Source organism: Cebidichthys violaceus, unplaced genomic scaffold, assembly GCF_023349555.1.
Source record: "Cebidichthys violaceus isolate CVI_PGR_0920_01 unplaced genomic scaffold, fCebVio1.0.p SCAF_28, whole genome shotgun sequence".
Lineage (NCBI taxonomy): Eukaryota > Metazoa > Chordata > Actinopteri > Perciformes > Stichaeidae > Cebidichthys > Cebidichthys violaceus.
The window spans coordinates 2,382,241-2,445,170 of record NW_027176461.1 but is presented as its reverse complement, the minus strand read 5'-3'; the positions used below and the strand labels follow the sequence as shown (position 1 = coordinate 2,445,170).

The following is a 62,930-nucleotide window of genomic DNA, read 5'->3' as shown; positions in this document are numbered from 1 at the left end:
TAATTAATCATTGATTTCTAACACTTTGAAACATAACAAATGTACTTGTCAACATACTACATTAAATAAATAAGTATTTTTTTTAAATGTTCCTTGTTATTGCTACTTACTACTTACTTACTTACTGCAGCATACTAATACTTCTGTTAATACTTCTTCGACCACCGGGGTTGTTCAGTATTGAAGTACTTGCACTCGATGTTATGTGACTTTCTACTTCTACTCCTTTACATTTCAGAGTGAAATATTGTCGGTTTTCTCCAATTCATTTATCATAGACCTTATGCTACTATTTTTTACATGCAAAACATATGAGTTTGTAAAATATGTTATTTATTTAACTACCTAAAGTATATTTTCACTGTCACCAGTCTTAACTTTAATGCAACTCAATTAATGCATCAATAATCCAGGAATACAAAATAAATAATAACACTCTGAAAGGGGCCATTTTGGATAATGAGTACTTTGAATTTTGTACATTTTCTCTGATGATACTTCTGTAGTTTTACCAAAGTAAATATTTATTTATTGTTACCAAAGTACTGATTTGCATACGTCTTCCTCTACAGTTCCCTGTTATCAGTGTGTATGACGGCTCTAGTGAAGTTAATGTTGTCAAACACGAGCGCTGAATGAAAGACAGACAGGGACGGGGGTGGGTGGTGTGCTGTGGAAAAATCGGAGGTCAGATAGAAAGTCCACTCCTTTTAAAGTGTCATCTGGATTTCATTTCATAAATTCCACATATTTTACATGTACTGGCCGCAATTTTCATTAGCTCCTGAAAACGAGGAGCCGCAGATAGCCCTCGGCTGGCCAACAGGTCTGGACAGCAGCAACCTGGCCTCTTATTACCCTCTTCAAACACACACTCGCACGTAAACACTACACACACACACACACACACACACACACACACACACACACACACACACACACACACACACACACACACACACACACACTGAGGCTGATGTAGCAGCATGCCTAGTGACGGAAACGCACAGCAACAAATAAATAAGCCCACAAAGCCAAATTATCTGTGACATTAATCAGAGATGCGAGGGATTTTTACGTAGTGAGAGAATGAAAGAGAAAATGGCAACAGAGTGCAAAGGGTGTGAAAAGGGCTATTGAGTCTGGACTTGGGTGTCCCGCACCTGCGCTGTCTATTCACCCCACTGTTTACACACTGTCATCCACAATTAATACCTCATGGGGACTGGGCTGCCTGCCCTCTACAGGGCCCCCAGACCCATCCAGAGCCCTTATGGATGCTTAATTGAGCATACCGCTCTTCTGATTGAATTAACAGCTCCGTCTCAGGGACCTTTTCCCCTTCCACCGAGGAAGGGGACTATTCCACACCCGCATGGGACCCCTGTACCCACAGAAGGCAGAGTGGAGGGGGAGAAGGGGGGGGGTGCTTCATGGCTGGAGAAAGCGAAGGGTCAAAAGGGGGAGTTGTTGAAACTGTCCAGAAAACGTGTCCTTTTCTGTTTGCAAACCGAGGCTGGAAATGTGAACTGGGGGCAACCAGAGGTCTCAGTCTTCACAGGACCAGTGAGTTCCTGCAGGGCAGCGAGTGTTCAGGACAGAGCGAGTAAAAAGACAGGATTGTTGAGAACATACACAACATCAGCCTACAGTACTACAGCACTGCATTTAAATGTTCATCTGGTACCTCTAACCTTCTCACATTCTGGTCTGTTTTTCTTTGTTTTATTGTTCTTCTTTTGTTCTGTTTTACAGCGCAGATATTAATTATTAGGGTTAGACTTCTGCTGTTACGGATAATACAGTAACACCTTATCTGACAGGTCCATAGTGTCCAGGAAGGAATTTTTCGAATTTTGTAGCAGTTATACCAAAAAAAGGTGACCTTCCAATTAATTAACATCAATTAATTGCTTGCGTAACCTAGAATCCTTGCTCCGTGGGACAGTTGAACATTCATAATTTAAAAAATTGGTAAATTAAGAACCTGTATAATAAAGCTTTACTGATAGTACAATATTATTTTTTGTTCCAATAATCAATATATTTACACATGACCAAAGAAGTAAGAATTATGATTGAACATTATTTTTCTTGACAGGATGGGAAAGCCTTTACATTAAAACAATTTGAGAAAACTTAATTTTTAGGATGATTTTACCCCAGTAATTTTCTTCAACAATTTTTAAAGATCCGTCAAATCTGAGGATATATAAAAAATAATAAATGGAGAATTGATTAAAAAATGTGTAATTGAAAAAAGTAAATAGTTTAAGAAAATATGTTATTGCAACTTGCAGCTGTACTCCAGCTCTGGATCGGCAGAAACCTACATAAATACACACACATTAGAAGTGATTGACCAATCTTAGCCTATAGATTATAATATATTATTCACATGTTTCTGTCTTAGCAGAAAAATAGCAGAAATAGTTTGGTAATGTCTAAAGTGACATGTAGTAGTCTTACCAGGGTATCATCACTAAACTTGTCAGAATAGCATCACTCACTCTTTAAAAGGGTTTCTCTCTGGGCGAACATCCCTATGGTGTCCTCTTGGCACGAGCCACTACAATAGTAGTAAAACATAATAATGTGGAAAATCAGTAGCCCTCTGGAGAGGTGGAAATGCACTGACCGTATCCTCTTTATTTCCAGGTCTGTAAAAGAGTTTGCCATGTCTTTATCCGCACTTGTCAAAGTTCAGCACACATGTAGAGCTGACAATCAGATCGGCCTCTTGGAGGGAAATTAAATGGGTGAATTCATCTCAGCTGAGGCTGTTGAGTCATGTAGCCAAAAGTGGTTTTAGCCAGAGTTCCCAGAGTTTCTGTCTGTCTGTAATCTCTTGGCTGGATTCATTTGTTGCCTCTGTGTAAAAATAGGCCTCGTTCATTGGAGTGAACGGCACATAGATCCTCTTAACTGCACAGATTCTGCCTTCACTTTGTTATTCTAACACAAGACCTCTTAATCAATCATTTGCTGCAAGATCTCCCAGAACTCCAGCAGAGTTTCCAAACCAGGAGAGCTGATACAGAATCAGTTTGTACACAATGTTCACGTGCATTAGCAGACAGACTGTTTTACTAAAAACTAAAAATCATCTATTTTGCTGCCTTTAGTCATCGTGTTTTTGTTTTTTTAACACATGTATTTAGTCAGTGGTAGAGGAATTACTTAAATCCTTTCATTAAGTAAAAGTAGCATTACCACAATGTAGGAATACTCTGCACAATACGAGTACATGTCATGCATTTAAAATGTTGTAAAATATACTAAAGTATTGGCTAATAATATACTTAAAGTACAAAACACTCCTGCAGAATGTCCCATTTCAGAATAATGTATAATATATTATTGACTTACAATTATTGATTATTAATCATTATTCATATTATATTACTTTAACGTTGCAGCAGGTGAAGGTTGGATTTTTTTTTTTACTACATATCTCGGGTAACTTTTGAATTTCAGCATTTATGTACTATCTTTATCCATAACATTACATCATCATTTATTAGTTTATTATATTTTGCATTAATAATCAATATTTTTCATGTAATGGAGTAGAAGTAATAGAAAATGTGTATATGAGTACAAGTACCTCAAAATTGTGCTTAAGTATAGTATTTGAGTAAATGTACTCACTATTTAATGCTCTCTCTCAGCAAATAATCATATATTTAAAGTTTAGCAACATGACAGGAACCCAATTCTGAAGAGCAAAACAAAAAAGCATGAAAAAGGAAAAATTGATGAATTGAATTGACTGATTTCTTTGATGAATATATTTATCAAGTTTCCAGGTTTTTCCAAAGACATTATTAACAAAACATTTACAAACCACTCAATAAAAAGAAGAGTAAAAACATATCCGGTTAATTTGTTTTCATAAGTATTTATTGGTTGACTGACTCCTTGATTGATTTATTGATTGATTGCAGTCATTTTCCATTTTCAGTTTACATTTTAGAGAAAATATAAATCATTGTAGTCACAGTCCTGTTTATAACAAGTATAAAGTAAACGTAAGTTAAGTAAAGTTAACTTATTAGTTAGATAACAGTTTACTCTGTAATATGTTGATTGCTGTACCATCAGGGTAGACAATAATAATAACGTGACGTAACGTGAGTGTGATTTTTGTCATTTAAAGCATTCATAATTCAACTAAAAATTGATTTTAGGGTGTGAGTATGGTTTATGATATGGTTTAATTTGTAAAATATTGAAGTACAACTATTATCTGTCAAATAAACGTATATTTGTCCTTAAAATGTACTTACAGTCCTGAGTGCCGCAAACCCCTGTTCACATGTTATACTTTAAAATGTAATGCTACTCAGAAGGTTTTGGCACCTCTAGACTGGTTCCCACTACAACCAGTATACAAGGGCACACTCAAGGCCCTCACCACCAGCCGGGCATTGCAGTGGTCTCCATGACTGCACAGAGCAGCTCACCTCTCGATGAACCCCCCAGTCTAGCTTTGGTGGTGGGGAGCATGCCCTACCAAAAACAAAAACACAAAAAATTCTGTCGAGCATACCCCTGCACCAGTGAACTGTGCAGCAACCACACCATGCCCCGCTCCCCTTTGGTCCCCATCCCAGACCCCATGCCCCCGGTTAACAAGCCAGCCAGCACGTTCCCTGTTGTCACTTGTTACCCGTTCTCCTCCTGATACGGCTCACGGGCGGGGCCAATTAAACTCGCACTGTTCCCCACACCGGGTCAGGAGTTTAGTGGGTCATCATCACTGTGATTTTCACTCAGAGTTATCTAATCCTGATTCAACTGCTCCAACTGGACCGAACCAGACCAGTCTGTCTCAATAAATGCACTACAGCCATTCATGTAGTAGTGGTGGAAGAAAATGGTCACACAAATACACAGAGACAATTACCATTATGTTTTACTCCTTCTATCACTTGTAGTACCGGCTACAACAAGAATTGTATAAGCACTGCTACTACCAACTCTATTGCTAATAATAGCTCCATCAAGAGCAGTCATGGTAGGAGTTGTACTCGTAATAGTACTCGTTGTAGTTCTAGTAGTTGTAGGAGTGGGTGTTTATTTAAATGCTCCAACGGCTTTCCATTGTAGCACTTAAGTAGTTGTTGTGGATGTTACAGCAGCAGTACTTGTAATGTCAATGAAGTAGCAATAGCAAAAGTAGCAGTAACTAATATCGCTTTTTGATTCTGAATGTTTGTTGCTCTCTGGTCTCTCTTGAAAAATCGATCTCTATCTCAATTAGAAAAGTGCACTCAGTCAAGTGCCGATCTCCGCTAGGTGTGTCTGCAACAACCACTGCTGTAATGTTCAATTGAATGAATACAAACAACTCGTCTAGACTGCGAGCGTATCAGCCACGTTTTTCACACTGTCTCATTTTATTCTATGCAGCGCTTTAACGCTCCCTATGAACAGAAACTGTCAGTCCTGTTGTGTGTTTAGCCCCTGTTAGCCCTAAACACACTCAGTTTAGTCAGCACTTAGTTCAATTTGCAATTAGCTAAGCACTAGTTATACGTACATGTATGTGCATGCAGTTGTCTTGCCTAGGTGTTCAAATCAAGAGAGGAATAAATTGTAATCCGTAGTGGAAACAAGAGTCCAAACTGAAGCAGTTGGCGATCACTTGCGGCCCCCCACCATTCAGAGTATTGAGGAGTCAGCAGTCAGTGACGCTATAAGGCAGTTAATAAAAAATGTGAATCACTGAAACAGTCATAAACAAGGACAAAAAAACATCAGAATAATGGGTCCAGCAGTATGCGAGATAAGCATTGGACAGACGCACAGACAGACGCACACAAACAAATGCATAATCTCCTGGTGGACATAATCAAACTTTATTTGATAAAGTTTAAAATATAGTATAAGTCAGAGGCACCAACTCCACTCATGAAGGTGAATTCTCACCAGCTCTGTTGTTGCTGCCCTGTCTGTGACCCTGACCTTCCACCTCAATTACGTAACACAACACATGTCCCAGTGTTCTTTTTCATTAAATAAGTGATTGTCTTTTCCAGTTTATTCCTATTCACGTACAAAGAGAGACTGGGGTGAGGTGTTAGTCCTCTGGAAGCTTCATAACTCTGAAATCTTGTATAGTGTAGAAACCATTGAAGTTAGTGACTTTTAGTCATTTAGAGAATCCGAATGGTTCAATAAGAAATAGAAACAGTATTTAGACTTTTAGAAAATGGGCTTGTGGAAACCCATGTGTGGAGACTGCTGTATAAACAGATAATGATAGTAAAACACAGTTCTTTTTTTATTTTGTCAGCGTGACATAGTACAAACAGATGTCAAGTTAGACAGACAAAGGAGTCGCAAAATATAGAGACATTAACACAAGATGTATGAAACACGTTATGATTTTAATATGTTATGGATTTTTAGTAGTTTTGTAAGTGTTTGTGTGCATTTTGAAGGTGTTTTGTGTCAGTGGGTCATATTCATATATGAACCACTGTGACTAGAGGAATGTGCAGGTATGTCGAGGAGAGAGAATTATATACATACATAATTAATTACATGGTAATAATAATGCACACTATTTACAACTCCATGTTTACTACTATAACTGCTGTGATGTTTTTGTGTCTTCAATATAATCATCATAATAGTTTGAAAGTTAGATTTATATGTAGCTTGTCTTTAATAATAAATGTTAATATTTAATGTTTAGCAGTAAGCAGCCTGGAGTGAAGTCATTGATGGCCTCCATACAGACAAACAGCATGTCACATTTGATAAAAATCTGTTGTTCAATTCTTATGAGCTCCAGCAGTGAAATGTAACTCAGTACATTTACTCAAGTATTATACATAAATACAAATTTTAGGCACTTGTACTTTACTTGAGTATTACCATTTACTGCTATTTTAAAGTTTTACTCTACTACATTATAGAGGTAAATATTGTACTTTCTACTCTGTATTTGTCTGAGAGCTGTAGTTAGTAGTTACTTTGCAGACTAAGATTATACGTAGAAAACATAGCAATGCATCATGTTTTAAAAGTAGATTGTAGTTTTATTTTGTGAAAAATATACAAAATTACCCAAAAGTCTAGTTCAAATCAGCTACAAACTACACATGAATGCATCATAATAATTATCTAATAATACTATGAATAATTGTAAAACACTCACACGGGGCTTTTTCCAGCAAAATAATAACTTTGACTTTTGATATTTTAAGTAAATTTAGGTGATAATACTTGCATATAAGTATGATAATACTGATGATATGATAAAAGTCTGGTATTGATGCTTTTCCTTAATTAAAGGATCTGAAAACGTATTCCACCCCAGATAAACTGTGATGATGCTGATTGGCTGCTGACCCTCCTTTGTCTGCAGAGAAAGTGAAAGCATTAATCTATTATATTCTAGTGTCCTCTCGTGGCTGGTACGAGTAATTGCAGTATATTCTATTTTACACTTAAGCAGGATGGCAGATGGCAGCTGTTACATGCGGTGATGTGACTTTTGACAGACCATTCTGCACAGATTAAACATCTATTTATAGGTGAATTCGACTTTCATATAATATATTTGACTTGTATTTTTATATTACTTGAAATGCAAATATAAAAGCGGTGAATAATATTGGAAACTGAATAACATTATTATTAAGACACGTTCCTCCTATAGATGTATACATCTCTGGTTGAAACACAGGCCTATAGGAGGAACTGTGCTCGAGGCTAACGCATTCAGAACCATTAGGCCAATGTTTTGTCACATTTTAAAAGCATGTCATTTGAGTGTATGAGCGCTCGGTTAATTGCAGCGTGCAGACCGGATTTTTTTTTTTTAAAGCATATTTGCCAGAAGCAGGCGGAGCTAAGGAGGCTGCGATGGAGGGATGCTGCTGAATAGCAGGTGGAGACCGCTGATGTTTACGGGATGCACTCTGCTGAGGGAGGATCAGAGGAAGCTGGATTGCAGGTTATTTTCGACGTGTCGTGAACATTTCACTCTGGACGGTATTTTTTTTTTTTTTTGCCATTTTAATCTTGCAGAGCGCAGATTTACTCCCCGCCGCTCAGTAGACCGACCGGCTGTGAAAGGCTCTGTCTGTCTGTCGTGTCGCTGCAGGCTGCGACGATGTGAAGCTCCATCGTTGGGTCGACGGCCGCAGCCTTTTCCCTGAAACCTGATATTATGCAGGGAACGAGGGGCACTGCACGGATAAAAGGGGAACAAAGCACCGGTTCAGAAAACGTTTTACAAACTGGCAGGTCAGTGGGTGTTTTCTGTGGTGCGACGCCGCATGAAATGCAACCAAACCACAGTAAAATATAGTAAATATTGTTTTGATACACAGCAGCAAAGAGCAGCTTAACATGTCTGATATACTCTGTCTTTAGAATTTGACCCTGAGTTGTTTGTGATATCTAATGCAAATATTTTCTGCCTCTGTGCTGCTGATACAGAAAAGTCTAGGCCTTTACCGTTTGTGAGGTGTGAGTCCATGATGGTGAGCAGAGAGCAGAGTAGATCTGTCCTGAGCTTGTTCACCAAATCTCGTTTTAAATCAAGCTTTTTTTTTTATAAACTGATGAATAATATATATATATATAGTATATATGTTGCAGGGCCTGGTTTGATTTCAAAGGTATTCTTAGGTCGATTGTGTGATGTAGAGTGAAAAATATGGCTGTGAGTAATCAAATTCTTCACAGCCTAGTAACTCTGCCAAAAATAGACTCTCTATTAAAGGACTCTGGTGTTTTTTCGTGTCTTATGTCACTTCCCTGAAGGGGAAATGTCTCATCTGGTGTAAAAATCAGTGCATGAATATGTGTTCATGCATGCATCTCTGAACATGCGTTGTGACCCTCCCCCACAGACTGCATCTCTCTTAAGCTCTGGACTGAATGCTATAATCCTCTAATTGAAACCTCTTTCCACTATTTTATTCACATCACCTCAAATATCATACAACCCCTCTCTCTCTCCATCGACCCCTTCCCTCTTCTCTACCTGCAGTATCAGCCAACTATGGTCGACCCCTCGGAGGCTGAGGAGTGCAACAACAAGTGCAAAGGCCCACAGCGCGAGACGCCAGCTGTGGCCACTGAAGACCTTCGGCTGCCAGAAGAGGCCGATGGCACGACAACAGAAGATGATGGGGATGCCGGTTTCGAGACGCCGCCCTCCGGCAGTTCTGAGCCGAGCCCCTGCCACACTGCATCCCCGGCGGAGCCAGACGGCGCCTCTCAGGGGCCGCCCTCACCTGAGCAACCACAGACTCAGACTGAAAGAGATCCGTCGCCAAAGTTGCACCTGGATCTGTACAACTTTGACTCACCAGTCGCAGAGGGCAGCCGTTACGTGTTGACGAGCCCTCACTCTCTGGAGGCGTGTGCGCGATGTGGGGTCAAACCCGTGGAGCTCTTGCCCCGCCCGCTGGCTGACTTCGCCCGGGAGGCTCCCGGCCGCTCCATGCGTGTTGCGACGGGCCTGTTCGAAGTCTCCGAGAGAGACCGGCACGCCAAACTGAGGCAGTGCAGGGAGGAGAGGGAGAGGATCGTTCGGGAGGAGAAAAGAAGGATTCTACAGGCGGCAGTCAATACCGGCAGCACTGCGTCACCCTCTGCTGTGGAGCAGCAGCACAAAGCCTCCTCTGGCTCCTCTCAGCCAAATAAATCTGGGCCGGTGACCTCCAGCTCAACCCCTGATAGAGCCTCTAGAGCCACAGCATCAGGTCCAACATCTAAGGCAGCTTCGGCTCTGTTATCTAAAGCTCCCAACTCAAGTACATCCCCTAAATCTCAGTCCTCAAAAACTGCTTTCACAACCTCAACACCATACTCCAAAGGTGGTTTCCAAGGATCTGCCAAGCATTCACCCGAACAAGTAAAAACCACACGGCCGCTCTCGTCCGGCCCTCCACCAGTAGTCATGAAGTCCTCCGGCGGTAAATCTTCTAACACTTTCCCCAGATCGACACCGAAAACCCCCTCCTTCCCCAGAGCCAACTCTACATTATCATCATCAGTGAAGAAGCCGGCAGTTCAGAGCTCTGGGACGCCTCTGGATGGCGTAACAGGAGCTCCGTTCTCTCAGCACAATGGACACCTTCACTCCAAGGTGCCAGGAAAAAGCCATTCGCTGGAGTCCTTACAGCGGAGGATGGATCCGGCCTGCTCTTCCACCTCCACCACCACAACCACTACTGCATGCACCTCATCAGAGTCGGGCGCTTCCTCTTCTTACAGCTGGGACGGTGCTCGAGATTACTGGGCTAAAGTCTCCAGTCCTCGGGCTCGCACCATGGCCACCTTCAACTCCCTGATGGGCCGCAGCCTCAGCCTCGGCGACCTGAGTCACTCTCTGCAGACGACGCAGAAGGTGGAGCGCATAGTGAGGGAGGTGAGGCGCCGAGGCCTGAAGGCCGTGTCCGAGCGCGACCGCAAGATCGCAGCTCTGATGCTCGCCAGATACCAGGAGGAGGACATCATGAGTCAGACCCGCTACGTGGCTCACCTTCAGTGGGACAGTGAGCGCAGAATGGACGAGCTACGGCGAGAACAGGAGGACAGGGAGAAGCAGCGCGCGGTGCTCCAGTGCCAGCGGGTGTGGCAGACCCAGGTGTCGATACGGCAGCGACGACTCAGCCAGCAGGAGCGGCTGTCGACGGCTGCCAAGATGCGACAGGCCGAGGAGAGCGAGGAGCGATGGCGGGAGCTCGCAGAGCAACAGGAGCGCAACCGCCTGCTGAGGTTGCAGCAGGCAGCAAGAGAGGAGAAGCATAAGAAAGCTCTTCAGGAGCAGAACCTGAAGGCCTTGGAGGAGGAGAGGGCGGCCATGCTGGAACAGGAGAGGCTACTGCTGAAAGAGAAGCTCACCATGGCCGAGCTGAAGAGGCAAGAGAAGGAGCACCAGAGCCATGAGGACAGACGGGGTCTGAACAAAGCGGAGAAGAGACGCCACGCCGCCCTGATACAGGAGATCGCCCGCAGAGAGCAGGAGGAGAGGGAGGAGGCCAGGAGGGCAGCAGAGGAGAAGCTCAGCCGCTCCCTGGAGAATTATGAACAGATAGTGGAGCGTCGAGGGCAGGAGCTGAAAGAAAAGGCCAAGCGCGAGGAGAAGCAGATTCAGAAAGCACGCAAGGCAGCGGAGAAGCGCGAGAAGCAGCAGCAGCAGCTCCTGGAAGCTCGCGTGAAGGAGGCGGAGAAACGGGCCCAGCAGGCATCTTTGGTGGCCGAGGAGAAGGCCAAAGAGAAAGCTCAGCGGGCCGTCCAGACCCGGCAGGAGAAGGAAAAACTCCAGAGGCTCAACAGGCAACGAGTGGAGGAGGAGGAGAAGCAGAGGCGTCTGGAGCTGCTGCAGTCCATCGAGAGGAAGCTGGAGAAGAGCGAGCAGATCTTCAAGGAGAAGAGGGCGGTGCTGGAGAGCGCTCGCTCTGTGGCCCGAGCCTCCTTTCATGTGCGAGACAAAGTGCGCGAGGAGACCAACATGCGTACGTTTGATAAAATGGCCCTGGAAGCTCAACTCAAAGCCAGCCTGGATGAGAAATAGACCCACGGCTCTGCTGTGGACTCCTTACTTGTGGTCATGTGCTTGACTCCTGCCTTCATCATGGCCCTCATCACCCAACAGCTTTACCCTTCTTCTCATAAAGACCCACAGTGTTATTGTTTCCTTACATATCTTCACCCTATCAGCTTGTTCGATGACCTTTTTGACCATCATTTTTTTATTATAGATCCTTTCAAAGCAAACCAAATTTTGCATCATGGATGTAATGAGACTGCAAACTTAATCAGCTGATATAAATGAACAGTAAAGCCTGTATGGGACGTACAGTGGACTTCATATTAGATGAGAGGAAGAGAGCTGCCCTGTGCAGCAACGCAACCCCTCCCCGCTCTTTCTCTTTGCCCTCTGTGCCGTCTATCTCAGCTACTGGACTGAAAGCTGTGCTGTCATGAAAAGACTCATTGTTTACCAGGAAGCACAACTCCATGACAACTGCAGAGGCTTTTAAGGGAGCGCTCCTGCAGGGGGAAATCAAGCGCAAATGGTTCTAGCCCCCCCTCCCTAAAGTAAATGTAGGATCTTTTTGTCCTAGCACTATGACACAGCTAGATATAGCATAGAAATAAACCCCCGGGTTGGACACTTGTGCCACTGACAATGCAGCGCAGGAGGGCCGTGTGCACAAGCCCCGTGCTGATGAAGCATCAGAGGACGCAGATTCCTGCTGCAGGGTTGTTCTACTCTCCCTCTTTTTCCCTTCAAGGACTCCCTCCGTCTCCCCTCTTCATGTCAGATTACAGTAAACAGTAAAGCCACCTTTTGACCCCCCCCCCCCCCCCCGGCGATCTGCTCCCAACACAACTGCCTGGTGACCGAGTCCAGGTCAACAGGTACGAGTTTTTATTGCTTTCACATGTTATGCAATGCTTTCTGTTTTGTTACATACTGTTTTCTTTCAGCTCTTGAAGTAAAAAGAAAAAAACCACAACAACCCTTGATCACACTGACCCAGACTTGACAGAATAAGGAGAGAAAAAGCATCATTCTATTCAAGAGCCAACATGCAAGCCAACAGCAGGCTTTAAAGGCCTCTGGCTACGCTAATCCTACAATCTCACAGATTAAAAGAAAAGGGAGATACACATGGGGTTCTGCCTTCAGATGTACGTAGGCATTGCCATAGAAATGTAAATCAGGATGAAGCAGCAAAAGGTGAATGAGTGAGCAGAGAGAGTGCGTGGGAATATGAGGGAACTGCCTGCAAGGAGCTGCCTCTCTGGTGGCTCATTCTGTTTTCTTCTTTGGAAAAAACAAGCCATCACTTCGTTACACCAACATCTGTGTTAGGCAGGGATCATTTAGCACATATTTTGCCTCATTAAGACAGAAATAATTTAAAACTGTCACCTACACAGTAAGTCGCTGTTCCTGCAGCACCTCTGTAGCCCGGAAGTAGACTGGACCGGAGCATTTCAGACAGCCTAATATCTGCTAACGTCACTAACTACTGAGATAAAAATCAGACTGAATTTAAAATGCAGCATTAGAGCAGCAGAGGACTGACAGGCTTATAACCACACTGTTCCTACAAGATTTTCATGGGGAGGCGACCATTTTTTTTAACATGACTTTTTTATGAAATCATTTTACATTCTCTAACTTTTTTATTATACTATACTATGACTATTGTATTGAATTTTTTCAACACTATACTATGACGTTTTTTTGACATGCTATACTATGATTTTTTGTGAAATGCTATATGACTTTCTTTGACTTGCTATACTATGACTGTTTTTTCCACTTTTCGACATGCTATACTATGACCGTTTTTTGACTTTTTTCGACATACTATACTATGACTGTTTTCTACATGATATATACTATGACTTTTTATAGACATACTATGCCAGTGGATCTCAATTGCTGTCCGTGGCTAAGTGGAGAGCAGGGCTACATCTCAATCAGAGGGTTGTAGGTTCAATCTCCTCCTCTGCTAGTCTCATGTCAATGTGTCCTTCAGCAAGACACTTAACCCCAAAATACTATTACTATGACTTTTTTTAGACAGGTTATACTATGACTGTTTTTTCCACTTTTCGACATGACCGATTTTCATATTTTTCAACGGGCTATACTATGACCGTTTTTCACTTTTTTCGACGGGCTATACTATGACCGTCTTTCACTTTTTTCGACAGGCTATACTATGACTGTTTTTTGACTTTTTTCGACATGCTATACTATGACATTTTTTCAACGGGCTATACTATGACCGTTTTTCACTTTTTTCGACGGGCTATACTATGACTGCTTTCGACAGGCTATACTATGACTGTTTTCGACATGCTATACTATGACTGTTTTTTGACTTTTTTCGACATGCTATACTATGACCGTTTTTCAATTTTTTCAACAAGCTATACTATGACCGTTTTTCAATTTTTTCAACGGGCTATACTATGACCGTTTTTCACTTTTTCCGACGGGCTATACTATGACTGCTTTCGACAGGCTATACTATGACTGTTTTCGACAGGCTATACTATGACTGTTTTCGACATGCTATACTATGACAGTTTTTTAACTTTTTTCGACATGCTATACTATGACCGTTTTTCACTTTTTTCGACGGGCTATGCTATGACTGCTTTCGACAGGCTATACTATGACTGTTTTCAACATACTATACTATGACTGTTTTTTCCACTTTTCGACATGCTATACTATGACCGTTTTTCAATTTTTTTTGACATGTTATACTATGACCGTTTTTCAATTTTTTCAACGGGCTATACTATGACCGTTTTTCACTTTTTTCGACAGGCTATACTATTACTGCTTTCGACAGGCTATACTATGACTGTTTTTGACATGCTATACTATGACTGTTTTTTTACTTTTTTCGACATGCTATACTATGACCGTTTTTGAAATTTTTTCAACGGGCTATACTATGACCGTTTTTCACTTTTTCCGACGGGCTATACTATGACTGCTTTCGACAGGCTATACTATGACTGTTTTCGACATGCTATACTATGACTGTTTTTTTTACTTTTTTTAACATGCTATACTATGACCGTTTTTCACTTTTTCCGACGGGCTATGCTATGACTGCTTTCGACAGGCTATACTATGACTGTTTTCAACATACTATACTATGACTGTTTTTTCCACTTTTCGACATGCTATACTATGACCGTTTTTCAATTTTGTTTGACAAGTTATACTATGACCGTTTTTCAATTTTTTCAACGGGCTATACTATGACTGCTTTCGACAGGCTATACTATGACTGTTTTTTTACTTTTTTCGACATGCTATACTATGACCGTTTTTCAATTTTTTCAACGGGCTATACTATGACCGTTTTTCACTTTTTTCGACAGGCTATACTATGACTGCTTTCGACAGGCTATACTCTGACTGTTTTCGACATGCTATACTATGACTGTTTTTTGACGTTTTTTGACAGGCTATACTATGACCGTTTTTCAATTTTTTCAACGGGCTATACTATGACTGTTTTTCACTTTTTTCGACGGGCTATACTATGACTGCTTTCGACAGGCTATACTATGACTGTTTTCGACATGCTATACTATGACTGTTTTTTGACTTTTTTCGACATGCTATACTATGACCGTTTTTCAATTTTTTCAACGGGCTATACTATGATTGTTTTTCACTTTTTTCGACGGGCTATACTATGACTGCTTTCGACAGGCTATACTATGACTGTTTTCAACATACTATACTATGACTGTTTTTTCCACTTTTCGACATGCTATACTATGACTGTTTTTTTTACTTTTTTTAACATGCTATACTATGACCGTTTTTCAATTTTTTTAACGGGCTATACTATGACCGTTTTTCACTTTTTTCGACAGGCTATACTATTACTGCTTTCGACAGGCTATACTATGACTGTTTTTGACATGCTATACTATGACTGTTTTTTTACTTTTGTCGACATGCTATACTATGACCGTTTTTGAAATTTTTTCAACGGGCTATACTATGACCGTTTTTCACTTTTTTCGACAGGCTATACTATGACTGCTTTCGACAGGCTATACTATGACTGTTTTCGACATGCTATACTATGACTGTTTTTTTTACTTTTTTTAACATGCTATACTATGACCGTTTTTCACTTTTTTCGACGGGCTATGCTATGACTGCTTTCGACAGGCTATACTATGACTGTTTTCAACATACTATACTATGACTGTTTTTTCCACTTTTCGACATGCTATACTATGACCGTTTTTCAATTTTGTTTGACAAGTTATACTATGACCGTTTTTCAATTTTTTCAACGGGCTATACTATGACCGTTTTTCACTTTTTTCGACAGGCTATACTATGACTGCTTTCGACAGGCTATACTATGACTGTTTTTTTACTTTTTTCGACATGCTATACTATGACCGTTTTTCAATTTTTTCAACGGGCTATACTATGACCGTTTTTCACTTTTTTCGACAGGCTATACTATGACTGCTTTCGACAGGCTATACTCTGACTGTTTTCGACATGCTATACTATGACTGTTTTTTGACGTTTTTTGACAGGCTATACTATGACCGTCTTTCACTTTTTTCGACAGGCTATACTATGACTGTTTTTTGACTTTTTTCGACATGCTATACTATGACATTTTTTCAACGGGCTATACTATGACCGTTTTTCACTTTTTTCGACGGGCTATACTATGACTGCTTTCGACAGGCTATACTATGACTGTTTTCGACATGCTATACTATGACTGTTTTTTGACTTTTTTCGACATGCTATACTATGACCGTTTTTCACTTTTTTGGACATGCTATACTATGACTGTTTTTCACTTTTTTGGACATGCTATAATATGACTGTTTTCTACATGATATATACTGTGACTTTTTATAGGCATACTATGCCAGTGGATCTCAATTGCTGTCCGTGGCTAAGTGGAGAGCAGCGCTGCCTCTCAATCATAGGGTTGTAGGTTCAATCCCTGGCTCCTGCTCTGCTAGTCTCATGTCAATGTGTCCTTCAGCAAGACACTTAACCCCAAAATACTATTACTATGACTTTCTTTAGACAGGCTATACTATGACTGTTTTTTCCACTTTTCGACATGACCGATTTTCATATTTTTCAACGGGCTATACTATGACCGTTTTTCACTTTTTTCGACGGGCTATACTATGACTGCTTTCGACAGGCTATACTATGACTGTTTTCGACATGCTATACTATGACCGTTTTTCACTTTTTTGGACATGCTATACTATGACTGTTTTCTACATGATATATACTGTGACTTTTTATAGACATACTATGCCAGTGGATCTCAATTGCTGTCAGTGGCTAAGTGGAGAGCAGGGCTGCATCTCAATCAGAGGGTTGTAGGTTCAATCCCGGCTCCTGCTCTGCTACTCTCATGTCAATGTGTCTTGTAGCAAAACACTTAACCCCAAAATACTATTACTATGACTGTGTTTTCGACATGCTATACTATGACCGTTTTTCACTTTTTTCGACAGGCTATACTATGACTGCTTTCGACAGGCTATACTATGACTGTTTTCGACATGCTATACTATGACTGTTTTTTGACGTTTTTCGACAGGCTATACTATGACCGTTTTTGAAATTTTTTCAACGGGCTATACTATGACCGTTTTTCACTTTTTTCGACGGGCTATACTATGACTGCTTTCGACAGGCTATACTATGACTGTTTTCGACATGCTATACTATGACTGTTTTTTGACTTTTTTCGACATGCTATACTATGACCGTTTTTCAATTTTTTCAACGGGCTATACTATGACCGTTTTTCACTTTTTTCGACGGGCTATACTATGACTGCTTTCGACAGGCTATACTATGACTGTTTTCAACATACTATACTATGACTGTTTTTTCCACTTTTCGACATGCTATACTATGACCGTTTTTCAATTTTTTTTGACATGTTATACTATGACCGTTTTTCAATTTTTTCAACGGGCTATACTATGACCGTTTTTCACTTTTTTCGACAGGCTATACTATTACTGCTTTCGACAGGCTATACTATGACTGTTTTTGACATGCTATACTATGACTGTTTTTTTACTTTTTTCGACATGCTATACTATGACCGTTTTTGAAATTTTTTCAACGGGCTATACTATGACCGTTTTTCACTTTTTTCGACGGGCTATACTATGACTGCTTTCGACAGGCTATACTATGACTGTTTTCGACATGCTATACTATGACTGTTTTTTTTACTTTTTTTAACATGCTATACTATGACCGTTTTTCACTTTTTTCGACGGGCTATGCTATGACTGCTTTCGACAGGCAATACTATGACTGTTTTCAACATACTATACTATGACTGTTTTTTCCACTTTTCGACATGCTATACTATGACCGTTTTTCAATTTTGTTTGACATGTTATACTATGACCGTTTTTCAATTTTTTCAACGGGCTATACTATGACCGTTTTTCACTTTTTTCGACGGGCTATACTATGACTGCTTTCGACAGGCTATACTATGACTGTTTTCGACATGCTATACTATGACCGTTTTTCACTTTTTTGGACATGCTATACTATGACTGTTTTCTACATGATATATACTGTGACTTTTTATAGACATACTATGCCAGTGGATCTCAATTGCTGTCCGTGGCTAAGTGGAGAGCAGCGCTGTCTCTCAATCATAGGGTTGTAGGTTCAATCCCTGGCTCCTGCTCTGCTAGTCTCATGTCACTGTGTCCTTCAGCAAGACCCTTAACCCCAAAATACTATTACTATGACTGTTTTTTCGACATGCTATACTATGACCGTTTTTCATAATTTTCAACGGGCTATACTATGACCGTCTTTCACTTTTTTCGACAGGCTATACTATGACTGTTTTTTGACTTTTTTCGACATGCTATACTATGACATTTTTTCAACGGGCTATACTATGACCGTTTTTCAATTTTGTTTGACATGTTATACTATGACCGTTTTTCAATTTTTTCAACGGGCTATACTATGACCGTTTTTCACTTTTTTCGACAGGCTATACTATGACTGCTTTCGACAGGCTATACTATGACTGTTTTCAACATACTATACTATGACTGTTTTTTCCACTTTTCGACATGCTATACTATGACCGTTTTTCAATTTTTTTTGACATGCTATACTATGACCGTTTTTCAATTTTTTCAACGGGCTATACTATGACCGTTTTTCACTTTTTTCGACAGGCTATACTATGACTGCTTTCGACAGGCTATACTGTGACTGTTTTCGACATGCTATACTATGACTGTTTTTTGACTTTTTTCGACAGGCTATACTATGACCGTTTTTCACTTTTTTGGACATGCTATACTATGACTGTTTTTCACTTTTTTGGACATGCTATAATATGACTGTTTTTGAAATTTTTTCAACGGGCTATACTATGACCGTTTTTCACTTTTTTCGACGGGCTATACTATGACTGCTTTCAACAGGCTATACTATGACTGTTTTCGACATGCTATACTATGACTGTTTTTTGACTTTTTTCGACATGCTATACTATGACCGTTTTTCACTTTTTTCGACGGGCTATACTATGACTGCTTTCGACAGGCTATACTATGACTGTTTTCGACATGCTATACTATGACTCTTTTTTGACTTTTTTCGACACGCTATATTATGACCGTTTTTCACTTTTTTGGACATGCTATACTATGACTGTTTTTCACTTTTTTGGACATGCTATAATATGACTGTTTTCTACATGATATATACTGTGACTTTTTATAGACATACTATGCCAGTGGATCTCAATTGCTGTCCATGGCTAAGTGGAGAGCAGCGCTGCCTCTCAATCATAGGGTTGTAGGTTCAATCCTTGGCTCCTGCTCTGCTAGTCTCATGTCAATGTGTCCTTCAGCAAGACACTTAACCCCAAAATACTATTACTATGACTTTTTTTAGACAGGCTATACTATGACTGTTTTTTCCACTTTTCGACATGACCGTTTTTCATATTTTTCAACGGGCTATACTATGACCGTTTTTCACTTTTTTCGACGGGCTATACTATGACTGCTTTCGACAGGCTATACTATGACTGTTTTTTTACTTTTTTCGACATGGTATACTATGACCGTTTTTCAATTTTTTCAACGGGCTATACTATGACCGTTTTTCACTTTTTTCGACGGGCTATACTATGACTGCTTTCGACAGGCTATACTATGACTGTTTTCGACATGCTATACTATGACTGTTTTTTGACTTTTTTCGACAGGCTATAGATCGTTTTTCAATTTTTTCAACGGGCTATACTATGACCGTTTTTCACTTTTTTTGACGGGCTATACTATGACTGCTTTCGACAGGCTATACTATGATTGTTTTCGACATGCTATACTATGACTGTTTTTTGACTTTTTTAGACAGGCTATACTATGATTGTTTTTAAATTTTTTCAACGGGCTATACTATGACCGTTTTTTAAATTTTTTCAACGGGCTATACTATGATAGTTTTTCACTTTTTTTGACAGGCTATACTATGACTGTTTTCGACATGATATATACTATGACTTTTTATAGACATACTATGCCACTAGATCTAAATTGTTGTCCGTGGCTAAGTGGAGAGCAGGGCTGCCTCTCAATCATAGAGTTGTAGGTTCAATCCCTGGCTCCTTCTCTGCTAGTCTCATGTCAATGTGTCCTTCAACAAGACACTTAACCCCAAAATACTATTATTATGACTGTTTTTTCGACATGCTATACTATGACCGTTTTTCATATTTTTCAACGGGCTGTACTATGACCGTTTTTCACTTTTTTCGACGGGCTATGCTATGACTGCTTTCGACAGGCTATACTATGACTGTTTTTTGACTTTTTTCGACATGCTATACTATGACTGTTTTTTTACTTTTTTCGACATGCTATACTATGACCGTTTTTAAATTTTTTTTGACATGTTATACTATGACCGTTTTTAAATTTTTTTTGACATGTTATACTATGACCGTTTTTAAATTTTTTCGACAGGCTATACTATGACCGTTTTTCACTTTTTTCAACGGGCTATACTATGACCGTTTTTCACTTTTTTCGACGGGCTATACTATGACTGCTTTCGACAGGCTATACTATGACTGTTTTCAACATACTATACTATGACTGTTTTTTCCACTTTTCAACATGCTATACTATGACCGTTTTTCAATTTTTTCGACAGGCTATACTATGACTGCTTTCGACAGGCTGTACTATGACTGTTTTCGACATGCTATACTATGACTGTTTTTTGACTTTTTTTGACATGCTATACTATGACCGTTTTTCAATTTTTTCAACGGGCTATACTATGACTGTTTTTCACTTTTTTTGACGGGCTATACTATGACTGCTTTCGACAGGCTATACTATGACTGTTTTCGACATGCTATACTATGACTGTTTTTTGACGTTTTTCGACAGGCTATACTATGACCGTTTTTGAAATTTTTTCAACGGGCTATACTATGACCGTTTTTCACTTTTTTCGACGGGCTATACTATGACTGCTTTCGACAGGCTATACTATGACTGTTTTCGACATGCTATACTATGACTGTTTTTTGACTTTTTTCGACATGCTATACTATGACCGTTTTTCAATTTTTTCAACGGGCTATACTATGACCGTTTTTCACTTTTTTCGACGGGCTATACTATGACTGCTTTCGACAGGCTATACTATGACTGTTTTCAACATACTATACTATGACTGTTTTTTCCACTTTTCAACATGCTATACTATGACCGTTTTTCAATTTTTTTTGACATGTTATACTATGACCGTTTTTCAATTTTTTCAACGGGCTATACTATGACCGTTTTTCACTTTTTTCGACAGGCTATACTATTACTGCTTTCGACAGGCTATACTATGACTGTTTTTGACATGCTATACTATGACTGTTTTTTTACTTTTTTCGACATGCTATACTATGACCGTTTTTGAAATTTTTTCAACGGGCTATACTATGACCGTTTTTCACTTTTTTCGACGGGCTATACTATGACTGCTTTCGACAGGCTATACTATGACTGTTTTCGACATGCTATACTATGACTGTTTTTTTTACTTTTTTTAACATGCTATACTATGACCGTTTTTCACTTTTTTCGACGGGCTATGCTACGACTGCTTTCGACAGGCAATAATATGACTGTTTTCAACATACTATACTATGACTGTTTTTTCCACTTTTCGACATGCTATACTATGACCGTTTTTCAATTTTGTTTGACATGTTATACTATGACCGTTTTTCAATTTTTTCAACGGGCTATACTATGACCGTTTTTCACTTTTTTCGACGGGCTATACTATGACTGCTTTCGACAGGCTATACTATGACTGTTTTCGACATGCTATACTATGACCGTTTTTCACTTTTTTGGACATGCTATACTATGACTGTTTTCTACATGATATATACTGTGACTTTTTATAGACATACTATGCCAGTGGATCTCAATTGCTGTCCGTGGCTAAGTGGAGAGCAGCGCTGTCTCTCAATCATAGGGTTGTAGGTTCAATCCCTGGCTCCTGCTCTGCTAGTCTCATGTCAATGTGTCCTTCAGCAAGACCCTTAACCCCAAAATACTATTACTATGACTGTTTTTTCGACATGCTATACTATGACCGTCTTTCACTTTTTTCGACAGGCTATACTATGACTGTTTTTTGACTTTTTTCGACATGCTATACTATGACATTTTTTCAACGGGCTATACTATGACCGTTTTTCAATTTTGTTTGACATGTTATACTATGACCGTTTTTCAATTTTTTCAACGGGCTATACTATGACCGTTTTTCACTTTTTTCGACAGGCTATACTATGACTGCTTTCGACAGGCTATACTATGACTGTTTTCAACGTACTATACTATGACTGTTTTCGACATGCTATACTATGACTGTTTTTTGACTTTTTTCGACAGGCTATAGATCGTTTTTCAATTTTTTCAACGGGCTATACTATGACCGTTTTTCACTTTTTTTGACGGGCTATACTATGACTGCTTTCGACAGGCTATACTATGATTGTTTTCGACATGCTATACTATGACTGTTTTTTGACTTTTTTAGACAGGCTATACTATGATTGTTTTTAAATTTTTTCAACGGGCTATACTATGACCGTTTTTTAAATTTTTTCAACGGGCTATACTATGATAGTTTTTCACTTTTTTTGACAGGCTATACTATGACTGTTTTCGACATGATATATACTATGACTTTTTATAGACATACTATGCCACTAGATCTAAATTGTTGTCCGTGGCTAAGTGGAGAGCAGGGCTGCCTCTCAATCATAGAGTTGTAGGTTCAATCCCTGGCTCCTTCTCTGCTAGTCTCATGTCAATGTGTCCTTCAACAAGACACTTAACCCCAAAATACTATTACTATGACTGTTTTTTCGACATGCTATACTATGACCGTTTTTCATATTTTTCAACGGGCTGTACTATGACCGTTTTTCACTTTTTTCGACGGGCTATGCTATGACTGCTTTCGACAGGCTATACTATGACTGTTTTTTGACTTTTTTCGACATGCTATACTATGACTGTTTTTTTACTTTTTTCGACATGCTATACTATGACCGTTTTTAAATTTTTTTTGACATGTTATACTATGACCGTTTTTAAATTTTTTTTGACATGTTATACTATGACCGTTTTTAAATTTTTTCGACAGGCTATACTATGACCGTTTTTCACTTTTTTCAACGGGCTATACTATGACCGTTTTTCACTTTTTTCGACGGGCTATACTATGACTGCTTTCGACAGGCTATACTATGACTGTTTTCAACATACTATACTATGACTGTTTTTTCCACTTTTCGACATGCTATACTATGACCGTTTTTCAATTTTTTCGACAGGCTATACTATGACTGCTTTCGACAGGCTGTACTATGACTGTTTTCGACATGCTATACTATGACTGTTTTTTGACTTTTTTTGACATGCTATACTATGACCGTTTTTCAATTTTTTCAACGGGCTATACTATGACTGTTTTTCACTTTTTTTGACGGGCTATACTATGACTACTTTCGACAGGCTATACTATGACTGTTTTCGACATGCTATACTATGACTGTTTTTTGACTTTTTTCGACATGCTATACTATGGCCGTTTTTCACTTTTTTGGACATGCTATACTATGACTGTTTTTCACTTTTTTGGACATGCTATAATATGACTGTTTTCTACATGATATATACTGTGACTTTTTATAGACATCCTATGCCAGTGGATCTCAATTGCTGTCCGTGGCTAAGTGGAGAGCAGCGCTGCCTCTCAATCATAGGGTTGTAGGTTTAATCCCTGGCTCCTGCTCTGCTAGTCTCATGTCAATGTGTCCTTTAGCAAGACACTTAACCCCAAAATACTATTACTATGACTTTTTTTTCGACATGCTATACTATGACCGTTTTTCACTTTTTTCGACGGGCTATACTATGACTGCTTTCGACAGGCTATGCTATGACTGTTTTCGAAATGCTATACTATGACTATTTTTTGACTTTTTTTTAAATGCTATACTATGACCGTTTTTCAATTTTTTCAACGGGCTATACTATGACCGTTTTTCACTTTTTTCGACAGGCTATACTATTACTGCTTTCGACAGGCTATACTATGACTGTTTTTTGACTTTTTTTGACATGCTATACTATGACATTTTTTCAACGGGCTATACTATGACCGTTTTTCACTTTTTTCGACGGGCTATACTATGACTGCTTTCGACAGGCTATGCTATGACTGTTTTCGACATGCTATACTATGACTGTTTTTTGACTTTTTTTTACATGCTATACTATGACCGTTTTTGAAATTTTTTCAACGGGCTATACTATGACCGTTTTTCACTTTTTTCGACGGGCTATACTATGACTGCTTTCGACAGGCAATACTATGACTGTTTTCAACATGCTATACTATGACTGTTTTTTCCACTTTTTGACATGCTATACTATGACCGTTTTTCAATTTTGTTTGACATGTTATACTATGACCGTTTTTGAATTTTTTCAACGGGCTATACTATGACCGTTTTTCACTTTTTTCGACGGGCTATACTATGACTGCTTTCGACAGGCTATACTATGACTGTTTTCGACATGCTATACTATGACTGTTTTTTTTACTTTTTTTAACATGCTATACTATGACCGTTTTTCACTTTTTTCGACGGGCTATGCTATGACTGCTTTCGACAGGCTATACTATGACTGTTTTCAACATACTATACTATGACTGTTTTTTCCACTTTTCGACATGCTATACTATGACCGTTTTTCAATTTTGTTTGACAAGTTATACTATGACCGTTTTTCAATTTTTTCAACGGGCTATACTATGACCGTTTTTCACTTTTTTCGACAGGCTATACTATGACTGCTTTCGACAGGCTATACTATGACTGTTTTTTTACTTTTTTCGACATGCTATACTATGACCGTTTTTCAATTTTTTCAACGGGCTATACTATGACCGTTTTTCACTTTTTTCGACAGGCTATACTATGACTGCTTTCGACAGGCTATACTCTGACTGTTTTCGACATGCTATACTATGACTGTTTTTTGACGTTTTTTGACAGGCTATACTATGACCGTTTTTCAATTTTTTCAACGGGCTATACTATGACCGTCTTTCACTTTTTTCGACAGGCTATACTATGACTGTTTTTTGACTTTTTTCGACATGCTATACTATGACATTTTTTCAACGGGCTATACTATGACCGTTTTTCACTTTTTTCGACGGGCTATACTATGACTGCTTTCGACAGGCTATACTATGACTGTTTTCGACATGCTATACTATGACTGTTTTTTGACTTTTTTCGACATGCTATACTATGACCGTTTTTCACTTTTTTGGACATGCTATACTATGACTGTTTTTCACTTTTTTGGACATGCTATAATATGACTGTTTTCTACATGATATATACTGTGACTTTTTATAGGCATACTATGCCAGTGGATCTCAATTGCTGTCCGTGGCTAAGTGGAGAGCAGCGCTGCCTCTCAATCATAGGGTTGTAGGTTCAATCCCTGGCTCCTGCTCTGCTAGTCTCATGTCAATGTGTCCTTCAGCAAGACACTTAACCCCAAAATACTATTACTATGACTTTTTTTAGACAGGCTATACTATGACTGTTTTTTCCACTTTTCGACATGACCGATTTTCATATTTTTCAACGGGCTATACTATGACCGTTTTTCACTTTTTTCGACGGGCTATACTATGACTGCTTTCGACAGGCTATACTATGACTGTTTTCGACATGCTATACTATGACCGTTTTTCACTTTTTTGGACATGCTATACTATGACTGTTTTCTACATGATATATACTGTGACTTTTTATAGACATACTATGCCAGTGGATCTCAATTGCTGTCAGTGGCTAAGTGGAGAGCAGGGCTGCATCTCAATCAGAGGGTTGTAGGTTCAATCCCGGCTCCTGCTCTGCTACTCTCATGTCAATGTGTCTTGTAGCAAAACACTTAACCCCAAAATACTATTACTATGACTGTGTTTTCGACATGCTATACTATGACCGTCTTTCACTTTTTTCAACAGGCTATACTATGACTGTTTTTTGACTTTTTTCGACATGCTATACTATGACATTTTTTCAACGGGCTATACTATGACCGTTTTTCACTTTTTTCGACGGGCTATACTATGACTGCTTTCGACAGGCTATACTATGACTGTTTTCGACCTGCTATACTATGACTGTTTTTTTACTTTTTTCGACATGCTATACTATGACCGTTTTTCAATTTTTTCAACGGGCTATACTATGACCGTTTTTCACTTTTTTCGACAGGCTATACTATGACTGCTTTCGACAGGCTATACTATGACTGTTTTCGACATGCTATACTATGACTGTTTTTTGACGTTTTTCGACAGGCTATACTATGACCGTTTTTGAAATTTTTTCAACGGGCTATACTATGACCGTTTTTCACTTTTTTCGACGGGCTATACTATGACTGCTTTCGACAGGCTATACTATGACTGTTTTCGACATGCTATACTATGACTGTTTTTTGACTTTTTTCGACATGCTATACTATGACCGTTTTTCAATTTTTTCAACGGGCTATACTATGACCGTTTTTCACTTTTTTCGACGGGCTATACTATGACTGCTTTCGACAGGCTATACTATGACTGTTTTCAACATACTATACTATGACTGTTTTTTCCACTTTTCGACATGCTATACTATGACCGTTTTTCAATTTTTTTTGACATGTTATACTATGACCGTTTTTCAATTTTTTCAACGGGCTATACTATGACCATTTTTCACTTTTTTCGACAGGCTATACTATTACTGCTTTCGACAGGCTATACTATGACTGTTTTTGACATGCTATACTATGACTGTTTTTTTACTTTTTTCGACATGCTATACTATGACCGTTTTTGAAATTTTTTCAACGGGCTATACTATGACCGTTTTTCACTTTTTTCGACGGGCTATACTATGACTGCTTTCGACAGGCTATACTATGACTGTTTTCGACATGCTATACTATGACTGTTTTTTTTACTTTTTTTAACATGCTATACTATGACCGTTTTTCACTTTTTTCGACGGGCTATGCTATGACTGCTTTCGACAGGCAATACTATGACTGTTTTCAACATACTATACTATGACTGTTTTTTCCACTTTTTGACATGCTATACTATGACCGTTTTTCAATTTTGTTTGACATGTTATACTATGACCGTTTTTGAATTTTTTCAACGGGCTATACTATGACCGTTTTTCACTTTTTTCGACAGGCTATACTATGACTGCTTTCGACAGGCTATACTATGACTGTTTTCGACATGCTATACTATGACTGTTTTTTTTACTTTTTTTAACATGCTATACTATGACCGTTTTTCACTTTTTTCGACGGGCTATGCTATGACTGCTTTCGACAGGCTATACTATGACTGTTTTCAACATACTATACTATGCCTGTTTTTTCCACTTTTCGACATGCTATACTATGACCGTTTTTCAATTTTGTTTGACAAGTTATACTATGACCGTTTTTCAATTTTTTCAACGGGCTATACTATGACCGTTTTTCACTTTTTTCGACAGGCTATACTATGACTGCTTTCGACAGGCTATACTATGACTGTTTTTTTACTTTTTTCGACATGCTATACTATGACCGTTTTTCAATTTTTTCAGCGGGCTATACTATGACCGTTTTTCACTTTTTTCGACAGGCTATACTATGACTGCTTTCGACAGGCTATACTCTGACTGTTTTCGACATGCTATACTATGACTGTTTTTTGACGTTTTTTGACAGGCTATACTATGACCGTTTTTCAATTTTTTCAACGGGCTATACTATGACCGTCTTTCACTTTTTTCGACAGGCTATACTATGACTGTTATTTGACTTTTTTCGACATGCTATACTATGACATTTTTTCAACGGGCTATACTATGACCGTTTTTCACTTTTTTCGACGGGCTATACTATGACTGCTTTCGACAGGCTATACTATGACTGTTTTCGACCTGCTATACTATGACTGTTTTTTTACTTTTTTCGACATGCTATACTATGACCGTTTTTCAATTTTTTCAACGGGCTATACTATGACCGTTTTTCACTTTTTTCGACAGGCTATACTATGACTGCTTTCGACAGGCTATACTATGACTGTTTTCGACATGCTATACTATGACTGTTTTTTGACGTTTTTCGACAGGCTATACTATGACCGTTTTTGAAATTTTTTCAACGGGCTATACTATGACCGTTTTTCACTTTTTTCGACGGGCTATACTATGACTGCTTTCGACAGGCTATACTATGACTGTTTTCGACATGCTATACTATGACTGTTTTTTGACTTTTTTCGACATGCTATACTATGACCGTTTTTCAATTTTTTCAACGGGCTATACTATGACCGTTTTTCACTTTTTTCGACGGGCTATACTATGACTGCTTTCGACAGGCTATACTATGACTGTTTTCAACATACTATACTATGACTGTTTTTTCCACTTTTCGACATGCTATACTATGACCGTTTTTCAATTTTTTTTGACATGTTATACTATGACCGTTTTTCACTTTTTTCGACGGGCTATACTATGACTGCTTTCGACAGGCTATACTATGACTGCTTTCGACAGGCTATACTATGACTGTTTTCTACATGATATATACTGTGACTTTTTATAGACATACTATGCCAGTGGATCTCAATTGCTGTCCGTGGCTAAGTGGAGAGCAGCGCTGTCTCTCAATCATAGGGTTGTAGGTTCAATCCCTGGCTCCTGCTCTGCTGGTCTCATGTCAATGTGTCCTTCAGCAAGACCCTTAACCCCAAAATACTATTACTATGACTGTTTTTTCGACATGCTATACTATGACCGTTTTTCATAATTTTCAACGGGCTATACTATGACCGTCTTTCACTTTTTTCGACAGGCTATACTATGACTGTTTTTTGACTTTTTTCGACATGCTATACTATGACATTTTTTCAACGGGCTATACTATGACCGTTTTTCAATTTTGTTTGACATGTTATACTATGACCGTTTTTCAATTTTTTCAACGGGCTATACTATGACCGTTTTTCACTTTTTTCGACAGGCTATACTATGACTGCTTTCGACAGGCTATACTATGACTGTTTTCAACATACTATACTATGACTGTTTTTTCCACTTTTCGACATGCTATACTATGACCGTTTTTCAATTTTTTTTGACATGCTATACTATGACCGTTTTTCAATTTTTTCAACGGGCTATACTATGACCGTTTTTCACTTTTTTCGACAGGCTATACTATGACTGCTTTCGACAGGCTATACTGTGACTGTTTTCGACATGCTATACTATGACTGTTTTTTGACTTTTTTCGACAGGCTATACTATGACCGTTTTTCACTTTTTTGGACATGCTATACTATGACTGTTTTTCACTTTTTTGGACATGCTATAATATGACTGTTTTTGAAATTTTTTCAACGGGCTATACTATGACCGTTTTTCACTTTTTTCGACGGGCTATACTATGACTGCTTTCAACAGGCTATACTATGACTGTTTTCGACATGCTATATTATGACTGTTTTTTGACTTTTTTCGACATGCTATACTATGACCGTTTTTCACTTTTTTCGACGGGCTATACTATGACTGCTTTCGACAGGCTATACTATGACTGTTTTCGACATGCTATACTATGACTCTTTTTTGACTTTTTTCGACACGCTATGTTATGACCGTTTTTCACTTTTTTGGACATGCTATACTATGACTGTTTTTCACTTTTTTGGACATGCTATAATATGACTGTTTTCTACATGATATATACTGTGACTTTTTATAGACATACTATGCCAGTGGATCTCAATTGCTGTCCATGGCTAAGTGGAGAGCAGCGCTGCCTCTCAATCATAGGGTTGTAGGTTCAATCCTTGGCTCCTGCTCTGCTAGTCTCATGTCAATGTGTCCTTCAGCAAGACACTTAACCCCAAAATACTATTACTATGACTTTTTTTAGACAGGCTATACTATGACTGTTTTTTCCACTTTTCGACATGACTGTTTTTCATATTTTTCAACGGGCTATACTATGACCGTTTTTCACTTTTTTCGACGGGCTATACTATGACTGCTTTCGACAGGCTATACTATGACTGTTTTTTTACTTTTTTCGACATGGTATACTATGACCGTTTTTCAATTTTTTCAACGGGCTATACTATGACCGTTTTTCACTTTTTTCGACGGGCTATACTATGACTGCTTTCGACAGGCTATACTATGACTGTTTTCGACATGCTATACTATGACTGTTTTTTGACTTTTTTCGACATGCTAAAGATCGTTTTTCAATTTTTTCAACGGGCTATACTATGACCGTCTTTCACTTTTTTCGACAGGCTATACTATGACTGTTTTTTGACTTTTTTCGACATGCTATACTATGACATTTTTTCAACGGGCTATACTATGACCGTTTTTCAATTTTGTTTGACATGTTATACTATGACCGTTTTTCAATTTTTTCAACGGGCTATACTATGACCGTTTTTCACTTTTTTCGACAGGCTATACTATGACTGCTTTCGACAGGCTATACTATGACTGTTTTCAACATACTATACTATGACTGTTTTTTCCACTTTTCGACATGCTATACTATGACCGTTTTTCAATTTTTTTTGACATGCTATACTATGACCGTTTTTCAATTTTTTCAACGGGCTATACTATGACCGTTTTTCACTTTTTTCGACAGGCTATACTATGACTGCTTTCGACAGGCTATACTGTGACTGTTTTCGACATGCTATACTATGACTGTTTTTTGACTTTTTTCGACAGGCTATACTATGACCGTTTTTCACTTTTTTGGACATGCTATACTATGACTGTTTTTCACTTTTTTGGACATGCTATAATATGACTGTTTTTGAAATTTTTTCAACGGGCTATACTATGACCGTTTTTCACTTTTTTCGACGGGCTATACTATGACTGCTTTCAACAGGCTATACTATGACTGTTTTCGACATGCTATATTATGACTGTTTTTTGACTTTTTTCGACATGCTATACTATGACCGTTTTTCACTTTTTTCGACGGGCTATACTATGACTGCTTTCGACAGGCTATACTATGACTGTTTTCGACATGCTATACTATGACTCTTTTTTGACTTTTTTCGACACGCTATGTTATGACCGTTTTTCACTTTTTTGGACATGCTATACTATGACTGTTTTTCACTTTTTTGGACATGCTATAATATGACTGTTTTCTACATGATATATACTGTGACTTTTTATAGACATACTATGCCAGTGGATCTCAATTGCTGTCCATGGCTAAGTGGAGAGCAGCGCTGCCTCTCAATCATAGGGTTGTAGGTTCAATCCTTGGCTCCTGCTCTGCTAGTCTCATGTCAATGTGTCCTTCAGCAAGACACTTAACCCCAAAATACTATTACTATGACTTTTTTTAGACATGCTATACTATGACCGTTTTTCATATTTTTCAACGGGCTGTACTATGACCGTTTTTCACTTTTTTCGACGGGCTATGCTATGACTGCTTTCGACAGGCTATACTATGACTGTTTTTTTACTTTTTTCGACATGCTATACTATGACTGTTTTTTGACTTTTTTCGACATGCTATACTATGACCGTTTTTAAATTTTTTTTGACATGTTATACTATGACCGTTTTTAAATTTTTTCGACAGGCTATACTATGACTGTTTTTTGACTTTTTTCGACATGCTATACTATGACCGTTTTTCAATTTTTTCAACGGGCTATACTATGACCGTTTTTCACTTTTTTCGACGGGCTATACTATGACTGCTTTCGACAGGCTATACTATGACTGTTTTCAACATGCTATACTATGACTGTTTTTTGACTTTTTTCGACATGCTATACTATGACCGTTTTTTAAATTTTTTCAACGGGCTATACTATGACCGTTTTTCACTTTTTTCGACGGGCTATACTATGACTGCTTTCGACAGGCTATGCTATGACTGTTTTCGACATGCTATACTATGACTGTTTTTTTGACTTTTTTTTACATGCTATACTATGACCGTTTTTCAATTTTTTCAACGGGCTATACTATGACCGTTTTTCCACTTTTTTCGACAGGCTATACTATTACTGCTTTCGACAGGCTATACTATGACTGTTTTCGACATGCTATACTATGACTGTTTTTTGACTTTTTTCAATGGGCTATACTATGACCATTTTTCACTTTTTTCGACGGGCTATGCTATGACTGCTTTCGACAGGCTATACTATGACTGTTTTCAACATACTATACTATGACTGTTTTTTCCACTTTTCGACATGCTATACTATGACCGTTTTTCAATTTTTTTTGACATGTTATACTATGACCGTTTTTCAATTTTTTCGACAGGCTATACTATGACTGCTTTCGACAGGCTATACTATGACTGTTTTCGACATGCTATACTATGACTGTTTTTTGACTTTTTTGACATGCTATACTATGACCGTTTTTCAATTTTTTCAACGGGCTATACTATGACTGTTTTTCACTTTTTTTGACGAGCTATACTATGACTGCTTTCGACAGGCTATACTATGACTGTTTTTTGACTTTTTTTGACATGCTATACTATGTTCGTTTTTCACTTTTTTGGACATGCTATACTATGACTGTTTTTCACTTTTTTGGACATGCTATAATATGACTGTTTTCTACATGATATATACTGTGACTTTTTATAGACATACTATGCCAGTGGATCTCAATTGCTGTCCGTGGCTAAGTGGAGAGCAGCGCTGCCTCTCAATCATAGGGTTGTAGGTTCAATCCCTGGCTCCTGCTCTGCTAGTCTCATGTCAATGTGTCCTTTAGCAAGACACTTAACCCCAAAATACTATTACTATGACTTTTTTTTCGACATGCTATACTATGACCGTTTTTCATATTTTTCAACGGGCTATACTATGACCGTTTTTCACTTTTTTCGACGGGCTATACTATCACTGCTTTCGACAGGCTATGCTATGACTGTTTTCGAAATGCTATACTATGACTGTTTTTTGACTTTTTTTTAAATGCTATACTATGACCGTTTTTCAATTTTTTCAACGGGCTATACTATGACCGTTTTTCACTTTTTTCGACAGGCTATACTATTACTGCTTTCGACAGGCTATACTATGACTGTTTTTTGACTTTTTTTGACATGCTATACTATGACATTTTTTCAACGGGCTATACTATGACCGTTTTTCACTTTTTTCGACGGGCTATACTATGACTGCTTTCGACAGGCTATGCTATGACTGTTTTCGACATGCTATACTATGACTGTTTTTTGACTTTTTTTTACATGCTATACTATGACCGTTTTTCAATTTTTTCAACGGGCTATACTATGACCGTTTTTCACTTTTTTCGACAGGCTATACTATTACTGCTTTCGACAGGCTATACTATGACTGTTTTCGACATGCTATACTATGACTGTTTTTTGACTTTTTTCAATGGGCTATACTATGACCATTTTTCACTTTTTTCGACGGGCTATGCTATGACTGCTTTCGACAGGCTATACTATGACTGTTTTCAACATACTATACTATGACTGTTTTTTCCACTTTTCGACATGCTATACTATGACCGTTTTTCAATTTTTTTTGACATGTTATACTATGACCGTTTTTCAATTTTTTCGACAGGCTATACTATGACTGCTTTCGACAGGCTATACTATGACTGTTTTCGACATGCTATACTATGACTGTTTTTTGACTTTTTTGACATGCTATACTATGACCGTTTTTCAATTTTTTCAACGGGCTATACTATGACTGTTTTTCACTTTTTTTGACGAGCTATACTATGACTGCTTTCGACAGGCTATACTATGACTGTTTTTTGACTTTTTTTGACATGCTATACTATGTTCGTTTTTCACTTTTTTGGACATGCTATACTATGACTGTTTTTCACTTTTTTGGACATGCTATAATATGACTGTTTTCTACATGATATATACTGTGACTTTTTATAGACATACTATGCCAGTGGATCTCAATTGCTGTCCGTGGCTAAGTGGAGAGCAGCGCTGCCTCTCAATCATAGGGTTGTAGGTTCAATCCCTGGCTCCTGCTCTGCTAGTCTCATGTCAATGTGTCCTTTAGCAAGACACTTAACCCCAAAATACTATTACTATGACTTTTTTTTCGACATGCTATACTATGACCGTTTTTCATATTTTTCAACGGGCTTTACTATGACCGTTTTTCACTTTTTTCGACGGGCTATACTATCACTGCTTTCGACAGGCTATGCTATGACTGTTTTCGAAATGCTATACTATGACTGTTTTTTGACTTTTTTTTAAATGCTATACTATGACCGTTTTTCAATTTTTTCAACGGGCTATACTATGACCGTTTTTCACTTTTTTCGACAGGCTATACTATTACTGCTTTCGACAGGCTATACTATGACTGTTTTTTGACTTTTTTTGACATGCTATACTATGACATTTTTTCAACGGGCTATACTATGACCGTTTTTCACTTTTTTCGACGGGCTATACTATGACTGCTTTCGACAGGCTATGCTATGACTGTTTTCGACATGCTATACTATGACTGTTTTTTGACTTTTTTTTACATGCTATACTATGACCGTTTTTCAATTTTTTCAACGGGCTATACTATGACCGTTTTTCACTTTTTTCGACAGGCTATACTATTACTGCTTTCGACAGGCTATACTATGACTGTTTTCGACATGCTATACTATGACTGTTTTTTGACTTTTTTCGACATGCTATACTATGACCGTTTTTTTAATTTTTTCAACGGGCTATACTATGACCGTTTTTCACTTTTTTCGACGGGCTATACTATGACTGCTTTCGACAGGCTATACTATGACTGTTTTCAACATACTATACTATGACTGTTTTTTCCACTTTTCGACATGCTATACTTTGACCGTTTTTCAATTTTTTTTGACATGCTATACTATGACCGTTTTTCAATTTTTTCAACGGGCTATACTATGACCGTTTTTCACTTTTTTCGACAGGCTATACTATGACTGCTTTCGACAGGCTATACTGTGACTGTTTTCGACATGCTATACTATGACTGTTTTTTGACTTTTTTCGACATGCTATACTATGACTGTTTTTCACTTTTTTGGACATGCTATAATATGACTGTTTCTACATGATATATACTGTGACTTTTTATAGACATACTATGCCAGTGGATCTCAATTGCTGTCCGTGGCTAAGTGGAGAGCAGCGCTGTCTCTCAATCATAGGGTTGTAGGTTCAATCCCTGGCTCCTGCTCTGCTAGTCTCATGTCAATATGTCCTTCAGCAAGACCCTTAACCCCAAAATACTATTACTATGACTTTTTTTAGACAGGCTACACTATGACTGTTTTTTCCACTTTTTGACATGACCGTTTTTCATATTTTTCAACGGGCTATACTATGACCGTTTTTCACTTTTTTCGACGGGCTATACTATGACTGCTTTCGACAGGCTATACTATGACTGTTTTCGACATGCTATACTATGATCGTTTTTCACTTTTTTGGACATGCTATACTATGACTGTTTTTGAAATTTTTTCAACGGGCTATACTATGACCGTTTTTCACTTTTTTCGACGGGCTATACTATGACTGCTTTCGACAGGCTATACTATGACTGTTTTCGACATGCTATACTATGACTGTTTTTTCAATTTTTTCAACGGGCTATACTATGACCGTTTTTCACTTTTTTCGACGGGCTATACTATGACTGCTTTCGACAGGCTATACTATGACTGTTTTCGACATGCTATACTATGACTGTTTTTTGACTTTTTTCGACACGCTATACTATGACCGTTTTTCACTTTTTTGGACATGCTATACTATGACTGTTTTTCACTTTTTTGGACATGCTATAATATGACTGTTTTCTACATGATATATACTGTGACTTTTTATAGACATACTATGCCAGTGGATCTCAATTGCTGTCCGTGGCTAAGTGGAGAGCAGCGCTGCCTCTCAATCATAGGGTTGTAGGTTCAATCCCTGGCTCCTGCTCTGCTAGTCTCATGTCAATGTGTCCTTTAGCAAGACACTTAACCCCAAAATACTATTACTATGACTTTTTTTTCGACATGCTATACTATGACCGTTTTTCATATTTTTCAACGGGCTATACTATGACCGTTTTTCACTTTTTTCGACGGGCTATACTATCACTGCTTTCGACAGGCTATGCTATGACTGTTTTCGAAATGCTATACTATGACTGTTTTTTGACTTTTTTTTAAATGCTATACTATGACCGTTTTTCAATTTTTTCAACGGGCTATACTATGACCGTTTTTCACTTTTTTCGACAGGCTATACTATTACTGCTTTCGACAGGCTATACTATGACTGTTTTTTGACTTTTTTTGACATGCTATACTATGACATTTTTTCAACGGGCTATACTATGACCGTTTTTCACTTTTTTCGACGGGCTATACTATGACTGCTTTCGACAGGCTATGCTATGACTGTTTTCGACATGCTATACTATGACTGTTTTTTGACTTTTTTTTACATGCTATACTATGACCGTTTTTCAATTTTTTCAACGGGCTATACTATGACCGTTTTTCACTTTTTTCGACAGGCTATACTATTACTGCTTTCGACAGGCTATACTATGACTGTTTTCGACATGCTATACTATGACTGTTTTTTGACTTTTTTCGACATGCTATACTATGACCGTTTTTTTAATTTTTTCAACGGGCTATACTATGACCGTTTTTCACTTTTTTCGACGGGCTATACTATGACTGCTTTCGACAGGCTATACTATGACTGTTTTCAACATACTATACTATGACTGTTTTTTCCACTTTTCGACATGCTATACTATGACCGTTTTTCAATTTTTTTTGACATGCTATACTATGACCGTTTTTCAATTTTTTCAACGGGCTATACTATGACCGTTTTTCACTTTTTTCGACAGGCTATACTATGACTGCTTTCGACAGGCTATACTGTGACTGTTTTCGACATGCTATACTATGACTGTTTTTTGACTTTTTTCGACATGCTATACTATGACTGTTTTTCACTTTTTTGGACATGCTATAATATGACTGTTTCTACATGATATATACTGTGACTTTTTATAGACATACTATGCCAGTGGATCTCAATTGCTGTCCGTGGCTAAGTGGAGAGCAGCGCTGTCTCTCAATCATAGGGTTGTAGGTTCAATCCCTGGCTCCTGCTCTGCTAGTCTCATGTCAATATGTCCTTCAGCAAGACCCTTAACCCCAAAATACTATTACTATGACTTTTTTTAGACAGGCTACACTATGACTGTTTTTTCCACTTTTTGACATGACCGTTTTTCATATTTTTCAACGGGCTATACTATGACCGTTTTTCACTTTTTTCGACGGGCTATACTATGACTGCTTTCGACAGGCTATACTATGACTGTTTTCGACATGCTATACTATGATCGTTTTTCACTTTTTTGGACATGCTATACTATGACTGTTTTTGAAATTTTTTCAACGGGCTATACTATGACCGTTTTTCACTTTTTTCGACGGGCTATACTATGACTGCTTTCGACAGGCTATACTATGACTGTTTTCGACATGCTATACTATGACTGTTTTTTCAATTTTTTCAACGGGCTATACTATGACCGTTTTTCACTTTTTTCGACGGGCTATACTATGACTGCTTTCGACAGGCTATACTATGACTGTTTTCGACATGCTATACTATGACTGTTTTTTGACTTTTTTCGACACGCTATACTATGACCGTTTTTCACTTTTTTGGACATGCTATACTATGACTGTTTTTCACTTTTTTGGACATGCTATAATATGACTGTTTTCTACATGATATATACTGTGACTTTTTATAGACATACTATGCCAGTGGATCTCAATTGCTGTCCATGGCTAAGTAGAGAGCAGCGCTGCCTCTCAATCATAGCGTTGTAGGTTCAATCCCTGGCTCCTGCTCTGCTAGTCTCATGTCAATGTGTCCTTCAGCAAGACACTTAACCCCAAAATACTATTACTATGACTTTTTTTAGACAGGCTATACTATGACTGTTTTTTCCACTTTTCGACATGACCGTTTTTCATATTTTTCAACGGGCTATACTATGACCGTTTTTCACTTTTTTCGACGGGCTATACTATGACTGCTTTCGACAGGCTATACTATGACTGTTTTTTGACTTTTTTTTACATGCTATACTATGACCGTTTTTCAATTTTTTCAACGGGCTATACTATGACCGTTTTTCACTTTTTTCGACAGGCTATACTATTACTGCTTTCGACAGGCTATATTATGACTGTTTTCGACATGCTATACTATGACTGTTTTTTGACTTTTTTCGACATGCTGTACTATGACCGTTTTTTAAATTTTTTCAACGGGCTATACTATGACCGTTTTTCACTTTTTTTGACGGGCTATACTATGACTGCTTTCGACAGGCTATACTATGACTGTTTTCAACATACTATACTATGACTGTTTTTTCCACTTTTCGACATGCTATACTATGACCGTTTTTCAATTTTTTTTGACATGCTATACTATGACCGTTTTTCAATTTTTTCAACGGGCTATACTATGACCGTTTTTCACTTTTTTCGACAGGCTATACTATGACTGCTTTCGACAGGCTATACTGTGACTGTTTTCGACATGCTATACTATGACTGTTTTTTGACTTTTTTCGACATGCTATACTATGACTGTTTTTCACTTTTTTGGACATGCTATAATATGACTGTTTCTACATGATATATACTGTGACTTTTTATAGACATACTATGCCAGTGGATCTCAATTGCTGTCCGTGGCTAAGTGGAGAGCAGCGCTGTCTCTCAATCATAGGGTTGTAGGTTCAATCCCTGGCTCCTGCTCTGCTAGTCTCATGTCAATGTGTCCTTCAGCAAGACCCTTAACCCCAAAATACTATTACTATGACTTTTTTTAGACAGGCTACACTATGACTGTTTTTTCCACTTTTCGACATGACCGTTTTTCATATTTTTCAACGGGCTATACTATGACCGTTTTTCACTTTTTTCGACGGGCTATACTATGACTGCTTTCGACAGGCTATACTATGACTGTTTTCGACATGCTATACTATGATCGTTTTTCACTTTTTTGGACATGCTATACTATGACTGTTTTTTGACTTTTTTCGACACGCTATACTATGACCGTTTTTCACTTTTTTGGACATGCTATACTATGACTGTTTTTCACTTTTTTGGACATGCTATAATATGACTGTTTTCTACATGATATATACTGTGACTTTTTATAGACATACTATGCCAGTGGATCTCAATTGCTGTCCATGGCTAAGTAGAGAGCAGCGCTGCCTCTCAATCATAGGGTTGTAGGTTCAATCCCTGGCTCCTGCTCTGCTAGTCTCATGTCAATGTGTCCTTCAGCAAGACACTTAACCCCAAAGTACTATGACTTTTTTTAGACAGGCTATACTATGACTGTTTTTTCCACTTTTCGACATGACCGTTTTTCATATTTTTCAACGGGCTATACTATGACCGTTTTTCACTTTTTTCGACGGGCTATACTATGACTGCTTTCGACAGGCTATACTATGACTGTTTTTTGACTTTTTTTTACATGCTATACTATGACCGTTTTTCAATTTTTTCAACGGGCTATACTATGACCGTTTTTCACTTTTTTCGACAGGCTATACTATTACTGCTTTCGACAGGCTATACTATGACTGTTTTCGACATGCTATACTATGACTGTTTTTTCCACTTTTCGACATGCTATACTATGACCGTTTTTCAATTTTTTCAACGGGCTATACTATGACCGTTTTTCACTTTTTTCGACGGGCTATACTATGACCGTTTTTCACTTTTTTCGACAGGCTATACTATGACTGCTTTCGACAGGCTATACTGTGACTGTTTTCGACATGCTATACTATGACTGTTTTTTGACTTTTTTCGACAGGCTATACTATGACTGTTTTTCACTTTTTTGGACATGCTATAATATGACTGTTTCTACATGATATATACTGTGACTTTTTATAGACATACTATGCCAGTGGATCTCAATTGCTGTCTGTGGCTAAGTGGAGAGCAGTGCTGTCTCTCAATCATAGGGTTGTAGGTTCAATCCCTGGCTCCTGCTCTGCTAGTCTCATGTCAATGTGTCCTTCAGCAAGACCCTTAACCCCAAAATACTATTACTATGACTTTTTTTAGACAGGCTACACTATGACTGTTTTTTCCACTTTTCGACATGACCGTTTTTCATATTTTTCAACGGGCTATACTATGACCGTTTTTCACTTTTTTCGACGGGCTATACTATGACTGCTTTCGACAGGCTATACTATGACTGTTTTCGACATGCTATACTATGATCGTTTTTCACTTTTTTGGACATGCTATACTATGACTGTTTTTGAAATTTTTTCAACGGGCTATACTATGACCGTTTTTCACTTTTTTCGACGGGCTATACTATGACTGCTTTCGACAGGCTATACTATGACTGTTTTCGACATGCTATACTATGACTGTTTTTTGACTTTTTTCGACATGCTATACTATGACCGTTTTTCACTTTTTTCGACGGGCTATACTATGACTGCTTTCGACAGGCTATACTATGACTGTTTTCGACATGCTATACTATGACTGTTTTTTGACTTTTTTCGACACGCTATACTATGACCGTTTTTCACTTTTTTGGACATGCTATACTATGACTGTTTTTCACTTTTTTGGACATGCTATAATATGACTGTTTTCTACATGATATATACTGTGACTTTTTATAGACATACTATGCCAGTGGATCTCAATTGCTGTCCATGGCTAAGTAGAGAGCAGCGCTGCCTCTCAATCATAGGGTTGTAGGTTCAATCCCTGGCTCCTGCTCTGCTAGTCTTGTGTCCTTCAGCAAGACACTTAACCCCAAAATACTATTACTATGACTTTTTTTAGACAGGCTATACTATGACTGTTTTTTCCACTTTTCGACATGACCGTTTTTCATATTTTTCAACGGGCTATACTATGACTGCTTTCGACAGGCTATACTATGACTGTTTTTTTACTTTTTTCGACATGGTATACTATGACCGTTTTTCAATTTTTTCAACAGGCTATACTATGACCGTTTTTCACTTTTTTCGACGGGCTATACTATGACTGCTTTCGACAGGCTATACTATGACTGTTTTCGACATGCTATACTATGACTGTTTTTTGACTTTTTTCGACAGGCTATAGATCGTTTTTCAATTTTTTCAACGGGCTATACTATGACCGTTTTTCACTTTTTTTGACGGGCTATACTATGACTGCTTTCGACAGGCTATACTATGACTGTTTTCAACATACTATACTATGACTGTTTTTTCCACTTTTCGACATGCTATACTATGACCGTTTTTCAATTTTTTCAACGGGCTATACTATGACCGTTTTTCACTTTTTTCGACAGGCTATACTATGACTGCTTTCGACAGGCTATACTGTGACTGTTTTCGACATGCTATACTATGACTGTTTTTTGACTTTTTTCGACAGGCTATACTATGACTGTTTTTCACTTTTTTGGACATGCTATAATATGACTGTTTCTACATGATATATACTGTGACTTTTTATAGACATACTATGCCAGTGGATCTCAATTGCTGTCCGTGGCTAAGTGGAGAGCAGCGCTGTCTCTCAATCATAGGGTTGTAGGTTCAATCCTTGGCTCCTGCTCTGCTAGTCTCATGTCAATGTGTCCTTCAGCAAGACCCTTAACCCCAAAATACTATTACTATGACTTTTTTTACACAGGCTATACTATGACTGTTTTTTCCACTTTTCGACATGACCGTTTTTCATATTTTTCAACGGGCTATACTATGACCGTTTTTCACTTTTTTCGACGGGCTATACTATGACTGCTTTCGACAGGCTATACTATGACTGTTTTCGACATGCTATACTATGATCGTTTTTCACTTTTTTGGACATGCTATACTATGACTGTTTTTGAAATTTTTTCAACGGGCTATACTATGACCGTTTTTCACTTTTTTCGACGGGCTATACTATGACTGCTTTCGACAGGCTATACTATGACTGTTTTCGACATGCTATACTATGACTGTTTTTTGACTTTTTTCGACATGCTATACTATGACCGTTTTTCACTTTTTTCGACGGGCTATACTATGACTGCTTTTGACAGGCTATACTATGACTGTTTTCGACATGCTATACTATAACTGTTTTTTGACTTTTTTCGACACGCTATACTATGACCGTTTTTCACTTTTTTGGACATGCTATACTATGACTGTTTTTCACTTTTTTGGACATGCTATAATATGACTGTTTTCTACATGATATATACTGTGACTTTTTATAGACATACTATGCCAGTGGATCTCAATTGCTGTCCATGGCTAAGTAGAGAGCAGCGCTGCCTCTCAATCATAGGGTTGTAGGTTCAATCCCTGGCTCCTGCTCTGCTAGTCTCATGTCAATGTGTCCTTCAGCAAGACACTTAACCCCAAAATACTATTACTATGACTTTTTTTAGACAGGCTATACTATGACTGTTTTTTCCACTTTTCGACATGACCGTTTTTCATATTTTTCAACGGGCTATACTATGACCGTTTTTCACTTTTTTCGACGGGCTATACTATGACTGCTTTCGACAGGCTATACTATGACTGTTTTTTGACTTTTTTTTACATGCTATACTATGACCGTTTTTCAATTTTTTCAACGGGCTATACTATGACCGTTTTTCACTTTTTTCGACAGGCTATACTATTACTGCTTTCGACAGGCTATACTATGACTGTTTTCGACATGCTATACTATGACTGTTTTTTGACTTTTTTCGACAGGCTATAGATCGTTTTTCAATTTTTTCAACGGGCTATACTATGACCGTTTTTCACTTTTTTTGACGGGCTATACTATGACTGCTTTCGACAGGCTATACTATGATTGTTTTCGACATGCTATACTATGACTGTTTTTTGACTTTTTTAGACAGGCTATACTATGATTGTTTTTAAATTTTTTCAACGGGCTATACTATGACCGTTTTTTAAATTTTTTCAACGGGCTATACTATGATAGTTTTTCACTTTTTTTGACAGGCTATACTATGACTGTTTTCGACATGATATATACTATGACTTTTTATAGACATACTATGCCACTAGATCTAAATTGTTGTCCGTGGCTAAGTGGAGAGCAGGGCTGCCTCTCAATCATAGAGTTGTAGGTTCAATCCCTGGCTCCTTCTCTGCTAGTCTCATGTCAATGTGTCCTTCAACAAGACACTTAACCCCAAAATACTATTACTATGACTGTTTTTTCGACATGCTATACTATGACCGTTTTTCATATTTTTCAACGGGCTGTACTATGACCGTTTTTCACTTTTTTCGACGGGCTATGCTATGACTGCTTTCGACAGGCTATACTATGACTGTTTTTTGACTTTTTTCGACATGCTATACTATGACTGTTTTTTTACTTTTTTCGACATGCTATACTATGACCGTTTTTAAATTTTTTTTGACATGTTATACTATGACCGTTTTTAAATTTTTTTTGACATGTTATACTATGACCGTTTTTAAATTTTTTCGACAGGCTATACTATGACCGTTTTTCACTTTTTTCAACGGGCTATACTATGACCGTTTTTCACTTTTTTCGACGGGCTATACTATGACTGCTTTCGACAGGCTATACTATGACTGTTTTCAACATACTATACTATGACTGTTTTTTCCACTTTTCGACATGCTATACTATGACCGTTTTTCAATTTTTTCGACAGGCTATACTATGACTGCTTTCGACAGGCTGTACTATGACTGTTTTCGACATGCTATACTATGACTGTTTTTTGACTTTTTTTGACATGCTATACTATGACCGTTTTTCAATTTTTTCAACGGGCTATACTATGACTGTTTTTCACTTTTTTTGACGGGCTATACTATGACTACTTTCGACAGGCTATACTATGACTGTTTTCGACATGCTATACTATGACTGTTTTTTGACTTTTTTCGACATGCTATACTATGGCCGTTTTTCACTTTTTTGGACATGCTATACTATGACTGTTTTTCACTTTTTTGGACATGCTATAATATGACTGTTTTCTACATGATATATACTGTGACTTTTTATAGACATCCTATGCCAGTGGATCTCAATTGCTGTCCGTGGCTAAGTGGAGAGCAGCGCTGCCTCTCAATCATAGGGTTGTAGGTTTAATCCCTGGCTCCTGCTCTGCTAGTCTCATGTCAATGTGTCCTTTAGCAAGACACTTAACCCCAAAATACTATTACTATGACTGTTTTTTCGACATGCTATACTATGACCGTTTTTCATATTTTTCAACGGGCTATACTATGACCGTTTTTCACTTTTTTCGACGGGCTATACTATGACTGCTTTCGACAGGCTATGCTATGACTGTTTTCGAAATGCTATACTATGACTATTTTTTGACTTTTTTTTAAATGCTATACTATGACCGTTTTTCAATTTTTTCAACGGGCTATACTATGACCGTTTTTCACTTTTTTCGACAGGCTATACTATTACTGCTTTCGACAGGCTATACTATGACTGTTTTTTGACTTTTTTTGACATGCTATACTATGACATTTTTTCAACGGGCTATACTATGACCGTTTTTCACTTTTTTCGACGGGCTATACTATGACTGCTTTCGACAGGCTATGCTATGACTGTTTTCGACATGCTATACTATGACTGTTTTTTGACTTTTTTTTACATGCTATACTATGACCGTTTTTGAAATTTTTTCAACGGGCTATACTATGACCGTTTTTCACTTTTTTCGACGGGCTATACTATGACTGCTTTCGACAGGCAATACTATGACTGTTTTCAACATGCTATACTATGACTGTTTTTTCCACTTTTTGACATGCTATACTATGACCGTTTTTCAATTTTGTTTGACATGTTATACTATGACCGTTTTTGAATTTTTTCAACGGGCTATACTATGACCGTTTTTCACTTTTTTCGACGGGCTATACCATGACTGCTTTCGACAGGCTATACTATGACTGTTTTCGACATGCTATACTATGACTGTTTTTTTTACTTTTTTTAACATGCTATACTATGACCGTTTTTCACTTTTTTCGACGGGCTATGCTATGACTGCTTTCGACAGGCTATACTATGACTGTTTTCAACATACTATACTATGACTGTTTTTTCCACTTTTCGACATGCTATACTATGACCGTTTTTCAATTTTGTTTGACAAGTTATACTATGACCGTTTTTCAATTTTTTCAACGGGCTATACTATGACCGTTTTTCACTTTTTTCGACAGGCTATACTATGACTGCTTTCGACAGGCTATACTATGACTGTTTTTTTACTTTTTTCGACATGCTATACTATGACCGTTTTTCAATTTTTTCAACGGGCTATACTATGACCGTTTTTCACTTTTTTCGACAGGCTATACTATGACTGCTTTCGACAGGCTATACTATGACTGTTTTCGACATGCTATACTATGACTGTTTTTTGACGTTTTTTGACAGGCTATACTATGACCGTTTTTCAATTTTTTCAACGGGCTATACTATGACCGTCTTTCACTTTTTTCGACAGGCTATACTATGACTGTTTTTTGACTTTTTTCGACATGCTATACTATGACCGTTTTTCACTTTTTTGGACATGCTATACTATGACTGTTTTTCACTTTTTTGGACATGCTATAATATGACTGTTTTCTACATGATATATACTGTGACTTTTTATAGGCATACTATGCCAGTGGATCTCAATTGCTGTCCGTGGCTAAGTGGAGAGCAGCGCTGCCTCTCAATCATAGGGTTGTAGGTTCAATCCCTGGCTCCTGCTCTGCTAGTCTCATGTCAATGTGTCCTTCAGCAAGACACTTAACCCCAAAATACTATTACTATGACTTTTTTTAGACAGGCTATACTATGACTGTTTTTTCCACTTTTCGACATGACCGATTTTCATATTTTTCAACGGGCTATACTATGACCGTTTTTCACTTTTTTCGACGGGCTATACTATGACTGCTTTCGACAGGCTATACTATGACTGTTTTCGACATGCTATACTATGACCGTTTTTCACTTTTTTGGACATGCTATACTATGACTGTTTTCTACATGATATATACTGTGACTTTTTATAGACATACTATGCCAGTGGATCTCAATTGCTGTCAGTGGCTAAGTGGAGAGCAGGGCTGCATCTCAATCAGAGGGTCGTAGGTTCAATCCCGGCTCCTGCTCTGCTACTCTCATGTCAATGTGTCTTGTAGCAAAACACTTAACCCCAAAATACTATTACTATGACTGTGTTTTCGACATGCTATACTATGACCGTCTTTCACTTTTTTCAACAGGCTATACTATGACTGTTTTTTGACTTTTTTCGACATGCTATACTATGACATTTTTTCAACGGGCTATACTATGACCGTTTTTCACTTTTTTCGACGGGCTATACTATGACTGCTTTCGACAGGCTATACTATGACTGTTTTCGACCTGCTATACTATGACTGTTTTTTTACTTTTTTCGACATGCTATACTATGACCGTTTTTCAATTTTTTCAACGGGCTATACTATGACCGTTTTTCACTTTTTTCGACAGGCTATACTATGACTGCTTTCGACAGGCTATACTATGACTGTTTTCGACATGCTATACTATGACTGTTTTTTGACTTTTTTCGACATGCTATACTATGACCGTTTTTCAATTTTTTCAACGGGCTATACTATGACCGTTTTTCACTTTTTTCGACGGGCTATACTATGACTGCTTTCGACAGGCTATACTATGACTGTTTTCAACATACTATACTATGACTGTTTTTTCCACTTTTCGACATGCTATACTATGACCGTTTTTCAATTTTTTTTGACATGTTATACTATGACCGTTTTTCAATTTTTTCAACGGGCTATACTATGACCATTTTTCACTTTTTTCGACAGGCTATACTATTACTGCTTTCGACAGGCTATACTATGACTGTTTTTGACATGCTATACTATGACTGTTTTTTTACTTTTTTCGACATGCTATACTATGACCGTTTTTGAAATTTTTTCAACGGGCTATACTATGACCGTTTTTCACTTTTTTCGACGGGCTATACTATGACTGCTTTCGACAGGCTATACTATGACTGTTTTCGACATGCTATACTATGACTGTTTTTTTTACTTTTTTTAACATGCTATACTATGACCGTTTTTCACTTTTTTCGACGGGCTATGCTATGACTGCTTTCGACAGGCAATGCTATGACTGTTTTCAACATACTATACTATGACTGTTTTTTCCACTTTTTGACATGCTATACTATGACCGTTTTTCAATTTTGTTTGACATGTTATACTATGACCGTTTTTGAATTTTTTCAACGGGCTATACTATGACCGTTTTTCACTTTTTTCGACAGGCTATACTATGACTGCTTTCGACAGGCTATACTATGACTGTTTTCGACATGCTATACTATGACTGTTTTTTTTACTTTTTTTAACATGCTATACTATGACCGTTTTTCACTTTTTTCGACGGGCTATGCTATGACTGCTTTCGACAGGCTATACTATGACTGTTTTCAACATACTATACTATGACTGTTTTTTCCACTTTTCGACATGCTATACTATGACCGTTTTTCAATTTTGTTTGACAAGTTATACTATGACCGTTTTTCAATTTTTTCAACGGGCTATACTATGACCGTTTTTCACTTTTTTCGACAGGCTATACTATGACTGCTTTCGACAGGCTATACTATGACTGTTATTTGACTTTTTTCGACATGCTATACTATGACATTTTTTCAACGGGCTATACTATGACCGTTTTTCACTTTTTTCGACGGGCTATACTATGACTGCTTTCGACAGGCTATACTATGACTGTTTTCGACCTGCTATACTATGACTGTTTTTTTACTTTTTTCGACATGCTATACTATAACCGTTTTTCACTTTTTTTGACAGGCTATACTATGACTGTTTTCGACAGGCTATACTATGACTGTTTTCGACAGGCTATACTATGACTGTTTTTGACATGCTATAGCATGTCAAAAACATGACCATGACCGTTTTTAAATTTTTTCAACGGGCTATACTATGATCGTTTTTCACTTTTCGACGGGCTATACTATGACTGCTTTCGACTTTTTTCGACATGCTATACTATGACCGTTTTTCAATTTTTTTTGACATGCTATACTATGACTTTTTATGACATGCTATACTATGACTTTTTATGACATGCTATACTATGACTTTGTATGACATGCTATACTATGACTTTATGTGACATGCTATACTATGACTTTATGTGACATGCTATACTATGACTTTTTTCAACATGCTCTACTTTGACTTTGTATGACATGCTATACTATGACTTTATGTGACATGCTATACTATGACTTTTTTCAACATGCTCTACTTTGACTTTCTATGTTTTTTGACATGCTTTACTATGACTTTTCAACATGCTATACTATGAATTCATGTTGTTTTTTCGACATACTATACTATGACTTTTTATGAAGTTTCTTCGACATGCTATACTAGGTTTTTTCATTATCTTTTTTCGACATACTGTATTGTTATTCGTATTGATCACATTCTTATTTTATTTCCTTCAGGTGCTGAAGAGCTGGTGATGTAACCTACAATCCTCCATCTCTTCCCACTCTGAACTTTATCAAGTGGAAACCACCAAACCTTTCCTCCAATGGAAATACATCCATATCAAGAGTTTTTATTTAGATGCATAAATTACATGACATGTACACGGTTCAAAAACAGCTTTATTCGCATCAAGGCATGTTGTTCAGTCCCTATGAACCCTCTCACCTTACCCTAACATGTGGGCTTCTTTTCTCTATCATTTCTGGTGTTAAGTTATAATTTGTAGCTTATGTCAGTGATTTACATTGAGTTGCTGCATCACGGACAGATTTTCAGTTGTAGCAATAATGAAATGGTCAATTTAACACAAATCTGTGAGTAGTTTTTAAAAAGCCTCTGTTGATGTAAAGGACACAATCTGTGCATACAATCAAAACCAGGAGAATAAAAACAATTTTACAAGATGGATTTGCATTGTGTGTGCTATCTGTTCAATAGACTAAGATAAGTTGTGATGATACTATTGCTAGAGTCCCTTGAGTCTAGAGTCCCACTACTGTAGTGCAAAGTTTCTAACTTTCATGTAGTTTACACTTATCATAGTTACTCTTTTGCTAAATCAAACTGGTCTTCTATCTATCAGGTTCGACAGAACCACAAACAGTAATGTGCAAAAACAGTTTCTGTATTTAGTTCTTTTGGCTCCATAGTTTCTGGAGCTGTTCGGTGGAAAAGGGCTGTTAAGAACCACGACCATAGATGACATTTAACAGATGTCTACAATCATCTACAGTATCTTAATAGTGGGTTTTGGATCAGGATCTCTAAATCACTCACTCCCCCCAATGCTGTCTCTCCACTCAGTCCTCTGTTTTGTTCGTAGCATCCTTATGAGCAATGATCTTGTACACACTCTCTCTGAAGCTACTGTCAGAGGTCAGTCGTCGGGCCGTCTCCCGCAGCTCCTCCATGCTGTCATCATCAGCACTGGCTACAGCAAAAGACTTTGAGTGCTTTACTGTAACAGCAGAGAGAGAAAAAAACAATTAGATACTCATAGCTATTAATAGATGCCTAGTATAGCATGCTTTTTTTAGAAAGTCTTCGTATATCATGGAAAAAAAGTAAAACAAAGTCATCGCATGCCAAAAATAAGGCACTGTAGCAAGTAGTAGTATAGCATGTGGAAAAAGTCACAGTATAGCATGACGATTTTTATTTTTTTTTAAAGTCATAGCATACTGAAAAAAGTCATAGCATGTTGACATAAAATGTCATGAAGTCATCGTATTTTATGTCGAAGAAGTTAAAGTATGGCATGATGAAAAACGTCATATAGACATAGAATAACATTTCGATAAAACCTCATCAAAAGTCATATTATGTTGAAAAAACATCATGAAAAGGTGATCTCATAGCATGTCAAAGGGGTTATAGTATGTCAGTAGAATTCAGTAAAGTATTTTTGTAAAAAAATGCATCGAATATTATTCATTAAAAGCCATAGTATAGTATGCTATACAAATCCATAGTATGTTTTAAAAAGTCATCGTTTAGTATGTCATAAACAAAATCATAAAAAATGTAGTAAAGTAAGCCATAAAAATATTTCTGAGGGCCGCAATTGGCTCACAGGCAGCACTTAGAGAAACTGTGCTGTAAACCATCATTGCAGTGAAATCTCAATCACCATTGTTAAACATCTGACAACAAAAATATTTTATATTTCCTCAATTCAGGAAAAATCCAAAGATCATTAACAGAGAAACAATGGCTAAATGTTATTGAAAAAGAGCAATACAATTCATCACTTAAAGACAATACAAATTTTTAAAAGTTAATTTGATTTGGTAAGCGACCTAAATAAACAAGGTTTGACTCATGTTTCATGTCTGTTGGGAATGTGGATGAATTCAGTGTTAAACTATGTTGAAGTGTCCTTGGAGTTCATGTTGTGCTCATTCCTGTGTGGTGACCAGACTTACACCAGTGGCGTCTGGAGGCTCTCCTCTGGATCCGGCAGCTCTTGATCCTGCGTGCGGCAGCTTTGTGCAGATAGACAGCGTTCTTCATTATCGACGGAAGCTTCGCCTCGATCTCCGCCGCACAGATACACTCCTCAAAGAATCCTGGTCAAACACAAACACACACACACACACACACACACACACACACACACACACACACACACACACACACACACACACACACACACACACACACACATCAGAAACATAAACATACACACATCATCAGGCCACAGCCTGATATTTAGTTTATTATGAGGGGAATATTAGTGGTGAAACTTAAAAGTGTAATTTTCAGGTGGACAAAACTAATAAAATATAAAAATACTCTAAAAGGCAAAGTCCAACTATTTTTTGTGTATTTTTGTGTCATTGTGCGACTTAAGTATGGGAACAGAAAAATAATGTAAGTGGATATAGCATTTAAAGTATTTGCCACAGATATAAATAGGTTACTAAAGTGTTGGAAAAACAGTTGCATTTAAGTTCATCCCATTGATTGAAATTATTTGTAGCTTTCACTGGAACAAAATCCTAAATATTGCCCAAAAAAATACATTAGTTTTAATTTTTTTTAAATGTGACTTCTTTTATTTTGACTTTAGAACTATGAGCCATTAGCTCAATATCAAAACTTTACCATAAGATTATATGGAGACATGAAAATAGGAATATTGAATTATTACTCAGCCCGAGTTTAGCGGTTCCATTTTCATACTGTATCATTTTAGAGCTGCAAAGATTAATCAACAACTATTTTGATAATCAATTCATAAGTTTAGTAATCGTTTTTAAGCTAAAATACCTGGTTGCAGCTGTCTTGGGACATTTGTCCCAACATAAAAGAAACTATATAAATAAATCACCTCGAGGAATGATAGCAGGCATTTTGTGACATTTCATAGACTATAAATTATTATTAGTTGCAGCCCTGATAATTTAAGACTTGGTAATTTCTAGTGAATAAATTACTTAAAATAAAAGTTAAAACTTTCTGTGGGAACATTAAACGTTACATTATCTTTTACCATTATCTGCTAAATATGATCAACATGTGATACAAACTCCATCCAGAGGAGGGCAGTCACACAGGTGCAAGTGTCAGATCAGATTATGTACTTCTTATGTACTTTGTGTGTGTTTAAGAACATTTAAAGCTGTATCTAAACCCGTTAGAGAGCATAATATGCATAAACCTGCTAAAATGCATATTAATTCATGTATACTGGGACATACTGATTATATTCTGGCTGCCGTCCTCATGTGAACTAAATGCAATGTTCCGGCACATATTAGACATCGGATAAGAAGGTCCCAAAGAATGCACTCACTCCTCAGCTGCGTCACACCACCCTTCATCTTCTCATCGGTCTCTTTGGTCCGCTCCAGTGAGTCCAGGCCTTTCTCCAGGTCCAGCAGAGCCTGTTCAGCCTGATTCAGTCTCTTCTCCAGCTCCACCCGAGACTCGATCTCCACCTGACACACAGGGAAACACACAGGATGTTGATTTAACCGAGTGGGTTACAGCGATATACTGAATCTGTATGTGGAAAAATTGGGCTTTTAATGATAAACTGAGCTGATGAGATGGAGGAAAGATTTTCCTCAGCTGAAGAGGTCGCAGTTTATTAAAATTCAAACTGTCTCGTGATGTTTAAAGGAGACAGCACCTCAACATGAATACCATTTTTTAGGATGAACTGAAAGCAGCACTACAGGCTTGTCTACTTCACAGTTATGTAAATGTCAATTTCAATGCAACAATGTTGACTCTAATTACACAGAATAAATACGGATCGTTGTTAGTTTCGGTCCAGAGGTCTGGAGGGAAGACAGAGAAACATGAGTTGATGTAAAGAGGAAACAAAGGTAATTTCATACAGAGAAACCAGGAAGCAGAGAGGACAATGAGCTTGTTTTGTTCCAGTAAATGTAATGTGAGATGAGCACGTCGGACTGGGTGTCAGCAAGAAATCCGACGGGATGAACCATTCTGAATATCAAAGTTACAACCCACTGGTTTGTACAAAAAGACTTATTTGTTATTTGTACAAGCATATTATTATGATAAATGTGAAAACAGGGTTGATTTTCTTGAAGTGACTACTTTTCAGATGTAGAATCTATGTGACAAAGGCTTTGGAACCATCTTTACAAGTTCATGTTGGGAAACACGCTTTACAGAATATATGATTGACCAGAAAGGTGAATGAATAAAATATATTAATTAAAAACATTTTAAAACCTTGAGTCTAGTGTGAGGTTTTTGGGAGCTTAAATGTATCGCCTCATCGCTACTGTTCCGAGTTCCACCTGTGATGTTCCTGTTGCTGATGAAGGGCAAGATGTCTGCCGTCACTTGAAACAGGTGTTACTTGTAAATGGACCCTTTTTTGCATTTATTGTACCTCTAGTAGAGCTATTTCTTATTGTTTTTTTCAAATCTTACAAAAGCTTTAAAGGCCTGAAATACATGTAAAACTCACCCATTTTTAGCTGCCATTAGAATAAATGTTGATCAAGTTCATTACAATAATTAACTGGTTGAGTCATGCTAGGGATTCTTAGGTCACAGGACGTCTTTTAAGAACAATAAAGCGAACAGGAGAGTCTGAGAGAGGTCAAACACAATCCAATTCAAACTGACTTTGAGCAGTGATTTGTTGCTGAGTGATGCAAGCTGAGAGCAGCTGAGTCACGCTTGTTACCTTTAGCTCAGCCTCGGTCTGCTGTTTGTCCACGGTGAGCTGAGACAGCGACTGCTGCAGCGTCTGGGCCTGAGAGGAGTAGTACTCCCTCTCCTGCTGCAGGACATGAGCCAGCTGATCGTTGTCCCTGAGCCTGGACGACAAACACACATCATCATCATCATCATCGTCATATACAACATAACAACATAGAGACATGTCATGCATATCTTTATCCTAATGAGAACATGTTCATAACTCAGATTTTAGCGATTTTAAATGATTTTGGCATTATTTAAACCCTTTTCAAAGCTCAAAGCTTAAGCCGCAAAGCCGTTAAAAAGCTGTAAATAGTGCTTCTGGTGCCCTTCACCGTCAGGACTGCAGAGCTGGGTGCCATGCTGTGTTCACTGAGCTCTACAGGACACACAGACATGCACACAAACACACACCTGGTGTTTGATTCCAAGGTTATAACAGGAACCACAGAGCTTTCTGTGAGACACTTAAAGGAATCGTTTGACCTGTGAACATGGTATTACAACTAAGAGTCATTTTAGATGCCAGTTTTTGAAAGAATTTAACAAAACAAGCTATAACGTGTTGGTTACTGAGCTTTAGAGGTGCTGCTGGGCAGATTGTCTTACCTTAAGACAGCCAGGCTAGCTATTTCCCCCTGTTGCCAGTCTTTATGCTAAGCTATGCTAACCAGCTGCTGGTTGTAGACAGAGAGTGGTATTGATCTTCTCACCCAACTGTTGAATTACTGCTTTTTGTGGTTGAATATCTGTGAAATTTACCAGCTCAGTTCCTGTCTTTATGATTTTTTTGGTGTTTTTTTGTGAACGTCAGATACAACAGACAAAATTCCACAAAGTATGAACAGAAAAAATGTATTCAAACATATACATATATATATATATATACATATATATATATATATATATATATATATACATATATATATATATATATATATATATATATATACATATATATATATATATATATATACATATATATATATATATATACACATATATATATATATATATATATATACACATATATATATATATATATATATATATACACATATATATATATATATATATATATATACACATATATATATATATATATATATACACACATATATATATATATATATATATATATACACATATATATATATATATATATATACACATATATATATATATATATATATATATATACACATATATATATATATATATGTTATACACATATATATATATATATATATATATATATATATATAGTTTTTAAGTTTGATATATAAAATATGTAAAAGATGATAATAAATAAAATAAATCAATAAAAATAAAGAAATGTCAGTTATAATATAATAAACCAATAAAAAAGCCCTGTGATAAATTCTACCTTTGTGAAACATTGTGTCAGAATGGTGTTGATTTAATTCTACCATCATTTTTGAGACTACAGTTTCTGGTCTTTCTGCTACTTTTGCTCCTCAATAATGTAAATAACTAGACAAAATATATAAAAACTTTTTTTTACACTAAATAATATATTGCATCAGTGGATTTATGTGTTTCCAATAAAAATACTTGTATAGAGTAATTTAACTGCCTCAAAAACATCTCATAGATTTGAGTCACAATGCAAACTAAGGTCATAGTCTCAACACAAACTGATATTTGTTGCAGGACTGTTGTTTTGCAAAGCAAGTGAGCATCAGTTCGGTAAGAAAACTATTCTGTATGGTTTTATTTATGTATTTTTCCATGCAGCTGCAGCTGTATGTGTCAGTCAGAGGAGGAGAGTGAAGGCAGAGCTCATGGAAACATAACGTAATGGCTCGGATACTTCAGTGTTCGCACCAGAACATTAGAGCTGCACAGTCAATAGCAGCTGCCTGTAATATCCCACTTACTGGTGCTGATCAATGGGGCTGGTTGTTTCGGGATCAATACACATTTCCACTAGCGGTTACATCCTCTGTGCCATTAGCATAGAGGTTTCCTGGCGTGTTTGACCCTTTGGGTGCCAAAAAAACTTAACCGCAGCCCTCTTGTCAGCCGATATCACCTTCAATATTTTCAATCAGTGTTTCTAATGTAACCCTGACACTTAAAATATAGTCATTTTTGTGAGAAACACACTGCTTAAGAAGCTTTCAGCCTGAAAAACCGAACGACTCCGAGAATTTTAAGCCTTTAACTTTAAATCACCACAAAGGACTTCTGAAGACTTTGATAGTAAATATGAAATGTCTGTTGTACATAACTGGTCCAGCTCTGCTTTTGCTGCACCAAAACCAGTGTTGATGTTTGATTCTGTCTCTAAATCGTCACTCACTTGACGTCAGCTTGCTCCTTCTCCTTCAGCAGGATCTTCATTTGTTCCTCGATGTGTTTCAGGTCCTGCAGCAGGTCCACTTCTCCGGGATCCTCTCCATCCTCAGGCTCCCTGCAGGCTGAGCTCCCCCCCACAGTCTCGGTCTCCTTCTGCTCCTTCACCCCCAGCAGCTCCAGAGTTCTCTGTTTCTCCTGAGAGAGCTCCTGCAGGGCAAAACAGCAGATTCAGCATTCATTCCTTACACTGGACAAATGTCCAATAATAATAAATAAATCAATAACCTTCCTGTCTATTTGAACAAAAACAATCTTGTATCTCACTCATGACTTGCTTGAAAGCTCTGGAAATCGTGTCGGCTTTTTGTTAACGATGATCATAAATGATCTTTTTAATACATTTTCAGGTCTTTCAGGGCATTTCTAAACGAGTGACATAGTTACATTGAACTATATATTATAGTTATACTGTATATGCACACATACTTTAAGATCAGTTATCAACTTCGTGAAAGACAACGTTTCTAGGTTAACAGTGAGTACGATTATCTGTGGACTAGTGACAAGTTTTTTTTTTGTTTTTTTTATCATACCTCGATGGATTTCTGCAGCATGACGGTTAAACTGCTCAGCTCTTCTTTTTCACTCTCGACACCTTTCAGGGACTGAGCCGTGCCGTCCAGGTCTCTGCCGCCAAACACACAGCAGAAAATTAATCACATTCATTTACAGACTTGTGAATTGTAAATCGGTGGCAGTTAACATGAACTGGAACATAATTTCTCACAGTTTGATATGCTCCTGCTCTGCTTTCAGCTCCACCACCACCTCCTCAAACTTCATCTTCTCCTCCTCCAGAACCTGGTTCAGACGCTCCAGCTCCTGTGTGGAGGTTACAGCTCCGGCAGTTAAGTTTAATGATGAACCAAACAAGAGCAGTGTGACAAATCTTTAAAAAGAAAAAGATTCAGCGACAGCGTACAAGTACAACTGAAAGAATGAATCGATTAATCAAGTAGTTGGTCGACAGAAAATGATTGTACAACAATTCTCTTCAAAGTCTGGATGCTTATGATAATTTGGGGATTCTGGGCTAAAAGTTTGAGCATTTCCTTATTGCTTTGTCTGATTGCAAAGTGTCATTTTATTAGGTCATCCACTGCAGGCATTACACACAGCAAGCTGTGGTGTGGTGAGGTTAATCAAACCGTGCGAAGTGAAACAACACTTTTTCTGATAAATTTTACTTTAATCTCTTTAATTTGACTTCAATTTCTCTTTCCGCTTAACATACCGTTGCCGTTATGTGATGACACCAATGGAGTAAATAAAAGGTCTCACCTCTCTTTGTGCTCTCTGATGACTGAGCTCCTCAGTCTCTTCCATCAGTTTATCTGGAGAAAGAAAACAACTTCATGTAAACGGTCTGAGCTTGTTAATAAGCCTTTAAAAAGCAGAGGCGACTTCCCTCCATGCTTACCCAGATACTGCTGCTTCTCCTTGGCCAGCTGCAGCCCCTGAGCCTCCAGACTCTCGATCATGGCCTCCCCCAGCTGGGCGTTCTTCCACGTGCTGTTGGGTGAACGCAGAGATTTAACCAAAACTAAGGGATGATTTGTAAATTAAAACACAGTGAGCACGTGACTTTAGCCATCCTCTGACTTCTTCTCTAGCTCCACCAGCAGGTCAAAGTCTTCACGTATTCAGTGAACTAGGTCAACAGTTACTGGATGGTTTGCCATGAACATTTGTCCAGACATTCAAGGTTCACTGAGGATGAAACCTAAACATTTTGGTGGCCATCGGATGTTTTTAGTTTTTGAAGAGCTTTAATTTTGAAATGCTACATCAGAATGTCCTGGTTCTCTCTGAGAGAAACCTTGAGATGGTCTGCTATCAACCTGAGGTGAAATGATTTTGTAACTATGCACCATATCCTCTAAAATCTCATCTGAAATTAGACAAATTGTCTCATGAATGTGATTTGAAGTTAGCTCATGCATGAGATTTTGAAGGGCTTTAATTTTGAAATGCTACATCAGAATGTCCTGGTTCTCTCTGAGAGAAACCTTGAGATGGTCTGCTATCAACCTGAGGTGAAATGATTTTGTAACTATGCACCATATCCTCTAAAATCTCATCTGAAATTAGACAAATTGTCTCATGAATGTGATTTGAAGTTAGCTCATGCATGAGATTTTGAAGGGCTTTAATTTTGAAATGCTACATCAGAATGTCCTGGTTCTCTCTGAGAGAAACCTTGGGGTGCTCTGCTAATAAGATAAACATTTTTCAAAAGCTTTCTGTTATGTCAGTTATTCTTTAATCCAGCCCTTATTTTACTTGTAATGAGAAGAACATTTATTTATGTATTTCTATGTATTATTTATAATCCATCCACTTAAATTTGAAAACTGAGAATAATAATTGTTAAAATATAAATGATGTGTACTTTCTTTATTTGATTTGACAGTTGTTGGTTACACAGAGACGTTGTTACTACATACTATATATATATATATATATATATATATATATATATATGGCATTAAATAGCGCAAGTTAGATAAATGTTCCGGACCTTTGCCCGAGGAGATTTTTCTCAATTTGGACCTTTTGGAATGTTAATTGAATACCCCTGACTTAAAGTCTCTAGTTTGAGCTGAAAATTTCCGACAACTTTCGGATCATCGACAAACAAATACTTCTGTTATGAAAATAATTCTATAAACCAATGAAAATTCAAACAAAGAAGCTTTAAGAGTAATGTTCTGTCTGTGTCAGTGGAATACTCACACTTTCCCTGACTCCTGCAGCATCTCCATCCACTGGACCTGCTCCTCCCCAGACTCAGCGGCCAGGACGATGGCGCCCTGGGGGACGGATACACAACATTCAGCAGATTGTCAATAAAGATCTTAGGCTGTAAAATATCTTTGGGCTGCTGACATAGTACAAATTTATGTAACACTGTTGTGTCCCAGTGTGCAGTTAAGTTCACTCCATTAAGTGTCCCATTTGTTGCAGGATTAAGCTGATGTCTCACGCCATTACAGCTGTAAAATTACAGTTTATAAAGGGCTCTGCACGCTGCTTTGTCATGCAATCAATTGTGCCACTGTGTGTTGCTATGTTTGCATAAATTGGTTGTCTGTCTGCACCGTTATGCCTTGGTCCGTCTTAATAATGATAGTTTAAACCTCTGTGAGGCTGATAAAGTAATGGAGGAGTGAATGTGTGACAGGATCAGGGTCTCACAGTGAAGTCTTCCAGGTCGACCACGATGGCGAACGGCATGCCCATGTTTTCATTCGCTGACACCACACATCCTCCCAAAGGAATGACCCCCTGTGACAGAAACACATCACAATAGTTATGGTTCTGGATAATACAGGTCAAATCCTTCTGTTCCTAAAAGAAAAAAGTGACTTAAACACACAGTTATTAATCTAAATCCTCCGGAATATTTATGTGCACGTAGTCATCCAATAAAAATAACAGCCATACATGTTCCACCATCTTACAGGCGTTCAGAGAGGATGCAGTGGCTCACCTTGGGGTGGATGTTGAAGTACCGGTTGGTCTCAAAGTTTCTCCTCTCGCTCTCCGCATAGTAGAGCAGGAAGCTGTCTTTGATGATGAAGAATCTTTGTACCGAGGAAGACAATGAAAGCAGCAGTGAGTGAATCCTGAGGGGCTGGAAGGAACCAACGTCTGCAGTGGACTTGTTTGATTCCCTGATACATTTTAGTTTATATGTAATTATTTTATAAGTGACCTGTAAAGTTCCACCTGTTAACGAGCTGCTTTTTGCTGCTGCAGCTTTATTTTATGCTTTAGATCAGTTGTTCCCCAACCTTTACTTCTTGTAATTTAAAATGAATACAAAGCAGCACTTGCTACCTGTCATCTTGGGCTCCATGTCTGAGTTATGAAGAGTGACTTTTACCTTCTCAGAATGTTTGATTTTAATCGTTTTCAGACGCTCAAAATTATGCCGCATTTCATAAGAAGAAAAAGATAAGGTTTTTTTTGCATTTTTGTTCTTATTTTTTACCCAAGTAATCAACAAAAGACCCCTTAGATTCATCTTGTGACCCCGATATGTAAACTACATTAACTACAAAAAGTATAACATTTATTGAAAATAGATTTACATGTAACATATTTACATCTTTACTTGTCACATCCATGTCCTGTCATTGTGCGTTTTAAGGGCACTTTGGAATTAACTTGAAAACAATAAAAAGTTAGTAAGTACCACTAGTTAAAGAAAGCACAGGCCGAGATATCCTGGCTTTAAGTTACAGCTTCAAAAACACGCATCCTTAATTTCCCATAATACACCTCAAAAGCATCTTTCTTTAGACCCTCTTGTCTCTCTTCTTTCTCAAACTCAGTGCCTCCAGTTGAGACCTCAGGTTTTCTGTTTAGAAAGACGTTATACGGCTGAGTTTTACTCTTCACGACGAGTAAACTGACTCCAATGTGTGAAATCAGGGACGGCTGTTAACTATTCAGCTCATGCAAAGTCTTTCAATCGGTCACGCACATCTAAATGTCATCGCACTGATTGGCAGATTTTTTTCAAACGACTTCCTTTTTTTTTTTTTTAAAGCTGGTGACAAAAGTAAATACCCTGAAATCTCTCTTTGGCACGAGAAACCAAATGAGTGTTTACCGAACAAAACCAAATTCTTCTGACCTTTATGACACAAGCCGATCCACCGTGTCCTGTCGTTTTAACTGTTATGTAAACTAAGAGCATTATCATGACATAAGGTACCAATCCAGGCATTTTAACATCCAAAGGTACACTCGTATCAGGACACACGGACACTGGGATGTGAAAAGAACTGTGTGGAATCTAAACTTCTGTCAGAAAAATCATAACTTTCTGTAATTTGTGATATTTTTCTAAAAGGAAAAGTCACTACAGATATTTTCAACTGCGGCTGTAAAGCAAAAAAAAATAATAATACAAAATTTGCCTTCAGAGAAGTAGAAAAACTATATTTTATACCTTTAATACACTTTTTAGAATCGTGCGAAACTCCTTGGAAGGAAAATATGACCGTTCTCTAAGAATATTCAGCATTTTTGTCCAGAATGAGAAAAATGTTCTCCACCATAAATGTCAACTCTTTAAATATAAAAAAGAAGATTTCCTTTAAGCTTTACCTGTCATTTTTAAAGTTAATGTAGCTTTTGACGAGGTTTTATAAGCAGCGGAGAGGCAGAATTTCTCCCCAGAACTGCAGTGTAAAGAGCTCAGTCTGAGGCTAAAAGAAAAAGACCGCCCGGTGACTCACACCTCTCCCTCACCTGCGGGACCACTTGGCCGATGGCCGTCCGAAGGGCCTCTTCCACAGCACCCCGTGCAGCTGCACCTTGGTGCTGAAGTCCAACGCTTCAGAGTCCGACTGCTCCATGGACAACCAGGGCGAGAACAGAGAGTTTCTGGACGAAGATGAGAACATCCTCTCTAGATTTCCACGCCCTGGGAGGTTGGGCAAAAAAAAAAAAAAAACTATCAATAAAATACAAAAAATAGATAATACAGTCAGTCAATAACAATTAGCCGGATATCACCCAATGCACAGGGGTGCACGGACAGCTGCAGGGACAGCTTCAATACACAGCCGGAAAAATAGCAAACAAATCCCAATAACTCAGCAGGGTGGAATGATGCGGCCGTCAATACGCTCATCACGCCGGAGGGAGACTGACCGCACAGCGCCGGCGAGATGAAACCAGGGATGACAGGGAGAAAGAGGGAGGGAGGAAGTGGATGGATACTGGGAGGCGATGGAGGAGGGAGGGGAGCTTTAGGAGTGAGTTGCTAAATCTGAAGCCGGTCAATACATTCCAGCCGGTAAAAGCTGTTATTCAGATTACTGGAGTCGCCGCGGTCTCCAGCTCTTGGCAGGTATGAACTCTCCGTCCATCCATCACTCCATCACTCCATCAGTCACTCCATCCGTTGCTCCAGCAGCGAATTAGTCGAACATCTGGGGCAGAGGCGGGACTGCACGACTTCCTGCTAAAGAGGATGGAGAGTCAGAGCAGTTGACATGCAGCTCAGCTTTGTTGAGTATCAGATTAATTTACACAACATGTGTCGGAGTGGATGGACAGCAGATTATAAAGATATTGACAGCTCAGCCTCAACAGAGAAGAGCATGAGCCTGCAGACTTTTTTTCACGAGAAAAACATTCAGTCAGTGTAGAAATGCCTCTGAATTAATATTTAATTTAAGGAAAAAAAAATCACACAATTTGTCAAAAATGTGACCAAACGGAACGGTAGAAATTCATAAATTCTTACCTTGATGAATACAAGAAATTTTCATACATGGGAAAACTGCTTTCTATAAACTGGCATTAAATGCATTAAAAAAAGTGATGAATTCTACCTGTTAAAATCAACAGGTAGCTGTCATGTTACTGCAACATCTTTTGCTTAAATGATTCAAATATAGGAGAGCAATTTCACCAGTTAAAAAACTTTAATTTAGTCGTCATAAAACACATTGCTTTACAACTGATTTTCACAATCAAAAGTATGGAAATAAGGCAGACTCATTCTGGAATGACAGAAAAAAAAACAAAGAAAGGAAATAAAGATACACCTACCCCCACTGAAACTACTATAAATATCGACTTGATCCTGAAACGCCACTGATCCAAACCCTCCATTCAGCCCCAAAATGTGCCATCACCTCTTCCTGTTTGTGTGAGAGACGACGCATCAAAATCCACCTGCAGACATCCGGCAGTTTAACGAGTTTCTACAGTTTATTTTTCTCACTTTTTTACGCACGTTTGATCAAAGATGTTAAGTGCCGACACTGGAAATGTGATGGTC

At 37.9% G+C, this 62,930-nt stretch overlaps 2 protein-coding genes across 2 annotated transcripts; one reads left to right on the top strand and one right to left on the bottom strand.

The window, feature by feature from the left end:
- Nucleotides 1–7,836: 7,836 nt before the first annotated feature.
- ccdc177 (coiled-coil domain containing 177) lies at nt 7,837–49,165 on the top strand. The gene is made up of 3 exons (XM_068721901.1): nt 7,837–8,265; nt 9,017–12,402; nt 49,003–49,165. The coding sequence occupies exon 2, from the start codon at nt 9,029–9,031 to the stop codon at nt 11,549–11,551; it is 2,523 nt and encodes an 840-aa protein (XP_068578002.1). The 5' UTR covers nt 7,837–8,265; nt 9,017–9,028; the 3' UTR covers nt 11,552–12,402; nt 49,003–49,165.
- plekhd1 (pleckstrin homology domain containing, family D (with coiled-coil domains) member 1) lies at nt 49,150–61,762 on the bottom strand. The gene is made up of 13 exons (XM_068721902.1): nt 61,388–61,762; nt 59,616–59,709; nt 59,321–59,410; nt 58,859–58,935; nt 57,543–57,634; nt 57,404–57,456; nt 56,850–56,944; nt 56,656–56,749; nt 56,067–56,269; nt 53,724–53,856; nt 52,347–52,491; nt 50,974–51,117; nt 49,150–50,006 (listed from the first exon to the last, which is right to left on the bottom strand). Exons 1-13 carry the CDS (start codon nt 61,540–61,542, stop codon nt 49,849–49,851), a joined length of 1,533 nt encoding a protein of 510 aa, XP_068578003.1. The 5' UTR covers nt 61,543–61,762; the 3' UTR covers nt 49,150–49,848.
- Between the last annotated feature and the right edge of the window lie 1,168 nt (nt 61,763–62,930).

What these genes read in the sequence shown, in the direction of transcription:
- ccdc177 (XM_068721901.1), top strand. Translation starts at nt 9,029, where the DNA reads ATGGTCGACCCCTCGGAGGCTGAGGAGTGCAACAACAAGTGCAAAGGC.
- plekhd1 (XM_068721902.1), bottom strand. Translation starts at nt 61,542, where the DNA reads ATGTTCTCATCTTCGTCCAGAAACTCTCTGTTCTCGCCCTGGTTGTCC. An exon ending in ACTTCAACATCCACCCCAAG is followed by an intron (nt 59,411 to 59,615) that starts GTGAGCCACTGC and finishes TTTCTGTCACAG; the next exon opens with GGGGTCATTCCTTTGGGAGG. An exon ending in AGACCGAGGCTGAGCTAAAG is followed by an intron (nt 52,492 to 53,723) that starts GTAACAAGCGTG and finishes CCTGTGTGTCAG; the next exon opens with GTGGAGATCGAGTCTCGGGT.